Source organism: Etheostoma cragini, chromosome 6 (genome assembly GCF_013103735.1).
Source record: "Etheostoma cragini isolate CJK2018 chromosome 6, CSU_Ecrag_1.0, whole genome shotgun sequence".
Taxonomy (NCBI): Eukaryota; Metazoa; Chordata; class Actinopteri; order Perciformes; family Percidae; genus Etheostoma; species Etheostoma cragini.
Window position 1 is genome coordinate 24,462,473 of NC_048412.1, and position 72,089 is coordinate 24,534,561.

Consider the following 72,089-nt stretch of genomic DNA (forward strand, 5'->3'; position numbering starts at 1 on the left):
TGCTTTTTGATGAGTTGCCATAATTACCGGTGAAGAGCTCCAGGTACTGTGATTAGACTCACTAGTCTTACACAGTGTGCTCATGGAAGTCATTTTCAGCCTAATGGGGTATTCACGCGTTCATTTGCCAGGGTCAAAGCTGCCTTTTCAAGGAGAGTCCTCTTTTTGTTGCTCAGATGTTGCTACGAGAATCTCCAGGCCTCAAATTAATGATACGTCCCTTTTTAAAGATGAAGATGTCCCATCTCTGTTTGCTGTCACATCAGGGGCCACATTAGGCTTTAATCACCCCTACTGAAAGCATGAGCGGAAATTGCCAACATGTATCTAGATCTGTGCAACGTGCATCCAATTTTGGAAGGGCATTTTTCCGCATTAGCACCACCTTTACATGAAAAAAAAGGTTCAGTGGTGGAAGGGAAAAAGGGTCATTCTTTAAACAAAGTGAAAATAAACAGATGTCAAAATGACACTAATGATTACCCACAGAGTAATTGCCAACCTGCTGTAGCTTTGGATAGTCGCTAAAAAACCATTCCACAAATTGAAAAAAAAAATACACACTTGATAAGATTACATTAGCAGGATGTCATCTTACCATCCAAATGAGTTGTGTTTACTGGTTTGTTACTTGGTTTGACTGTTAAAACAGCCACATAGCGCACACTGTTGCATGCCCCTATGAAGAACTGTTGGACAAGTGAAATTGCCCAAAAATGTGAGAAAAGTTGTAAATATAGCCAGCCAAGCACAATGCTTGTGCAAGTGCTTGTGGAGGCATCGGTCTCACATGAGTGTCTGAGACAGACAGCAGATTGGACGGGAGTGCGAGTGGAACAAAACACATCCCTAAATGAGTCCCCTCGTCCTGCTGTAAAATACTAAAGTTGTTCAAACACAGCATCTATGATATCCAATATGTCACACAAAGAGAACATTCCAGTTCTGTCATTGGACCGCACTGCTTCCACAGCTCCTCTGTGACTAAAGATGTGACAGTGCCCCCTGGTGTTTAAGGTGGAAAGAAAGCATTTTAAATGGTGTGAACATGTCTTTTATTGTGGCCTTGCTTTCATTTTGCCAGAGTGATTTTGTCTCATTTGCTTCCGTGCTGCATGTTTGAATTAGAATCAGATAATAAGACATAATGACGTCCTATGTAATACATACATATCCTCTTAATATCCCCATTTTTCCTCAATACCTCTGCATGCATATTTACTATTTTGATAAGCCTATTGATTTGCTATTTATTCTTTCAATGTGACTACAGTATGTGACATACACAGTTACAGTCTGTCCCTGTTAAATAAACCAACAGTTCAATAATAACTACAATTCTTGATTTTATTTAAGTGTGCAAAAATGCGTGTATGTACAATGTATCTGCTGTGTAATGCTTCGATAGATGTATACATTATAGTTCTGTGACACTGAAGGTGATGCAAAATGACAATAATACGGTGGCCGACAGAGGAAAACGCACTGTAACTTTATAAAACACACGCAAATAGACAAAACATAGGCAAATTTTGAACTTCTGTTGTGCAATCTGGATGAAGGAGTTTTTTTTTTTGTTGCATTGGTTTTCCGGGATTCTGTGCTTCTCTTTTTGCGTCGTTTTTGTATGTGCAGTGCGTTTCTGTATTTGGTCGTGCTGTGTGTATTTGCAGCTCGTTTCTTAAATGCTGCACATGTGTTGACTGGAAAAAGGATGGCGCCAGTGTGTGTGGCAAGGTGTCTGGTGCAGGACACAGGATAATTCCCTTAAAATGCTGCTTGCTTGTCTTTCATGACACAAAAAGCCTGGATGGCTTTAAACGTTTTACATTTTAAAGAAACTTGAGCTGACATGATATTCAGACCCAGTAGTGCTCTTGGCGCCTCCCAATTGTACCTGGGTCCTCTGAACCCCCTATGTCAAGACCATGGTAACAAACATTGGTGTTAAAATGGATAGTGAGTTTCAACCTCCTCTGAGGTCGTTAAGGTCATCTGACTAGCTACTCCTTGTTGTCCCTAGAATGTGGCTCAAAAATAGGGGAGATGAAGCGTTCTCAGTTGTGGCCCCAAGGCTTTGGAATTAATTGCCTCTGCATGTCAGATTGACCCCCAGCCTTCACATTTTTAAATCAAGACTTAAAACTAACTTTTGTTCATTGGCCTTTAAACATGCTAGAGAGTTGCATTCTGCATTTAAATTTTCTAGTCTGTTATTTTAAATGCTTGTTTTGTTATTTGTGTTTGTTCATTAAGTTGCAGTGTGTTTGCCCCTTTCGGCCACCGTAAAATTGTACATTCAATGACCAAATGCCTGAATAAATGAGAAAGTCATTTTGGGCAAAGCACAAGTAGATTAAAATCTCAAATCTTAAAGTTTGTAATACATAGTGTTTGTTTACAAAATTTCAAAATTATGAAGCTAAAAACCCTGCTTCATAATTGTAGTGCTAGAATGTGCATGCATTTAGCAGTATCTCGTTTTCTGATGATTAGATACCTAAGTTGAACAATAATTGGTTTTAAACAAAAGACCAACGTTTCTCGCATAATGTCCCAAGAGCCACGCTACATTAGGTTGTCAGTGTTCTGCTCCGGGGAGTCTGCCCGCAGCTGCGCTCAGGGTTGTCTGGCATGTTCCATAATGGCTGCTATTACTTTAAATAGTGGGCCTTTATTCTAACCTCATGGGGAAAAAAACATCAGAATCAGAATCAGCTTTATTTGCCAGGTGCGAGGACACATACAAGGAATTTGGCTTTGGATCATCATTGCTCACAATGCACTTACACATACAAAACAAACCACAAAATAAAACAAACAAATATACACTAATCCATCATCTCAGGGAACATTTAACACTGTTGACAGTGGAGAGCAGGCTTGTGTGTGGTTTACATTTTGAATTGTGCAGCTAATTTACAGTAGCTGGTTTCACTCACATTGTATAAGTAATCGAAATTCATGGTTCCCAGAAGATGAATCTCAAATATTTTGGTGATCCCCTGACATTACCTTCAGCACCATTATGTTCACATCCTTTGATTTTGAGTAAAATATCTCAGCAGCTGTTTGATGGATTGCCATGGAATGTAACACAGCCATTCATTTTAGCCATTTACATCCAATGTAAATGGCTAAAAGAGTATTAGAAAGAGTGCTTTTAAAAACAAAAAAAATCTATCCGGATATTAAAGTCTGTGACAAAGATGAGTGCAGGGAAGTGTGAGATGGGTGTGTCTAACTGAAACCTTCATCTCCCTTCGAGGATCTTGTAAACTTTTAAGTATATTATTTTCAGATACCTGCAAAACTAATGACACTCCCGTTAGCCTCAGCTTTACTTTGTGTTTAGCACTTATTAGAATGCAATTACACTAAACTAAGACGCTCAACAACTAATCTAGTCTCACAAAGCCACAGAAGTCACTGTAATAGAGTAAAATAGTTTTACTGGGACCGAACTTCTCCTTAAGGTGCGCTTTAAGTTCCTTCATGTTCACGTTCCAAGCAAACAAAAGAAAAACGAACAAACTGGGGGGGTGAATAAATTAGTGTCAGGCCCTGTACAGGATATTTACAGGAGCGGCTGCAGTCGCACACTGATGGTCTGATCTGACAGAGGTCTGCTGTGACGGTGTCATCCTTGTCTTCTGCTACTCAAGCAGAAAGGCTGCATTCTCTGTAACATTCTCCAATGTCTGGCCTGTTGGGCTCCAAATATGGACAAAGCCTCTATTTTAGTTTGTGTTTTCCCTTTTTTTGTCTTAGTCAAGTAGGAAATCCACACATGGATCGCCGCATTTGTATTTTAAGCTTAATTTTTGGGCATTCGCGGAGGCTAATGGATTCACTCCCAAGGATCGTTATTAACACAATTCAGTAAAATAACATTACAGGCCCATCCTCAGGGCTTCCTGGTTGACCCTGCCTGTAGCATGTGCTTGTCTTAAAGATTAAGCCATGCAAGACTACACAGGGCCGATACAGTAAAACTAAGGCTAAGATGCTAAACAACTTATCTAGTCTCACAGAGCCACGGAAGTCACAGTAATGGAGGTGAAAAGTTTTATTGGGACAGGACTTTTACGTAAAGGTGCACTATGAGTTCCTGCATGGTCACTTCTGTTGATGTTCCAAGCAAATTTCAAACAAAAGAGCCCCCACACACACACACACACACACACACACACACACACACACACACACACATACATTTCCGTAACTCTCATGACTAACTGACTGTCACTAACCCTAAAAAGAAAAGTTTTTTTTCAAAGGAATCTTTAGATACAAAAAAAAAAAAAACTCACAATTCCACGAGTAAGCATACTTCAAATAGCCGGCTCAAGTAGAACTTGTTTTTGGCTCCTGCTGCCCATTGTACTGTATAGCACGATAATGCGTTAAGCAAACAGACGATAACAGCATAATGCTCATTGTGCATTAAGACACATGAGCAAGACTCAACAGAGAGGAATGTGATCATGCAGCATTGCTCCAAAGATAAGTTCTGCTTTGTTCACACAAAGTTTCTTACTGTGTTTATTTCACACAGTTAATCTACAGACAATATGATTAAATAAAATAGATTCTAGTACACTACTGCATGTACTGTACTGAATTGTATTTCTAAATAGAGACATTAATGGTAGGCTAAAAAGGGTCAAAGTAAAATGGTAAACATGTAGTTAGACAAACCCAGTTTTTCACCTATATGTCACCTCCTGCACTTTGATACTTTTACTTAACTGATAATTACTTTTTTTTACTGTTTTTATTCTGTTATGTGTCCTGTAAAAATTATTTGTTGTATCTATTGTATGCACCCTGTGGAGTAGCACTCCTAATTTCACTGTATTGTAAAGTACAAAGACAATAAACGCATTCAATTCGATTTAATATACTCACCTATATAAATGACATATTTTCATTTAGATGCACATTACACACCGTCTAACTGTATCGTAGTACTCCAGTGGATTTGAGCCCTGTCCTAATTTTAAGTGATTGTCTGTGAGATTTTATTTTTTTAATGAATTCAGTGCTCTTTGCTCTCCTAGCAATAATCAGACTGTGTGGCCTGTAGTGACTTTTTTTTATGTTGTTGTTGTTGTTGTTGTTTTTTTAAAGATGTGTTTTTCTGCTAGCAAAGTTAAAGCAGCATTCAGTCAAAATAATTGACATTATTACCATATAAAGTTGTGGCTAACGTGTTAGCAAAATGTCACTTATTTGCATCTAGCTGACTTGAGGGATGTTAGCGTGCATTTGGGGTTTTCTAGCCTGCTGAAGAAGGTAAGTCTAATATTAATTTAGCTTTGTTTGGATCTCCTGAGGGAAATGTCTGGCTCTTAGCTGCTAAATTCTCCGGCATCTAAATATTTATTCAGAGGAAAGCTATGTTTAATGCTTCCTCAGTCAAAATATTCATTTCGTTGGATCACTGATATTTTTTAAATAAACTGTTTAACGTTAGCAACAAATTGGTACATTTTTTAAAAATATTTAACCTTTAAGCCATCCATGTTATAGTTCACCTCCCAGCTTGTGCTGTTCAAAAACAATCTTTTTGCATCTGTTAGCAAACAGGCAACAGACCCACACGCTGACCTACTACACTTGTTGTTCACAATGATACACATCACAAAATGTTTTTTTTTTTTTTGTTTTAAGTATACAGTATATGTATTTATGAAACATTCAGCTGTCCCATCCTGTACTCCATTGTCCTGGACAGAAATACCTTTCTCATATGCTGCATTTTGTGCCAAAGCAATCAATGGGTGTGTCTTCAGTCCACATGAGCTTTAAGACCTACATGATTTACATCCAGGGCCACACGGATCTCTCTTGTAATCTATCAATGCGCCTATTTTTTTGTATTTACCTTTACCTCATGCGCCTTTCCATTCTATGATGTGTAACTTAAGTCAATACATCAGAAATTCACTACACCCTTGGTTTAACAACTCCTTGTTTACTCTCTTTCAGTAAAGCCTCTTCAGTGATGCATGATTGACTTGTTTTTGTCCAGTGTCCATTGTGTAAAGCCTCGCATACTGCTGCATCGTTAGCGGCCACAGGGGAGTGCCTTAGATCTAAGCGTTTGCACCTAAACTGAGTTAATAAAAAGGAGGGAGAGGCAAGCGCAAATTTACTTACACCTCCTGATGAGCCAACAGCAGGTATGCCTCTCACTTCAGAGGTTTTTCTTAACATATTTCCAGCTTTATTATTATTATTATTGTTTTTTAATCTTTTGATGACACAAAAAGGTTAATTTAAGAAAATGATCACGCACTATCAGAACCCAGTTACAGTCTTTCTTCATGTGTCTATTTCATCTGTTGGATCCTCATTCAATTTCAAACGGAAAGATCAATTCAAATAAAAACAAGAGCCCAATTGTTCTAATGATGAAGCTGAATACTATGCAAGAATTACGTGAAGCAAATGTCTTTGTAAGTGTTTTCAGTAGTCTTCCTTTTTTTTTCCAGAAAAAATGTTTGCAATCCTGATTTGCGTCTTGACTCTGCAGCAGGTGCACTCTGCCTGCGTTGTGGTGAGTAGGCCTAAAATGTCACCTTTTTTTAATGTTATATGTTGTCAAGTGTTTTCCTTAGGCTAGAAAGTATGTTTACTCAAGTACAGTACTTGAGTACCAATCCTGCGCTGGAGTACTTTGATTGTGGTAGGCCTACATTTTGGGCCGACATATTATTGGTCGTGTAAGTGAGAGATTTGTAGAATAAGGTTGTGCATGAAAACGCAATGGTGAGAAAATCCAACTAGATCCACTGCTGGAGTCTCTAATCTAGGTCTGGGCAATTTGAAATTCACTTAGAGCAGTAGTGTGCAAATCCCCACTTGTGAATTGCAAGGCAAAAAATGGGCTGGATACAACTGAAAAGAATGAGATGCCCGCCCTCTAACCTAATTCTCCCATACGTTTTATTGTGCAGCAACGTTTCAACCCAGATGGGTCTTCCTTAGGCAAATAGTATTCAGCAGAGGTAACAAGCATCTACATTAAACACATACATGGTCAGCTGATCAACTGAGCTAGTTCAAACTAATTTACCAAGGGCTTGATCAGCTGAACTCATTTAAACTGATTACCAAGGCCTTGATGGGCCTAAGTGCCACCATTACCATATACTACCACATAAAGCAATTGGTGATAGGGAAGAAAAAAAATACATATACACAAAATGCACACAGACAACTGCTGTTTTGCAAGCTGTTTAGAGCAGCTTACCAAGCAGGCTGAGACTGTCTACCTTCTTCCCTCGCCCGGTCCACATGGCTACCTTGATGTGTGTATCTAGACAGAAAGAATGGGCAGCGACTGAAGCCAGCTTGTAGAGGCTAAGCCCAGGCTTTAAGCCCCTGAGGTGCTATTCCATGACCATGGGTAGAGTAATTGACTCTTTTTACCTTTTTTGATCAATGAAAGTCAAAGTCATATTTGCAGTTAAAACCTTAGGTTCTATTTATTTCCTGAGATACAGACAAATCACTGCTTGTATGTATGCCTGTGTTGGTGTGTGTGTGGTCAAAAACTGTATGTGCTTCTTGGTTTCACCCGAGGAACCAAAGATTGATTCCTGTTTATACCAAGGGCACTATTTGGCTCTTACACAATTTTTAGATAGGATGAGGAAAAAAATGATACTGGGAACTAAGCAATGATGCCCGTTTCGGAAGAAGCACACTCTCCAAAAGGGCACAGCACCAGTATTTTTTTTAAAAAACTTAAGAATTTGACTATTTGTTACTTTCCTGATGTCCTTATACCTTTTTATATTTCTTCTCCTTTTCAAATATACCTTTCTGTATGCCATGGTGTGTCCACAGCAAGGTAAGCACAACATTTACTGCATCGGGTTTGTTTAACTTTACAGAGGGATTTGATTTTTCAACATTAAGACTGAGTATAAGTCCCCCAATAAGATTATGGGATTTGGCACGCTCCTCTCTGTGTGTTCTTTTGTTATACCAAGCCATTTGAGAGTAATTAAACCGGAATTTGTTTGATTCATATCATAGATATTACACCACCAGAGTAAATATCACTCCGTTTTATCTTTAACATGTTGTGTACCTAATGGTTTTAAGTGTCTGTGTGTTTGTGTGCCTGTAGACATTTGCACAGAGAACACAAAGGTCCAGACTGAGATCGTGGACCAACACAATGCCCTAAGGAGAGCGGTTCAGCCTACTGCTTCTAACATGCTGATAATGGTAAGTCCTGAGTTTTACTCGCACAATAAAAGTGGCTCAGATAATATTTGCCAATATTTCCCAGCATTTGTTTTCCCTCTCTTGTGGACAAGGTTTTCTGCACGACGCCTGCAAATCACAAAAGTCTTTTGAAAATCAGGGTTGTATACTCTTGCTGATTAAGAAATGACTCAACCCTCATTGTTCTGATGCAGGGGAGTCCCATGATAGTTAAAGGTCAAAACTGTTTACTGTACAAAGACGCTACAAATGACATATGCTGTAAGTGGTATTTGAAATGTGAAAATAGATTTTGATTATGGTCTAACATGGATAAATAAAATCCCTCTAAAATGTAGTTTTATGTTTAAAAGTAGACTTGGAGTTCCTGCATGGTTGCTTCTGTTGACGTTCCATGTAAATTCAAAACAGAGCCAGTTGTGTTGAAACCATGCAAAAACTCATAGTTCACCTTTTTAATACAGTTGAGTAACATCAACATCTTTAATTGAAAGCAGGAAGCCCAATCCAACTACTAGAATGTCATTGTGCAAAGTGAGAAACTTGTCAGTCAACAAGAGTAAAGATGTTTTATTTCCTTACCAAAAAAAAATTGGATGGCAGGAGGTGTAAGATTTCTGCACAAAAGAAGAAAAAAAAAGGAAAAACCTTGTTTATATTGGATCTCATTTTGGGCTTTGGGCTGTATAAGAAAAGCACGGCAGCTAGTCTCAAAGGGGGAAGTGCCCGTCAGTCACAAGCTTTTATCATCAGGGATAGAGTGGTACATATTTTGAAATTTTCATCAATCTTTCAAATAACAAATCCAATTTTCAAAATAAGTATTTTGCACAAGAATGGATTGTTTTCCTGCAATGTGGGTGTTTTTGAAATGAAACTCTTGATTTGTCATGTTTTTATTTATAATCATCTTTTTTTAATTTTATTTTTTTTAACAGAACTATAGTCAGGAGGTAGCAGTCAGTGCTCAGGCCTGGGTTGACAATTGTATTTTGGCTCATGGACAACCCAGCACCCGCATGCTCAATGGTATATATATTTATATCCTTCCTTTATTCGGTTACACTTTACTTAAAGGTATCTCCATAAAAATGATGATGTGCATTCAGTGTAAAGGGTCACAGTGAACATTATCTTATCTCCAGTCTCGATTTGTTATTTTATTAACAAATTTCACAAAGTAGGAAATGTTATCATTAAGGAGATTATAATCAAGAGGCCTTTTAATGAAGCTGGTTTTATCTAAACTTCTGGGCCATGGAAATAAAACAGTTTGCAGGCACCCATTAATCAGTGCTGCCATGTGTTTCTCACCAACGAGCAGGATATGAAATGGGTGAGAATCTCTTCTATTCATCCAAACCTTACCCGTGGACGGATGTCATTAATGCCTGGCACAGTGAGGTGTCAAGATACCTGTATCCCAACGGCTCCACCAACGGCCAACCCACTGGTCACTACACGCAGGTAACACTATGCTGTTGTCCGGGTAACAGTAACGTGTTGACAAAATAATTGTGGAAAACAAAATTGCTGCTTTTTTTAATGCTTCATTTTAATTTAAACCTCTTTAATCAATATTTTTATGTAAAAAAATGAATAAAATGTAATGCAAGAGTGGCTCTGCAGTTCCATTCAGCTCTACGGAGCATTTTAGCGTTTTTCAGCTCAATTGTATGTTTCTTTTCAACCCAAAACTTTACTGTTTTGGGACATTCTCACTGATCTAGTGCATGTCATTACCTTCAATTGCCTCCTTGGATCCTGCTTGTGTCCCTTCCTAGTGTCGTAGTCCTTCCCCCCCCAAGGAGGTATGAGAGGAAATAATGGGAGGAGGAAAATGTGCTTTTAGAGGGATGAGACGTCCTTTCCTCTGAATTTGTAGAGGGACAGAACAACTTCCGGTTCAGCCAAGGATCGAGGTGTTGAGGAGCTATCAACTAAGAGTTAAAAGACGCACCTATAGGTTGTTTTCAGCCACATCAGGCAAAAAAAACATGTAGCAGTAAAAGAAACAGACCATTCCCTCAGGAGTTGGTAAAGCCCAAACAAAGTTGTCGACCATGAACCATGCTTTTTTGGTACTTTTTTCACTTTTTTAACATTTTTGACATTTGTTTTATTTTTTTAATTTAGTCATGACACGATTAGATTAGATTCAACTTTATTGTCATTACACAGATACAAGGCAACGAAATGCAGTTTGAGTCTAACCAGAAGTGCAATAGCAGTGGGTGCAGGATATACAATGGTTCCGTAAGTGTAGGACATGGATATGTACTGAATAAATATAGAAATTAATACTATTATAAACCGAATTTTACAGACGGGTTTGTCCTATGAACATAAAATATAGATAACAAGTTTTGTGAGCAAGATTTACAGCTAGAAATGTACTGAATGTAAAATACCGGATATTATTATGACACCATTTAAACACTATTTTTTTTCAAATGCTATTAAATTGAATAAAACACCTAAATGCAATGAAAGTAATCATTTAATTTTACCTGCAAACAACGTCTGGAAGCCACACAACGTTCTTCACAGGTAAAATTAATGATCACTTTCACCCATGCATCCATGTTATTTTTGGGCAATTTTTTAGAAATGAACCAATATTTCTGATATAAAAGCCCCATTGAAAATGGGTGAAAGTTGAAATGATGAAAACGGGGGTTGAAGACGATTGAAAATTGGACTACCATCAGGTGACCAGAAACACAACTCTGAACGCTAATGTAACTGTTTGCTAACAAGGTAGACCAATAGAATAAAGACCAGTGCATGTGACAGACTGTTTCTGTGGATTCTAGCTTTCAAAAAGCCTTTTGGTTCCTAAAACATACATTTTTATATCCTTCATCAATTTTAACACTTTCACAATGACTTTTTGTTGCCAGGTGGTGTGGAACAGCTCCTACAGAGTTGGCTGTGGAATGACATTGTGCCCGAACAAGATCTATTTCTATGGCTGCCATTATTTCCGAGCGTATGTGACCGTAATTCACCCTCCATACCCATAAAACCCCTGACGTTGTTTTGCATGCAAAGCATAACAGTGGTAGAAAGAAACAAATTTATAAAACTGTCTATGTTTTCAATGAGAGGTTAGCTGAGAATGAAGTTTCCGATTTGTTTAACAGAGGAAACTTTAAGGGATGGCCACCTTATAAGGCTGGACCCCCATGTGCTTCCTGCCCCAATGACTGTGAAGACAAACTCTGCAGTAAGTAACAGATATTATGACTATTCACACGGTTCTTTGTATGGCAAATGTACTGTATATTACAAGGAGTATTGTATTCTGAGGGTAAAAAAAGATTATGAGCTAACCTCTTGTTTCATTTCAGCCAACCCCTGTCCTTACATAAACAAATACCGCAATTGTCCCACCTTGAGTGTCACTTTTGGATGTGGCAATGCGCTGGTGAAGGCCTGGTGTCCTGCTTCATGCAACTGCACCGAACAAATCATTCCAGTAGCCTAAACACAAGCCCTTGAGTTTGTAAATTGTACTCTATCTACACATTTACATCTTTGTTGATTCTCTGTCTAAGCTACTTTAATTAATCAATTTCCTTAAAGCTTATAACAGTATACTCAGGATGCAACCAAAGAACATGTGTCTGAAATAAACGTGGTTTAGTACTGATTGCCTTAAGATAGAGGGATGTTTTTGTTTTTTTTAAATGATGTATCTCTAACCAAACCCCTGTTGGGGCCATGCATGATGTCATATAGAGATGTCTCCCACTATGCGTTATGAATTGCAAGAAATGTATCAGCACAAGCAAACAGTACAGTTATACTGTTAATCCACCCAAGCTCAAGATAATATAAACCACAAATATTATTTCTACACAGTCTTACAAAAAGACTACATTGTATATCAAGTGGTGTATGCTGTAATTGTGTTATGGTTGATAAGAGATAAACATCTCATGGCTTTAGTTGTAGCATTTCAATATTTAGCTTTTTCTTTTAAATTAAATTGAGTACAAAAACATAGGTAACTCTTTCATTTTTACTGAAATGTGTGTGTGTGTGTGTGTGTGTGTGTGTGTCCAAGTCCCTTTAGTACAATGTTAGCACTTAATTTCAACTGTCAGATGTTCTATGTTAAAGGTTGAAAACAGTTAGTCAATTGATTCAGAATATTATTGTTAGACATTCTAAATACGACTGCAATCTATATATGTTTGCACATTCAAACCCCAGCAAGTACGTCTTTCTGGAGCCTTGACTAGACACATACCCCGTCCCATCTTAAATACAATCACAAGGTAGACCAAAGATAAGATTTTTGATCAAGACGAGTACTTCTTAAACTCCTGATCATTCCTTTAATGTACACTTTTTTTGATACTCTGTGATATTTGCTACAGTGTATCTATGTAGAAACATGCAGTCATCATATATGTTAACGATGTTATAGCATAAATCATACGCATTTAATGTAAGCAGGGTAATATAAGTAGGGTAAATGTAATTACAGCATTGGTAAATTTATCAGCTGTCAAGGCTGCAATGTCTATTTCTTTAAATCTCACCTTGAATAAATGAGCACCTATGCCATGTCATTATGTCACAAACTATAGACCAACTCTACATCAGTAGTTCCAACCCTTGGGGGTTGTGTAATAAATCGGAGGAGTTGAAAGCTAGCCGCTCTTTCCTTTTTTCATAGAGAATGATTGGATGCTTTAACCTCTGCAGCCCCCTTAAATAAAACACAGAAAACTCTTTAGGCTAGTTGAGGTTTTCAGTTCACACCCAGGAAATATGCAACGGGCAGCAAGGGGCCCCAGTAGACATTGCTATTCTAAGGGTGGCCTACACAGGTCAAAAAGACTGGAAGCCACTGGCCTAGATTTTAAGATATATGGCCTAAAAAGAAACGTTGACTAGCAGTGCATGGGTGATAGGGAAATTTGCACTGCACAATAACCAAAAAGTCAATAACCCTTGCAAACCAGCAGATGGCTCTGTTGTACAACTCACCTCAGCTCCTGCTATTGAATCTCAGTGTTTAATTTATCTGCTTTCATCTGAACCAGTGGCCTATGAATAACATGCATTAAATCATGGATCAACAATGTTATGCCTCATCACTCACCCTGTCTCGTATAGGCCTACAAGAGGCTATAGTGTCAGGCTATACAGACTGCATTTAGGATATGTTTTACCATGAGTGACTAATAGTTTAAAGCTCTTGTTAATCTCCACGAATTGATGACTTGTGATGATTCTGTTTGGTGTTTGTGCAGGTTTCACAAGGGGCTGTTATTCAGTGAAGGCTATTTCTTCACCATTGAGATGTGTTCACCATAATGCACTGTCCACATAAAGAGGAAGACCTGACACAATGTGACTAAAACAAAGAAAAAAAAGTCATGTGAGCCTTTCTTGGAGAAAATGGCCGTCCATAAGAGATGCCATAGCTTATGAATAAAGCTGACATCAACAGCAAAAATATTACTGACACAGAAAATAAGTTGTTCCCTGTATTTAGTCGAGTATAGTGGTTTACAACTACAATTACCACCCTGTGTGATCGACATTTTAACCCTAATACAGGCTTTTAATATAATTGTTTTTTTCTATTTAATAGCGCTTGAAAATCTTCTTTGCTGTGATCATCTTTCTTATCTTCAATAGGACTTTAAGTGCCCTGGACTCAATATGTCAAACTGACTAAGCAGTTTGTCTCTTTTAATATGAATAACTTCTTTCATCTACAATTAAAATAGGCTAGGTAGCCTACTGAATAAAACAGATCAGACCTTTAAGGGGGCTCAGCACCTAATGAGAATCTGACAAGGGAAAGAAAAAACAAGGAATGTCCTTCTTTCTAGACTACCAGAATCAAATCAAATGATAATAAAATGTAAACAATGAATACATTAAAAAAAAAAACTTTCCTTGACGGGTTACAGGTGCATAGCATTAGCGACACAGGATATTAAACCTGTTTCTTTAAACCTGTAATTCTATGCCCTCTGTCACTAACAGACAAGTTTGCAAACTCAAACTTGAAGCACTAAATTTGATTATAAAAATAATAATTAGTTTTTCATTATTATAATTTGTAAGGGGGTCTGAAGGCTTGAGCCCACTAAAAAAGGGTCTAAAATCGCCACTGATTAAAATAAGTACAGAAGACATATTGAGTGACCGAATTGAAACATGTACTTGTAGGTCTATCTACATCCTTTAAAAGGGGGCGTTTCTTGCTTGTCAGTGAAAAAAATAATTAGGTTTGATTGACAACACAGCCTGTTGTTCGTTCACGAGACGTATCCAACTTTGTTCTTTGGAAACGACTTCTCTGACTGAAGGTCTGTTAATATTCTGCGCAAGACACATAACAGCAAATTAACGTTCAAGTGTTTAAAATGTAAACGGAATATCCACTGTCTGTCGAGACTGACTGACGGTGGTGGATATGTCTTTCTTTGTTTGCTAAACCGGCTAACAACAGAGGTTGTATTGACTGGACTTTGAGTTGGCTGTGACTAACTTCACCGAGCTAGCTAGGGAGTTAGCTAGTTAGCTAACTAGCTAGCTCAACCCAGCACACAGCAGCACAGACAGCGAACGGTATCTGTTTGCTCAGTTCCAGCAACTAAGGAAGACCGTACACACCGTCATTCCCATGGAAACACAAGGTAGTTCGAAAGGCAAGTAACGTTAGCTTGCTAGATAGGAGCATGAGTTTTGTGAGTTGATTGAACTAATAACTTAACATGCTTTAATATAATTAACTTGGTGTACCCACCACTAAACTGAAGAGGGTTGGTTTACTACGATAAAAAAACAACAACACGGGGTGTAATGTGTGATGAAAACGTGGTAAAATCGGTCAACTTATTGAAAAATGCAACAAAGCTCTAACATGTGAATATGTGAAGCACGTCGGTTGTATGTGCTTTATCATGTTGCTTTTGCGGTGACAGCGTTTTTTGATTGTAACTTAACATCCGCTTTCAGTGAAATGTCAGTAACGTTACGCTTCAGTTTCGTATTTGTATGGCTTTAAAACGCTAAATAGCTGCTACTATTAACGTTACTGCTGTTACTTACGTTATGCTATGTTGACTAATTGTGCGAATCACTGTGGTTTCTCTTTACAGAGCACAGTGCACGGAGAAAGCCCCTCTGTCTGTAGGAACCTGACAGATATGTGCACCAAGAGATGATATGGCAGAATTACGTGCACATGTTACAACGAGGCAATAGGCCAGGCAGGAAATTGGAGTAAAGCTTAAACATAAGGCTTTGCTACCAAGTAGCTTGCCAGCGTGTGTGTGTGTGCGTGTGTGTGCGTGCGTGCGTGTGTGCTCGAAGTGCCTATGGCGGAGTTTGGGGATGACGGCAGCCTGCCTCCATTGAATCTTGGGGATACGGCCGTGCCCAGCGACGAAGCAGCTGGCAAGACGCATTGCGAAGTGTCGGTCTTGAATGGAGACTGTGGCATATCAGAAAATATGGTCGGTTCAGGATCCCTCGTTTCACCTGGCAGCCAAGCACGGATGGAAACAGCCAACACCTCTGTCGTATTTGATGCCAAATCTGAAATACCACGCAGGAGCAGCATTATCAAGGTAAACACTGAAGTTAAAGTCTCGTTGTTATGTCATTCATTCCGGTGAGCTATCCTGCACATTTACTCTGAACATAGGGTGTCGGAAGTTACTATGTAACCCATGCTCTAATTTAACTAACGTTAGTCTTTACGAATTTAATACGAATTTTATACGAATGTTGTGCCTGTTTTTCACTAACCTCGCCTATAGCATGATTACACGTAAAAAGTCTCTGAAATGTGTGATTTTCACAATACAGGCCAGTAAAGGGCTCACCAGGAGTACATCCTGTACTTCGTCTAAATATTTTGCTTCTCCTTCTTTAAGCGTGCATGTGCATAATCTGACCAATCTGTGGTCAGATTATCTTTATTTTACCCAGAAGGGGACATATATTTGCAACAGCAGAGAAGTACATCAATAAAGCAATGGCATATGTCAGATAAATAGTCTACAACTCTTGCATACATTAAGAAGCATGTTGTGGAAGGTGCTATGTTCATTCTACTAATCACATAGAAGCTAAAACGGATAGCTTAATCAGATATTTTAAAATTAGTAAATAAAGCTTGTGCATGAATGAAAGTGGACTGAGGTAAGGGATGTTTTTGTAGAGAGAGGAAAAATAACAGGTAATAACATACAATACACAATAAGAGTATGAGAGGGAGTGTCCATTAAGTGAAGAACAGAATTCACACTTCAGACTGTTCAGAAATCAGCAGCGAACAATAGTGTTGGTTGATAGTAATAGTGACTAACAGTTAATAAAATGGCATAAAGGACTCTTGAATGTTTAGTAAAGCACAGTATGTTGATATCACATATGCTTAGAATAATGATGGGGTGATCCCTGAGCAAGGCACTCAAGTCTTAACCCTCTCCAGGAGCTGATCATTGATGCTCTTATGACTGCTGAAGTGTATACATGTACTTGTACATATTTTCAGAGGAATATGTAAATAACAATATACCTTTTAACATATTCATTTTTCCAAACCATTTGGAATTGGACTCATTGTGATTCTCAATTTCAGTCTAAAGCTTTGCACTTTAGTTTACTCATCTCCTGCCAGGGTAGTAGACGTTGATAGTATTGCTTAAGGGGTAACAAAGATGAGGGCACTTCCTTGCATTGCCTCAATCTACTGTATGTTGAAAGCCTAGGAGCCATTGTCTGTAGCTAATGTCAGCAATTCTGTAATGTATGTCTTTCCTCTGCTGCTGTAGCTTTCATAATGTCAGCAATAAAACAAGTTTGAAAATGTTTTGAAAAGGTGAGTTACTTGGGTGCAAGGGATCACAAAAGTCAAGGTTCCGATCATGGTTTTGAGTCATAGATCGGATCCATTTTTGGATACGCACAAAAAATGTATAATGCTTTCCATGTGTTATTTACAAGAACTGTCATAAGCAGAACACAGTAGGTTGAAGACGAGGAGCCGAGTTGGCTTTTCCGGGGAAAACAAAGGACTTTCACCATGGGAAATCGTGTTCCTTGGGAGTATTTTAATCCAAAACGCAGATCAGCTAAGGTCTGGTACACCACCATGCTGTACTCAACAAACAATTGATTATTACATTATTCTTTAAATTAACTGTACTGTACCCTTTACACAGATACCATAGCATAGATTACTAAAAGAGATGTCAAAAATGTATGCTTCTTATTTTGATGTTTACATTTGGATTTGAGAGGTCAGTAAATTGTTAGTAAGACCCAGAGATGTGATTCCTCTAGAGCCAGCTAGATTTAAAATGCATGAGCTGTCTAAGGAACTTGTTGAGATGCACTTTTCATTAAATTTCATTCAGCTGTGAAAGCAACTTACACTTGCTATATATCAGAGGCTGCACGCCTCTGGAGCAGCTAGGGTTAAGTGCCTTGCTCAGGGACACATTTGTTGATGTATCACAGTAGGACTCAAACTCTGATCTCCCACACCACAGGCATGTGTCGTATGCACTGTGCCATCACCACCCACAAATTAAAGTGTGTGGTGTTTATGACCATATTTGGTTGCTTACTAGTTCATTACCATGTGCACAATCAATACAATTCCATTATTAGGACCACTATGATTTAATGCTTCAGTGATATTTCTCTGGTTTGGGTACAGTCTCTGGCAGTGGACAGGGTTCAGCTGCTCACCTTTTCACCGGAGGTTTTACAGGCAACACATTCTTGGCACATTGTGGGTGTTGAACTTTGACGTGCCCTCTGCCTGGAGATTGATAGGGGTAATATTGACATTTCTGTCTTAGAAATTTCCAAGTAATCTCTCACTACACAAGGATCTGTCTCAGGTTACAGGCCTTTTGAGTTTGATTTTGTGTTGGAGACGTGTCCACTATAGGCTCTCCGTCAAAACATGTTGAAGCTTTTTTTGAATAAGAGACATGTCAACAGATTTACTCTTTTTAAAGACATTTTAAATTCAACTGAAATTGATTTAAAAGAAGAGACAGAGAGTTTTTTTTATATATATATATATATATATATATATATATATATATATATAAAAATTAAAACGCACAACAATTAAAACCCCTCGTTGTAGTTTGTTAAGATCAATGTCCCTGTCTAATTTAGTGAACTGGTTTTGAGGTTTACACATGGTTGTCCAGTGCCAGGGCTTTCTATGCAATCAAGAAATCATTTGGAAATGCTCAATGACCTATATTCAATAAGTGCTACATCAGACTACCCAATAAAATCATTTATATAAAGGCATAAGGCAGAAGTAATTGAAATGCACAAGTCAGTTTGAAATGCTTTTTGTGGTGCTTGCTAAGCAACACAGCACATAGACGGCTCCACATCTAGTGAGTCACGGCAGAAATGAAAACTTCCAATTGGTTGAAGATAAGTCATGTTAAGTGAAGCATTAAGAGAACATGGACTGTTACCAAGTTTTGGATTAATGCAGGAAGTGGATTTCTTAAGATAGGAAAATATAAATCTCATTCCTAATAAACGTGTTATGTAGTGCTATTCATAAACCAACATACCAAAAAGTAAGAGTCCGTAATGTGAAAGTAATTTGGACATCACTGATATTGCACTGCCATGTTACATAAACACCTTATTAATAACGTGTAGATGATGAACAGTCATGTAAAAAAAGGAAGCAGTATAATAAGTAGTAAGTGTGGTGGATAGAGAATAGGGTTGGATGGTAATATGGTATATCAGTTCTTAAAAATAACAACGGTATCAGTTTCCATACCGTCATTAAGGAGAATTCCAGCAATTTTTACATTAATCTTAATCGTCATAAATATGTGAGTACTATTGATTGTTTAAATTCACATACCCTGGTCCCTGTCTCGATCCTGGTGGTAGCTTGTATCCACGGAGCGGCGGAGTTAGCTGCTACTTGCTAGCTCCTAGCTGCCATCCGGTTAGTGTGTTCCGGCAGACTTCTGTGATAATAATCCACAGAGCGGTGGTGGATGATTACCATAGAGAGAGAACCGACACGCACAGAGTTACCTGGTCTCAAAGAAGATCCAGACTTCTGCAGTTTGGCAGCTATTTGGCTTCCAACCTAATGAAAAGGGAGAGGTGTTTAGGTATTAGTGTTTGGTATTCAGTTTCTGAACGGTGTAGGCACAAGCCAACAGTTTGACGCCATCTGAGTCTTACGTCATAATTTTTAATTAGTCACGTTAATGACGTAGCCTAAAAAATAAAAATAGGAAGGCGGTTTGATGGGATCCAAATTTGGATACTGCCCAACTCTAATGGAGAAAGTGATAATGTGATGTCATGATCCCTCAGACAACACTCAGAATTTCCTATTTGAAGGCTATCAAGAAAAATAAATACGCAGCAAGCTTTGTCTGCATGCCAATATTTTCTTGATGGCAGTTGTTTTTGTTTTTGACAGCTACGACTGATCGACTGTTGCACTGAGGCAATTGGACCAGTGTTAACAAGGCAGCCTGGTTCACACTGGCAGTCAGAGCCCTCAGTTCTTGGTAAACTGCTTCTCTGAAAAGATGGGAGGATGTGGTCACCAAGCACATTCTCATTTTACCAGCTATAATAGTTGGCGCTTCACGTTTGTGTGGTGAGAGGGTAAAAGCTAATGGAACATCTAAACCTTTCTTCTACAATTGTATGTCTGAAAAAAGTAAAGCATGCAGTTCTTGGTTTTCAAAATAACACCTTTGCTGATTTGTTAAATTGATGGTTGCTGAATACTGAACTTAAAGTGATACTCCACCCAAATCTCCACTCACAGCCTTGTTCAGCCCAAAGATTCCCGGCGAGACAAAACAGCTTTAGAATATAGGCTAAAACGGATAGGCTAGTCTGAACAGGCCAGCTGGTGTTTTCGCCTGTGAACTTGTAATTTTGGCAGTGGCTGGTTTTAGAATGTAAGAAAATCTACTGTATATTATATGCAGCTACAAAAAATGTTTCATCAAGTCTTTGTTGGAAATCGTTGTTCTGAACTGGGCTTAATGATGGCAAGTTTTCAAGTACTAGTACATCCATAGAAGCTCATCTAAAACCTCTCACTGTCCATGATTATTCTCTCTATATTTCAAACCGTTGTCTTATATCGTTGTCTCATATATTGTGCGTCTGTGTGTTGTCCATAATTTAATGCAGAGGCTCTTCTTTTTAAGTTCAATTTAAGATGTTTTTGTGACATGCTGAACATATGGATTACAATGAGGGGAAAAGTATTATGCTGCACAAGAGGTTAGAGAATTATGTATGGATCTATTGATTCTATGGAAACCAATTTAACTGTTATTTTGTTTTCAAGTTGACCACAACCTATGACCGCATTTTCTATGTAAAGGTGGAACTATGCATTTTTAACAGCCATATTTCAATTTCATTTCAAAATTCAACTTTTAAAAATATTTGATACTAAAGATTAATTTGGGGTGTAGTACCACTTTAGTATAACTGTTTTTGTCTTTGTTAGTCAGCAGATTATTTTAAAATCTTGAATGGAAAAATATTTGCCTCCACAACGTTACTTCACTATTGTTCTAATATTAAAATATCTAGAGATGTGGACAGCCTTGGCAGAGTTAGGCACACCTTGACTGCTTTGTAGTTTAAATTACAGCTGTTCGTGCACTTAAAATATCCAATGAGGTAGTTTAACTGCAGCATGAAAGATGGAGCAGCATATGTTTAGGTTACAGAGCAACGACGTGATACTAAGGCACTTATGCATAGCTTGAGTTATGGCTTAGGTGTTTACTAGTTCATTTTAAACGTTGTCGTCTTCATTAAATTGTAACCATGTGGGTGGCCAGTGGCACGAGGAATAATAAGCCCCTGGCTTCACTTCTCTTCCCACCCTTATGTCTCACCCTACGTGCTCTTGAACAAAGAGGATATTTCCACTGCTTGGTAAAAACACTTACTTCACAGCTCTGGTAGGAGAGGAAAACAAACTGAGTTTGTGATATCACCCTGTTAAAAGGGAAAACAATATGGTTCTAATTATGGTGGACCAGCAGTGCTGGGAGTCAAAGACAAGTCTCTCCATGGAAATCATCGTATTCTATCCTATCATTCAGTCAGGCTCAGTGGCAATGCCTGCATTACTCAGACCAGTGCATCACAGCCAAGGTCGGATTTTATTACTAGTTTTCTCCCGTTAAGGTAACGACAAAAGAGCAAAAATTAACAGTATACACTAAATTTGGTTCACCTGTTCTTGTAAAACTGTTGAAAATTTGGATTTCCTTTGAATTAACCTCTTAATTTTGACTTAACTCCTGTAAGCGATAATCATGTAGTTGTTAGTTATGTTGGTAACTTTGCCATGAAGACAACTTTTGCTTTATGTGCAAAATAGCAATTATATACCATCTGTAATTTTTACATCTTGCACCATATATGCACGCTGCATCATACATACATACATACATACATACATACATACATTTAACAGTAATGCTTTTAGATATTTTTGAGATCAGCTTTAACACTTGGCACAGTTGAAAGACAGTGTTATGTGGGAGATTTACATAAAATACTTCTGAATATATTGATATGCAATATTTTGGGATTTCTTTTCCCTAAAGTCCTAAAGTGACAAAATGTTATTGTAACTTTTAAGTAAAAGGATGCTTTCAATATGTCTACTGTATATCAAGTATAGTGCACACCTGTAATGCTAATGTAGTCCTCCTTTCAGTGTTTCTCAACACGTTACATGCAGTCTGACTTATTGTAATCAATAATTACTGGTATATGCTACAGTACATTAGTCTATGTGAGTACCTACACAGGAACAAAGTAATTGTAGCCATGGCCAAATTTGTAGTATCAAATGAAGCAAGTAAAATAAATTGGGGGAATCAGTGTTTCCTTCAGGATTTATTTTTTTTGCAGTGGGGGCAGGTCTGTCATAACAACTTTCATGTCCAGCCTCCTGCACATTGTTGTTTATTTAAGTGGGTAGCAGAAGTTCCAATCATTTAGCCTAAAATGTCCACTGACAGATTGTTGTTTAACCCAAACTTTCTTTGAGCAATGCACCTTACATGCTTGATTGTAATCCAGTTGTTCAACCCAATGCCACTGGCAGTTGATGTGGTAATCCCTTAAAGGTCTTTTGACAACCATCCTGCTGTTGTCTCACATTCACTGATTGTGGCTGCATGTGTTCAAGGCGACTTGCAGCAGTATTGATCAGTCATTTACCTGAATCATTGCTTGTTCATTTATCAGCTCAGCTGATTTACACGAGTGCTGTTGTCCTCACCCAGGTATTTCAAGGGTAACTCTAATGATAGATTGTGTCATTGTTTTGTTTTGATTACACTGCTAAAAGTGCTTTGCAGGCTGGCCTAATTATAAGATGTAGTAGTATGCATTGTTCCTCACTGTGTGCTACAACTGCTTATAAATGAGACCACAATCTTTGGTTTACCCATTGTCCATCTCTATTATCACATGGACTTTGCATTCGCAGTGTGGCTCATAACACTAATAGCTGATATATGGGTCTACATTGTACAGTAGGAAAATGGGTTTCGTATCCAGTAGATCCAGTCAATCCTTAGGTGAGGTATACATTGGGCCAAACAGCCATGTTATAAGGTGGAGGTTTGCTGCTGAAATGGTTGGCTGTACATGTTTGCATTGTAATGTCAGAGGAGACCAGCTAAGTGTTCCTTTTATCTTGTCTTATTCCATCTGAAGTGGACTCTTCATACAGATTGGAAGGAGGCATGCTCACTATGATATCAGAAATAATAGTACTGGTAATGATAAACTGTAATTGTGCTCAGCTTGGTGGTTGACATGTCTCTCATGGTTAATTTTTCACACTAGCCATAAATGTCAGAGAACCAGGAGAGGGTTAAGCAGCCATTTTAAAAGCTAGCTTGCAAGACAGAAATAGACACAAGGGAGACCATTACCTTTCTTTTCATTTAGCTGATATCTGCAGGCCAGAGATCAAAGATGATTTTTACAGGCTTAAATTAATCAGCAGCCTATTGGTAACATTGAAGTCATCCTTTTCAGGGGCTATGGACTCATTGCTGTATGTTGTCTTTTGTCCTATTCCCAAATCCCTATCCAGTATTTAAAAGAAACATTACATGATTTGTGAAAACACCACTGTGATAACTGTTGAAACATACCTATTAATATTACTGAACTAACAAATTAATTTATTGTAACTGTGGTTAATGGCTTGATCATTATTTGAGAACATGAGTCCTTTCTCCCAAAGCCTACAGCTAATAAACCTAAAAGAAGATGTAAACCCTGGAACAGCTCCATAGGGAACACTTTGGAGGAAATTAGTGAACGATGAACTCAGAACACCTAAGGTGTTTTTTGTTGTTGTTTTTTTCCCTCTAGTTAATGGTTTAATTTTCCTTATCCATTTCTCACAGCTCATTTGAGTTATATTTGGCAACATTTCCCTTTTCATAGCTGAAATACTGCCATTAAAAAAGCAGATTTGACTTTAAATTTCAAGAAAACATTTTATAGTGTCAGTGCTCTCAGTAAAGTAATTCATATTGACAAATGGGACATTTTTGGACCATATTAAAGATTTTGTTGTCACTTTTAACGGCTTATGTAATGTTGTTGAATGTTCTTGTCGATTTGTTTTTTATCCACCCACCAGTGTTATGCAATAGAGTACGTGGTCCTAATAGGTCAGACAATCCAGCGACTGAAGCCTATTCTTTTAATGCAGAGACACAACCAAGACTTGTTTGTCTGTTATATTACATCAACTAAATCCCCTCCAATTAACAAACACATTGTTTGAATACTGACGAGAGATACTTTTTTTGAAAAATGAATAGTAATCAATTACTTACTAATTTTGACATATGCAGTATTTGATACACAAGTTTTAATGAAATGTTTTGTCTACTGAGGTTTTTAGTTTGTAGTCTTTCCGTGTTTTAGCCGTAAACATCCTCGTAAAAGTCACCTTTTCTCACAGTGATCTTCCATGTCAGAGGCTCAGTCATGTTTAAAGGTGGAGAAGATGGAACACGAGGTGGTCAGATGTAATGTGATAAAGTAGATCAACAGCCTTTATGTGTTTAGCCTAATTATTTTGTGCATGTCTTATTAGATTGTGTGTGTGTGTAAAAACTTTTTTCTGTACTCTAAGTTGTTGTCCATTATCCCAACCTTGTTCAGTCACTCTGTTTTCTGATTTGTACATGTCTGAAGACAGTAACTTTTACATAAAAATCAACATTTATTTTTTTACACATTTACTTCATAATTGATTATTAACTTATCAGAATCGAGCATTGAATTGTTCTAGAGAGAATCGTGAAGCATCTAAGAATCAATTTATTTATTTTTTTTCCCCCACCCCTAAACTAGACAGGTCTCCCTGCATTTATTAAAATAGAATAGAATGCCTTTGTTGTCATTATACACATGTGCAATACCTGTGCAACGAGATTGAAGCAACCCCTCTCCAGCGTCAACAAGAAGGAATGTAACATGGAATAAAATATAAGTAGTTCAAAATCAAAAAGGTCTGTGTGTGTGTGTGTGTGTGTGTGTGTGTGTGTGGGGGGGGGGGGGGGGGGGGGGGGGGGGGGGGGGGGGGGGTGTGCACAGTTCCAGAGACCACTATATACATATATAAAATAGTAAGAAAGATAAAAATGGTTTGTATACACATTATGAAAATAATAGTTATAAAATTGCAGTTATCGGTGTAAAAAAATTAAATATTGTTTTAAAGTAAATGATTACATGTTAAATATTGCACAGTAATGACATTGCACAGGATTTTCAGTTGACACTAATAAATAAATACTCTACAACAATTAAATTACACAGGATTTCAGTTTCTTTTAAAGTATTACATATTAAGTATTGCACATTAGGTGGGAAGAAGAAAGGCGGGGGGTAGGCTGTGAAGTGAAGTCGGTGCACGTGTGAGTTCAGAGTGGTTACGGCTTTGAGGAAGGGAAGAAACTGTTCTTGAGTCTTTTAATCCTACAAAAGGAACACTTAGGTAGATTTTTAGGTAGATTTTCATTTATTAATTTTGAGATCTGGATTTTCAATTTTTTTTTTTTTTTCAATACTGTAGAATAAGAGAAGCTTTAAAAATGAATTCCTTTAATCAAACCAAAAGACACGTGTTCCAGTTCAGGGTTTCCATTTCAGCTCAGTGTGAAAGTCTTTTAGTACGTTTTGCTGTTATTTTAGGTTCCGCTGTTTCTCTTCTCTTGTTTGATCTCTTTTATCACAGGGTTGGGGCTTTGCGCACACACACACACACACACACACACACACACACACAAACCCAGTGCAGAGCAGAGAAAAAGGTGTTGTTGCACCAATGTTGAAAAGTTGACATAACAGAATGTGATCCTTGTTTGGCATTAGTACAAAATCGTGAACTGAACTGGATATCAAAATATGTATTTCCTCTTCCTTATTGTCACCAGTTGTTTTTCCTTGTGACTCATTTTGTTCTAGTTTTTTTTATCACAGAGTTACTCTCCCATCTCTCTTTCCCACACATTAGATTTATTTTTCTCTTAACCTTCTCTGCCTTCTGGACATATCCGGTGGTGTTAACACAGTATTGTTATTTGATGATGCACCTTGGGAAGAAATAAGTAGTGGTTGGTTTGATGCAATGAATCTCCCTGCTAATTACTGTATATAGCATAAAAGTTATCATGAACAAATGATATGGTATAGAGTCTTGACTCCAAATCGTAAATCATCCCTAACACTTAGTCAAACCTATAGACAACATTAGATTCAAGTGTATTATGTTCAAAATGCATGAGAGTGATTGATGCTTCATACTGGATCAATGTCAAAGATTGTTGTTCCCATCAGTCACTTAGAGACACAAATGTAGGAAAATAGGGTCCAGGTTACAAAAACAACAGTACTTACCTTTTTAATGTAACTTCAGCATGATCCCAAATCTGTGGAGAAAGAAAATAGATGCAACATATAAAGTAAATGAAGTGTATGTAAATGGCCTGTATTTATGTAGCACTTTTCTTGTCTTTACGACTACTCAAAGCGCTTTTACATTACAGGAACCATTTACCATTCAAAGACTGTGGCCAAAGCTGCCGTACAAGGTCCCAACTGCTCATCAGATAAAGACTCACACACATTTACATTTCAATGCACAGCATCGGAGGCAACTCGGTTCAACATGGGACTGCAGGGCCAGGGATCGAACCGCCAACCTTTCGATTGGCAGTTAAGTGTCAGTTATTGCATCTGATAGGACAATATCTGTGCAATGGGCTTAATGCAAACTTCCCTTTGTAATTTGCCACAATATTCAGGCGTACGAGAGTTAAACGTTAATCTAAAGCCATAGATTTACCCTATCAGCAGTATGTTAAGCAAGAAACTTAGATGTGGAAATTGTCAAATTATAATACTCTTCTTTAACTCACAATCAAATATGAAGCTCTAAAGGCTAACTGATTTCTAGTGGTGACCACTTTTGGATGTCCTTTCTTTATTTATCCTTTCTTTATTTACTCTTAGGTTGGGCTATTAGTCCTAAAAAAGGAACATATCCCACTGTTAGAGCTGTGGGATGTGTATGGGCTTCTTAGGTAACCACTTTGTTGCCTTAGCTTGCTGGGTAGGTAGTGGAGGAGACTTTAATGCAGTCTTGGATCTAATCCAGAGATAGAGAAAGATTCAGCGTCTGAAGCTTAATAATGGGACTGAGATTTTAATTTTAATAAAAAAAAATTGTGCCACAGAACATTATAAATCTGTTTCCGGTTCCAAAAGGAATGTGTGCACAAGATGCCAACATTTAATTTATAGTTTTATAACATAGACTAATTGATCACTAAGTAGGAGTGTTCATAAACACCATTAGTGATTGTACATTAAAACAATAGAGATGTGTTTTAGGGTAACGATAGGGTCACATTTGTACAAGTCTGGTAGACTTATCACTGATGTGATTCTTCACAATGAATAGATTTGAGATTATTGTGAAAGCTAAAAAGTGTATTTATGCTGCAGAACAGTGGAGCAGGAAGTAATAGGTCCCCTGTCATGTCCTCAGTTGTACAGACAGTTCATAACTGCTCACTGAGCCGGAAAGAAATGCGTGATTCAGTCCATTAGGGGATTCAGATTCCTATGGGATCTGTGAGCAGTCTTTACTTATTCACTGTTGTTTTATTTTCTCTTCTTTTGTTTGCCTCTCTTTAACTTACCCTCTGTTGCATTCACTGATTTAAACACCAAGTATATATTGAAAGAATATGTAAAGACATAAAAGTAATATCCCCTGTCAGGGCGAGCCTGTTGGGATTAGCCTCGTTATTCTCTCGTTATTATGAAACACCTTGGCAACGTCTGATATCCTTTTATTTTGTGAACATAACTAAAAAGAACAATAAACTCAGAAATGGATCATGAGCACCGTTGAGCCACAGTTATGCAAGAATTTCTCTCAGCAATGAAAGAGAGACTGTGATTCCCCCGACATTATACTGTATAAACACATACAGTTTTACAGGGTTCAAAAAGTGAGTAAGAGCATCTTATGACAGTGTGTGTTTGGTGTTTCCCACTGACACTGCAGTATTCTCTTCAGTGACAGCTAGTTATTAACACAAAAGGATGGTCACACATCAGGTGGGGATTGGATAAGTTGTTAATCAAAAACCAGTTACTCGGCATGTATTTACTCTTGCTGTAAATTGAGGCGGATGACATTGTATTTCAAACTCACACTTTTATAACAAACCTGAAAGCATGTTGGCTCAGACTGCACTGTGCATGCACAGGGTTGTAATTCTACTTAATTCCTCTGTAATGGAATAGAAGAGTACCTCTACTAATTGATTAACCATATGGCCATACTATTAACCACAAAATGCCACAAGATCTATTGCTTTTTTTAATGTGAATGCCCAAAATAAGTTATAACTATTTTTATATTGAAATTTTGCAAAAGAAATATTCTAGAAATGTACAGACCCTTTTGAACCTTACTTTGCAACTATAAAGGTGACTTGACTATCACCAGTTATTCTCCATAAATCCTTAAAAGCAGTTGGCCCTATTTTCACTAAAACACAGAAACCTTGAAGCAAAGATAAAATTCCTAGTTGAGGTTGTGCTTCTGACAGTACTTGGTCTTTTCAGGTATTCAGAATTTTAAAGCTTGTTTTGGCACTGTGCTTTGACCTGGCGAATACAAAACATCTTGATCAAAGTTCACTTTGAAGATAGTTTATTGTTGGACTTCAAGAAACATAAATGGGCATACTGTAGATAAATAATATTGAAGTCTAGAAGAAAATACCCTATAATGTAAATATCTGATGAATAATAGACAATCTGATGACGGCAATCTCGTCTTTTAAGGTAACATTGAAGGACTAATAAAACTGGCCTATACTTATTGCAAAAACACCCTGGGTCATCTGACTTTTACCAGAGACTGAAAAGTGTCCTCAGGAAATAACAACAAATGCATAGAAGGAGATGGGTGTGGGCAGTATTGTTTTCTAGTTTGTGCTAAAGGAAGCAGAGGGAAATCCTGAGAAGAATGCCTGGAATGCCGCTCCTGTTAATTAATACTGCAGGAAGAAGAACCATACAATCAATCATCAGTGACTGTGAATTCACTTTCTGGCCCAGATCATAAGGATTATCTGCAGTCATGCATTTAATTTTTAAGCTCCCCTTTTATATAATAATTTCTCCTTAAGCAGCAGACAGTTTAAAAAAATGTGATTATGTTTGCATTTAATTGACATGGTCAATACATAGAGAGGTGTACGATTCTACCTGCAATATGTCAGCCTCTCTGTTTTGCAATACTCTAACACACAGATGGGATTCATACTGATTGATTTTGAAAAGTCATTGCGTAATATATTCAGAATTCGCCACCGACAGGCTTCCCTGGATCTGTTAAAAAGGTGTTTTGTATTTGAGATGTTTTTAATGTTGCCATTCAACTTCTTCTGTACATCATCAGTTTAGTTTTATTACGCTATAATCTGCTCTGATGCCTTAATTGTGTAAACAAATAAACAATCTGACCCAGACTGTGCTGTCAGCAGTATGCAGCACTCTGGATCAATTGTCTTTTCCTCCTCGCATGCGTGCGTGCGTGTGTGTGGTGCAGCACAGCTAGGCTTATTCCTGTGTATTTCTAACAATAATAAGTGATTTATGATGGGTGGCTTCAAAATCGACAGAAAAGCTGGTCTTGTGAAAAAATGACGGCTACAATTTCATCTATCAAGTCAATTGTCACGTTTCTTATGTCAGCCGAATGAGTGAAGTAAATGGAGAAAGATATAAGTTTATCAGGTGGAAAGCTCTTATCAGTCCCTCAGGATTTCACAGCCTTCTTTTGCAATTGTTGCGGTCCAAAATTACTGGTTTTGTGGCAGCTTTTGTAAGAAATTGCATTAAAAGTTGTGATGTCTTTTGTGATGCAAGTGTTGAAATGAAGTTGCAAGAGAGAGTGAAAATTGCAAAAAGAATTGGTATAATCCTTTCAAAATGAAAAGGTAACTTATTTTGGGGGGAAAACTACTCTGGGCTGAGCTATCCTAGTAACCGTACCAAAAAGGCTCAGGGTGCTGCAGATGTTGGTATAATCTGAAAATGGCTGATGGGTTTAAGACAAAAAATAATTTATTGAATTGATCATATTTGAACATGTCTATCAGGGGCTTGTTAGTTAATTTCCTTCACCGGCCTGAGAAACACATTCATTAGGTTTTTTGGCAGGACGGTCTGAAATGTTTTGCATGGTCTTGGCTGTATGTTTTGTTGGTAATTGTGAGATGTTTGAATCACATACGTCTCGTCTTTGTATCTGAAACAAGGAAAGGAATTTGGCGACGTACGTGTGTTATGTCAACCCGTCCTCACTCCCGCTTGGTCAGTTGTGAAATTAAGCGGTGTAGTCATAAAGTCTGGCACGTGGGACTGCTGTGATTGGTTGAAGTTGCGGGAAACTCCAGTTATTGGTCAAATTTGGGGTAAAATTGCCGTGATTGGTCAAAATTACGAGTCACATCGAAGTCACGGTGATTGGTTGAATTTGCGTAAATTGTTGCAAATTCCTGGAGGGAGTTTCTTATATGCAATTATAGTCAAGTAGCTATAGCCCCATCAATCATACACGTAACTTATCATTCCTATTATTAAACCCCTTCTTATGACTTTGTCCATCTTCCCTTAACACATGCTTATGGTTGCCGGTTCTTTCTGTGTGATGTGATGTGAGTGATGCACAGCTCAGTTTGATTACATAAGAGGCAGTGAAGGCTTTGTTCATTTCATTAAACACCAAAGGAAAATTAACATCAATGAGTTCTGCTAATGTGCAGCATAGGAAATTATTAACCTAGCAACATCATATAGTTGACAAAATAATGTAGTGCTTCTGTGGTACCACTAACCTTTCACCTGATGATTAACAAGGGTTTGGCTGGTGCAAAATTTGTCAAATGAGTTGAAACAATCCAAAATTTAAAATGATGTCCTTGTGCTGAAGATACCTGCTGTATCAAAAAAAAAAAGAGCCGGATTTATTTAAAATGTCACAAATGTGATTGCTGTAGATGACTGTATATTTGTAGGCGATACTATCCTTAGGGAGATTTCCTGTTGTATCTCCATAATGTACAGTGACAGGTACCTTGAGTCACCCAATAAAGTTGCTGCTGTGCCGCTCAGCAAATGTTCAGAGGGAACAAAGAGGGAACAGGAAGGAAGGACGTAACATGCAAACAGTATATTGGAGCAGACAGCTTGTTGTGTTATGATTTATTGTTATATAAGTTGGAGATCTACTTTTTTCTTCATGTTGAAAACTTGTAATTTAAAATAACATAATTTTAAATCCTGAAACCTGTTACAAAAACATTTGTATGTCTTTGTGACGGCAGCTGTGGCTGGAGGCATTATGTTTTCGGGTTGTCTGTATCATATTCTTGTCAACGCAATATCTCAACACCCCCTGGAGGAAATGTCTCCAAATTTGACATGGATGTTTGAACTGATGAACTGATTGTGTGATCAAAGGTAACTGTGACCTCACAAAATGTGTAATTATGACATTTCACAACAAATGTCTAATAGGTTAAAATGATGAAGTAATGACATTTTATATACAAAAAAGTCAACTTCACTGTGACATCATAATGTTATGCAAAAATGCTTTTCGGGCCATAATGTAACGCAATAACGCAGGAACCGACGGGGAGCGTTTGGTCGGATACTGAATTGCTGACACCAATCTTGGGTGCACACCTTGAAACTGTGGTGATTGTGTAGATAGTTGTGTGGGGCTGGGTTGAAGGTGTGTGTGTGTGTGTGTGTGTGTGTGTGTGTGTGTGTGTGTGTGTGTGTGTGTGTGTGTGTGTGTGTGTGTGTGTGTGTGTGTGTGTGTGTGTGTGTGTGTGTGTGTGTGTGTGTGTGTGTGTGTGTGTGTGTGTGTGTGTGTGTGTGTGTGTGTAGCATCTATGTTTTGCCAAGAAGTACACATAATGCCTTTTTTATTAAATTGTTTTCAAGTCTACACTGTGTATGTAAGGAGCCTGGACAGAGATGTAAACTGCAACTTGATTGATTGGCTGAGGCATACAACCGCAGGTCAACAGTTCCACTTCAGGTCTTTTTGTGGTGATCATTCTAAAGACTGGCTAAAGGAATGATAACCCTAAATCTAAAATTAATTTGAGGAAAGAAATAAACTGTAATTAACACAGGAACCACATTTTGTTCTGTCATTAGTTTAAACAAACAAATACATGCACATACATCCCCTTTCACCCTTTTCACAAGCAACGCATTGGCTAGGTTATGTATGAATGTGAAGTAGTCCCAGCAGGGGTATGCTTTTCTTAAGCCTTCTTAAGTGTCAGCAGTGCTGGAAGAAGTATTGAGATCTTCAACATAAGTAAACCAGTACCACTTTCATAAAGTACTGCATTGGAAATATTACTTACCTAGATAATTATTAGCTGAAATATATATTATTATAGTTATATTTATCATAATAATTGAAAATTATTACTTATTCATTAAAGTGAGCAGCATTTAAATCCTGTCAAGGTATAGCTTATTTTAACAATTATAGATTTTTTATATTTTCTTTCAGCTGTGAAAGATTGCAAATGACTGTAAATTTGGATCAAACATTTACTCCTTTTAGACTTGATTTATTTGGTTAGCTAATGATGAGAAGTAAAGCACTATTGGGGAAACATGTTCTATTTCAAACTGGTACTTTTCAGAAAGCAAGAACACCTAAACAGCTGAAAGACATGCATTATATTCCTTATTGTTGTAAGATAAAAACAATTAAAGATTTTCACCGGATGTTTTTTTTAGCAGTGTTCTTCTTATAAATCATACAACTTTTATTTATCATTCAGTATCTACAGAAGGGTTTTTATTTGTGCACTATTTTCTGTTTCTCTGCAGGATAGCTCAAGACAGCGTAAAGATAGGAAGAAGACTGTATCATTCAGCAGCATGCCCACAGAGAAGAAAATTAGCAGTGCAAGTGACTGCATCAGTGCAATGGTGGAAGGCTCTGAGCTGAAAAAAGTGCGATCCAATTCCCGCATCTACCACCGCTACTTTCTCCTTGATGCCGATATGCAGTCTTTGAGATGGGAGCCCTCGAAGAAGGAATCAGAAAAGGCCAAAATTGATGTGAAATCCATCAAGGAGGTGCGGACAGGGAAAAATACAGACACTTTTAGAACTAATGGAACCTATGATCAGATATCGGAGGACTGTGCCTTCTCAATCATCTTTGGGGAGAACTATGAGTCCCTGGACCTGGTGGCAAACACTGCAGATGTTGCCAACATTTGGGTAACAGGGCTGAGGTACCTGATCTCCTATGGGAAGCACACCTTGAACATGATAGAGAGCAGTCAGAACAACATGCGCTCATCTTGGCTGGGTGAACTTTTCGATGAGGCAGGCGGTTACAACAGCAAACAAATAACCATATGTGCTGCTGTGCAGCTAGTTAAAAAGTTGAACCCGGGACTTAAAAATGTGAAAATAGAACTGAAGTTCAAAGAGTTTCACAAAGCTAAGGACAAAGCAGGTTCTGATGTGACAAAAGATGAGTTCATTGAGGTCTTTCATGATCTTTGCACCAGACCAGAAATTTATTTTCTCTTTGTTCAGTTCTCCAGTAACAAAGAATTTCTGGATACCAAGGACTTAATGATATTTCTTGAGGCCGAACAGGGAATGGCACAAGTCAGTGAAGATACCAGCATAGACGTCATTCAAAAATATGAACCGTCTAAAGAGGGCCAGCTCAAAGGTTGGCTTTCTCTTGACGGGTTCACCAATTATCTTATGTCTCCAGAGTGCCATATATTTGACCCTGAACAAAAAACCGTATGCCAAGACATGAAACAGCCCTTGTCCCACTATTACATCAATGCATCCCACAACACATATCTGATAGAAGATCAGTTCAGAGGTCCATCTGATGTGACAGGGTATATCCGTGCCCTCAAGATGGGCTGCCGCAGTGTAGAGCTGGATGTGTGGGATGGGCCCGATAACGAACCTGTTATTTACACTGGTCACACAATGACATCACAGATAGTTTTTCGCAGCGTCATTGACGTCATCAACAAGTATGCCTTTGTTGCATCCGAGTTCCCACTGCTACTGTGCTTAGAAAACCATTGCTCCTTGAAGCAGCAGAGAGTCATGTTTCAGCACCTAAAGAAGATCCTTGGAGACAGGATCCACATAGATTCTCCAAAACCTGAGGACTGCTACCTCCCCTCTCCCTTTGAACTGAAGGGAAAGATCCTGCTGAAGGGTAAGAAACTGAGCATAAACTGCACTGCTTCAGAAGGTGAGGTGACAGATGAAGATGAGGGGGCAGAAATGTCTCAAAGGATGAGCATTGAGTCTGCAGAACAACAGACTATTGCGCCCAAAAAATTCCAGCTGTCCAAGGACCTTTCTGATCTTGTGACCTTGTGTAAGTCCGTGGAATTTAAAGACTTTCCAACATCTTTCCAGAACCAGAAGCAATGGGAGCTTTGCTCTTTCAATGAGGTCTTTGCCAGTCGCTGTGCCAGTGACCTCCCAGGTGATTTTGTTAACTACAACAAAAAGTACCTTGCACGAGTTTACCCTAGCCCCATGCGCATCGACTCTAGCAACATGAATCCACAAGATTTCTGGAAGTGCGGTTGCCAAATTGTGGCAATGAACTACCAGACTCCTGGGCTGATGATGGATTTAAACATCGGCTGGTTCCGTCAGAATGGGAACTGCGGCTATGTACTGCGTCCAGCAATCATGAGGGAGCACGTTTCATATTTTAGTGCCAACACTAAAGATTCAGTACCTGGTGTTTCTCCACAGCTCTTACACATCAAGATCATCAGTGGACAAAACTTCCCAAAACCCAAAGGCTCAGGTGCCAAAGGCGACGTAGTAGACCCCTACGTGTACGTGGAAATTCATGGAATTCCTGCTGACTGTGCTGAACAAAGGACTAAAACGGTCAACCAGAATGGAGACAACCCTCTGTTTGATGAGAGCTTTGAGTTTCAAATCAATCTCCCTGAGCTTGCAATGGTGCGCTTTGTGGTGCTAGATGACGACTACATCGGTGATGAATTTATTGGCCAATATACAATCCCTGTTGAGTGTCTCCAGCCCGGTTTTCGCCATGTACCACTACAATCTCTAACAGGCGAGGTTCTGCCACATACCTTGTTGTTTGTCCATGTGGCCATAACCAATCGAAGAGGGGGCGGCAAACCACACAAAAGGGGACTGTCTGTACGAAAGGGCAAGAGAAGTAGAGAGTATGCCAGCATGAGAGTGTTATTGATCAAGGCTGTGGATGATGTCTTCAAAACAGCCATGCTACCACTGAGGGAGGCAACAGATCTCAGAGAAAACATGCAGGTAAGACATGATGAGCTAATGTGTGCACAATTGAGCTAACTTTTTCTTCCATCTCCCAGCAAGGGAATGTTTATTTCTGAAAGGGTAGACTGAACAAAATTTTACCCAGAGTCAAGTAAAGCTTATAACCAGATTCAATACAAAGAATCTTGAGCATAAAAAAAAGCTTCCACCCCCTGGAAAGATGTACACAAAACCACCAGGTTTAATTAAATCAAATTTGATCTAATCCTTATGTGCGCAATAGTCAAAATCAATGCGGGAATAAAGTTGAGAAACATTGTGATGAGATCCCTTTTGAAATTGTGCATTTTTTGTGTGATGTTAAAATCACTGCAGCTACTACAGAAGATTAACAGGGCCTTGAGACGGCTGTTAACATGTCTAAATCTTAGCACTTGCTATTTTTAACGGCTCCCAATCTAGACAAATCCATACCAAGACCTTTCTTGTTATGATAATGGAATCATGAGCACGGCATCATTCTCTCTTTAATGTCACATTTATGCCTCATTTGTAATCCTCATTTGAAGTCTCCATAAAGAAATTCAGTGAATAATGCTCTACTGGTATGTCACAACAATCTGTGGTTGGTCCCATGTTGTATTTCTTCAGGCATTGTAGTAGGATTTATTTTGGTAGCCCTGTTTATATTGCAGCCACTGGCTTTGAGACTATAAGACATCTTGACCGTCCTGTCACAGTTTGTCCCTCCGGTCCGTTTATGTTTATGGATTGAGATTTGTGCTTTCACAGGAAGGTTTTGTGTGTGTGTGTTCTTGTGCGTTTGTGTGTGTGTGTTTGTTCCATTTCCGTGTGAAACTGGTGTCAGTCCAAAAGGATTAGCTAACGTGCCAAAATAAAAGTTCTCATAGGTAATGAGTGAACTTCCAGCCACTTCCTTTGACTACTCTGTGGGGTTGTGGTTATTTATTTAATGCAGCTCAATGCCAGATTTTAGCAACATTGAATATATTCCCTTTCTTTTCAGACTTTTACAAGTGTACATATGTTTTGCTTGCTATGCTAGTATAAACCAGTATAACTGCTTGTAAGCCCAGCTTTAATTTCTCTCTTCTCCCTGCAGAATGCCATTGTGTCCTTTAAAGAGCTGTGCGGCCCTTCAGCAGTGGCTAACCTGAAGCAGTGTATCTTAGCCCTTTCCCCTCGACTTACTGGACCCGACAACAGCCCCCTTCTGGTGTTCAATCTTGCCGACCAGTACCCTAACTTGGAGCCCCAAGGCCTGCTACCAGAGGTCCTCAAGAAAGTCATCACCACCTATGACACGGTGAGTAGTCTGAAAGACTTTGTTTGCACAATAATACCACCTGGAAGTACATGTGATGCCAGCAGATAGATCAAATAAATTACTGTCAAAAAAAAAAAAAAAAGAGACACAAATTACTGATTTGTGTGGTTAAAATATAAAAGGGGATTTTACACAGTTATAAAAATCTAAAAGAATACAAAACAAACCGAATAAAAAAAAAAAAATTGGCACACATGATTTTAATCTTAAGATATTTTTGGGTGAAGTTGCTTATACTTTCTTGTCAATCCTTGTGGTTCTTGTGCATGCAGCAGTGCACAGAGTATAATATTTCTCAACATATTAATTGTAGTTTAAGGAGGATTTGGCTGTATGAACAACTTTGTATTTGGCAGTTGTGCTATTTTTGTATCTATCTATCTATGTAAACATGCATCAATCCACTAAAGAACAAAGTGATGATGACCTCACCAAACAAACAAGCTTTGACTCCAATCATATCAATACTGTGGCTCTTCTGGACTTTATTGGAAGCATACAGATATTGTTAGGTAACATGGCATGAGCTCTGTTAAGTAATAAAATCAACGTTCACATGTTATGTAACATGCCATTTAGGCTATTCCCAGACAACGCCATTACCCTAAACACATGTTGAGCAAGTCAACTTTCCATCATTATTTCAGTCACAAGACATACTGTAGATCCCCTGCATAATTCCACTGGCTGAAGTAGAGCAACAAGTGAATGACTTAACTATAATTTTGCATCCAGTAATTAGAGTATATCTTATCAGATTGATCACTATCCTTTTGGCTGTAGCATCTTGCCCCTAGAATATTAAAAGATGGGACTCCATAGACTCAATGCATGGAAACGTTATTTTTATGGCACACTTTATCCATTGGGACTGTGGGAAATGAACATCTGAGAAGAGGTGATGATGCTGAAATGACTGATTAAGGTGACCCCTCGGCTGGATTCAGACTCATGAGTAGAGGGTTAGTTAATTGGGCCTGATGGAAAAAGTGCCAGGAAATTTGCGTTGGAGGGAAGAGAGGAGAAAATGACGAGTGCTTGGGGACCAAACTGGAATATATTAAGTGCAACGGCTTAAGTGGTGCGAAGCTACAGGCCTGAGTGCCAGAGGAGACGGAGAGCATGTAGGTGCACATCTGAAAAAGAGCTGACAAATACAGGACACACTTGAAAGAGTTGTAAATAATGTATGGAAGAGTACCATTAGAAATCCAGGCATAGTGTCAAAATCAAGACTTTTGCTTCCTAATTGGCAAAACAAAATCTGGGTCTCAATTTATGCCCATTTGTGTGCTGAGAAGGTGGAGAGACTGCACAATGCCAGCTTGTGGTCTTAGATTTCAGTTTCTGTTCATAACAGATGCTGTAAGTGCCGTCCTGTAAATAGATGAGTTGGGAATACACATCTCTAAAACATTAAACCAAGGACAATGCAAAGCCCATTTGTTAGTCATTGATTTGTCAGAACTATACATAGCCTACATATTACTATGTAATTTTATTCTTTTGAGGTCTGTTTTGTTTGACATGTATCCCCCTTTACTTGTTACTAGTTACATACCTAATGGTATTGCTAAGATAATATCACATTCAACATAAATGAGCATTTGTGTAATATTTGGGTAATATGAATAATAATACAACTAAAGACAGCATTTTCAAGAGAGTGGTCTTTAGTGTGCAAATGGGGCACAGTCCACCCATTTAGCTTAGAATTAGAATAGCTTTTTAAAAACATTTGAGACGCGGTATCTGCCACCAAGACGGTAATCTCTTCTGCCATTAGGGAAGTAATCACAGCGTGTGTCACAGCTCTAAGTGCCACAACTGCAGCTGTGGAGTGACACAAAACAGCCACAATCGCTTAGTCATGACCATGACTGCTTTCAGCATAACATAGTGATTCACTATAGGGTTTATGAAGCTGCTTCTATCTCCCGTACAGTACCCGATATCAGGGGATGGACAATATGCAGTCATGCCAAAAAAAAGGGCATGATTGTCCACCCTATCAACTAATTTCAATAAAGATGCACAGCACACTAACAAATTCTAATTGATCTCAGAACGATACAGTAGGACTTGATGAATATGAAAAAAAAAAAAAATACCACAAATTTAGTAGAAACAATATTCAATAATCAAGCCTGAGTTGCTAATCAAATGTTTTCCTTCCACAGTGCTTTTAAAGGATGACTGGTGTTATTTAGGCCGGCACGATTAATTGTTATAAAATCACGATCTCGATTTACCCTGTTTTCTAGATTTAATTTTTACATAACTTTGATTTTCTTATTTTTTTTAAATGACTTTGAGTCTCATTTAATTTTACGAGCCGACTGCATCACAAACACTACAACTTTCTTCTCTGAGTTTTAAACATAGACTGTCTAAAATAGGTTTTAAAGCACTGCAGTGCTCTCCTTTCTCTTCATCGATGACTCTATCTGTACAGGCTTGTGGTGATGCACAATGTGCTATAAGTGCAGGGTGAAACAAATCTGTTTGGTACTGCCAATTTGTTTTTGTTTTTTCATGGTTAATGTGTGCAATACACATCACCCTTTTGGGAGAAAAACAACTGTGGCAGAAAATCGTGATATCAATTCTAAGCTACAAACAGTCAGCAAATCTAATAAAAAAAAAAAGTTTATTGATTCCCACTAATGACATTAATCTTTAACAAATTGATCACAAATATATACAGTACTAGTCCTTTGAAAAAGGCTTAACTGTGCACTGTTTTTTTTAAATCAGAAATAACTAGTGCATGTGTGATAAATGCATTTGGTGCTATAGTGTATGTGGTACTGACTCAAAATAAACCACAGTGCTCATGTTCATATTAATGCAAAAGTGTGGCTCATTGATTGTTTTTGGACAACATTGCCGCGCTATGGTACAGGGGAATACGGTTTGTTGACATTATATGCACAGAAACTAGGCCTACATCAAGTCAATAGGATCAATTAATTGTTGGTTTTGGTCTTTTCATGAGATTTGACATCAGGAAAAACTGAATTTTACCAGACTTGACTTAATAAAACTAAATTGTGAAAATGGGATTTAATTTGAGGGTGTTACTCATTACGTTTGTTCACCTGTATTTCTGAAAGAAGTTTCCTTTTTTTCCTTGCTCTTCCTAACACCCCCTGCACTCCCCCCTACGCTGCCTCTTCCCCTTGCTGGCCGTCCACAGAGCTGGCATGCTTCAGAGGTCGATGTTAGGGGCATGATGTTTATCACTGCTCTTTTTTCAGTGTGTGTGTGAGAGTGGCTGTGAAACTGTGCTAGAATAACATGGTGTTTTTCTTTTCTTCCTTTCCATTTTGGCACCAGAGCAGGGCGGCCTGGCTTAGTGACACAACCTTGCGCTTCACTTTAGTAAATTAGGGAGTGTACAACTAAATGTACAAGTCAATTACAGCAATCCTGCATAAACAAAGGCCCCAGTGCCCAGCAGGCACACATTGAAATAAAAAACAGTGCAACATTTGGGTACTGTATTATCTCCGTCAGATGAAACACTTAAACATTCACTAAGATTAGTACTATGATAATCAAAGAGAAAGAACCAGATGGCCTGTTAGGGCACCCTGTTCACTCAGTATGTATTTACCGCTGTCTGTGACAGGCAACTTATGCGCCATTAACCTTGTGAAACACCACTGTGATGTTGTCCCTGTGTAAGGAAGTCAGATGTTTTTTAGGGTGGTGTTGGGCGGCTGCGTTGTTGGCATTTAATATTTAAAAAGATCCCAAAGTCTGCCTTAACGGCCACCATGAGACTTTTAACAACCTGCAGGTCAGCAGAGTTTTTGCATTCAATTAGGGTTGAGCACAGCACCACAGGAGCTAAACTTAGCATCTGTTACTGCTGCAATTTCACAGATAAAACCGTAGTGGTCTGTTTAAAGATTATTGAAATGTTTACGTTTTACTGTCATCCTTATCATACCACTGTGATTGTCTTCCCTTTTTATTTTAAAAGCGATGCATTTAAAACCAAGTATCAGGGTTGACATTTATAGCTCCAGATGACAAGACACTGTTCCTGTTTGAGGAAAAAAACGTACCTTTTAATAAACCCCCTAATTGCTTGTGTCTCCTTTCCTCTAATTTTGGCTTTCAAAAATGCAATTCAGCAGCCACGCCCACCACCGTGCCTGTAAAAACAGCTTGTTTTTCTGAGCCCTCCCTGGATAGAAACACCCGACCACCAGACGGAGACTGCTCCCTGCTTTATTGTGGGTTGCCAATTTTTTTTCTGATGTGGAAATAAAGGCAAATATAAACATGTTTTGTCTCCTCTCAGATGATCCAGACCAGCAAGACTCTGCTAGAAAACTCTGAGGGGTTGTATGAGAGAATTCTACAAACCCAAAAAGCAGGTAAGAGATGGTCAGATGGCAAAGTCGTACAACTATAAAAGGCAGTTTTCTGACACCATTAGACCGCTCCTGAATGCTTGACGAATGGACCCACCATCTCTCTGAAGCCACACAACGCAGATCACTCGATAATGAAATTCAATGGAACTGATTACACTTTGCTTATTTGCATAAGTGGAATTACCATTTGAATTGTGTTCAAGCATGTGATCCAGTCACTGCTTCCCTTTGAAAGCTGCAGTTCAGACAGGGGTGTTTAATTCACACCAGTAACGGCCTTTGTGCAGTATTTTAATTACACGGTTTGGTTTAGGGTTCAGAGAGATGAGTGAATTGGATAACATCAAAGCTAACGGGGGCAGTCCATGTATAGCTTTTCTGCAACGGACGCTTGATACTAGTAAGACCGTCATGTGTATTTAATGTGTTCATGCAGTCCTGGCTTTCTAGCCTATTGTAACAGAATGACTTAACGCAACCAGGGGTAAACTAACTTCAGTCAGCTTTTCTGGGAAGCAAAGTTTTATTGGCAGCTCTTCAGGGAAGGCTCTGCTGGATTTAAGAATGTGCACACAGACACAGTGTCAAGAAGGAAAACATTGGCATAGGATACTGTCAGAGGACCAACAGCTCTCTTCCTTTTGGTGTGTTTTAGCCTTGCTCCTGTGGTTTTCAGAGGTGTTTATTTTACGACAATTCTTGTTTAATGTAACACGCATTGCAGTCTGTGCAGACGTATGGGTAAAAAAAAAAAAGTAGTTTTTACATTAATGCAGCACTGTCTGGCAAGAACAATCTTACTGATTGAAGAGCTAAGGGAGAGTGGAAGATAGGACCATTGGCTCAGTTTAATTGGTTTCCAGATGGACGGACTTATAAAATATTAAATTTCTATTGTCTTGGAACATCAGAGAAGCGAAGGACTGTGTCTTTTATCCAATGCTGGGATCAAAGGCTTTGTGCTGTTTTGTCTGTGATGTTTTCAGTGTGACCACTTTCCAGCCTTTAACAATTACCAGCTAGTGGCTTTGGGGGAAAAGATGCTGTGATGTTGAGCTTACTGACATCAGAAAGATCTATCGGTGCAGCGGGGAGTTTTAATGATAATAAGTGTAATCATAATAAGAGTCTTTCTTATTTTAGTTTGAGGACCAACTGCTGTTTTGCCTGCCATTTACATATCTACAACAATATATTATTTACAGTATGTACATTGTGCAAAAATGCACAAAATTACTAATTGAGCATAGTTTGATTCATAGAGCACATGTGCAAGTGTGTATTGTCAATTGTTGTGGTGCCTGAGTTCTGCCTGTTGCTCATCTTCCATTGGAATATAAGTTACTCTTTTGAATTAATTATTTAAACCTGAAAGAGATGTCTGCCAGACATTATATCTTTTTCTACATTAATACTTACTCATGTTAACACGCAACAATCTTTGCTGCTTGTCATTCCCCATCTCTCTCCCCCTTTCATGCCTATCCTCTGTCTCTATGTAATAAAGGGAAAAATAATCTTAAAAAAAGCCATTTCAGTGTTAGTAAAGTCTTGTTTGAGGACAGACGACGCTTGATTTCCCAAGTTGTTTTTTATTGAAACAATAGTCGAATGAATAACAGCAAACTAGGACACTACAGATGGCAAACAGATGAACTTGAGCATTGATTTCTTTTCCTTCCTGAACAGAAGTGTGTGTGTGTGTGTGTGTGTGTGTGTGTGTGTGTGTGTGTGTGATTTCGTGTCTGTTGTGTAGAAACTGGGTCAGTGTAAACCCAATTCCCAGTTTACAGCAAGCAGAACGTTCCAGCAGCAACAGCTATTAGATTTGTGAATAATCCATCCCATTGGCTCAGTCAGGGCCCACTTTCCCCTCGCAAAAAAAAGACCCACGCAAAGGCAGTAACAGAGAACATAGTCAGGTGTTTGCAACTCAACAGTGATGTCACTTCCCTCACCGGGTCAGCAGCATGGTGGCCCAATGGTTAGCACTGTGTCTTCACAGCAAGAAGGTTCTGGGTCTGAGTCTAGGGTGTTCTGGGCCTTTCTGTGAGGGGTTTGTATGTTCATTGGGTTTCCCCTGGGTGCTCCGGTTTCCCCCACCTTCACATAACATGTACTAGGTCCCCGGGCACTGTAAATGGCTGCCCACTGCTCCCTTGAGGGATGAGTCAAATGCAGAGAATGAAATTCGCAACATGTACAGTGAGGAAAATTATTATACACTATTTTGCAAGTTCTCCCACTTAGAAATCATGGAGGGGATTAATGAAATTGTCATTGTAGGTGCATGTCCACTGTGAGAGACGTAATAAAAAAAAAATCCAGAAATCACAATGTATGATTTTTTAACTATTTATTCATACAGCTGCAAATAAGCATACTTATTTTCCTCACTGTATGTGACAATAAAACACATTTACTTTCACCAAAACTCATTTAGGTTCCACATTTGTGGGCTAATGTTGGTGTTAAAATCCACTTTAATGTGGACGGAACTTTGAACAAGCTTCATTCTGCCATATATGATAGAGATACAATAGATACAATAGGAGAAGTTAGAACTTTATTTATGAGGAAAATTGTTGTCCGGCAGCTGCAGTACAAAGTTATAAAGTGTACACCTATGTAGAGGGCAAATATCAAGAATAAAACATGATCAATAAGGTGGGAAAAAAATAAATTGTCATGATTATAACACATTTGTCAACTGGTGAACAGTAAGGCACAAATACAAATTAAAACTGTCAACAATATAACCGTAAGGACCACTAATATGAATAAAAAGGGACATATAGCTATGTATGTACAATGATTAATCTTAAGACGGTGTCTTGGGTACTGAAAAATTTGATCTTTGTCTTGTTTTTTTACGTTAATCAAGAAAGTCGATTAATTGATCATATAAATAATAAAAAGGCAGCAGTAGCTGTCATTTGTATTGAGCAATCAAAAGCTTGTCCTTGGTATGCTGTTGTGTCTGATTATGTGGAATTCTATGGTATGATTTTATAAAATCATCTCTTGTTGAAATAATTATCCAATAAATAATTCAGGTCCAGCTCTTCTAATCGGCCACTCCATACTGTAGTTGTTTCGTGCTGTGAGACATGATGTGAGCATGTACAGTTGTAGTCTTGCAGCATTACCTCACAGAGATCAGTCTGAAATGCCTTGCTGAGAATGAGCTTCCCCCTTTCTTGCCTGGCAGACTCCATAAAATGTTGCTAGGCAACCTTCAGTGTGTCTGTGTGTGATAGAGGAAGCTGTGTACCTTCTTCAGCACATTTGTGGTTCACGTGCAAAGCAGCAGTTCGATAGATTACAGAATAGCAAACTGAAATTGAAGAGAGAAATAATTGTTCATGTGTGTTAGAACCCAGAAGGGGGGGTGCATGTGTGATTTAGCCACAGTCGTGTGATGTGAGGTTCAAAGATGACTAATGTGATAGTAAATTCTGTCTGTTGGTGAAGATTATTTTCACACCTGGGCTCTGGTGGCAGTCTTGTCTCCACAGCTGAGAGGATCTAAAACTTCTCAACCCCACACCTATTATGGTGATTTCATACCTAAGGGTCTCGCTCTTGTGCAGGCCATGTTTCCATGGCAACAGTACCAACACGGGCCAGAACCGGCTCCAGCTGATGTTAGTGTTTCAAGCGGAAACGTGTGCATCCTCGCTAGGAATTTCCCCTGCAAAAGTGTGTTACACAGTAGTCGTAGGGACTCTGCTGCATCTCCCTTTGGTTTATTTACCTCACAAGCTGGGGGTGCCTGTTGCTGCAGCGTCAGTACTGCACTGCGAAGCCAACTCAACATTAAACATGTCCTTACTCAGACTCAGTCATGCAAAAGGGGGGAAAAAAAGGGGAGAGGGAGAGGGGAGGTGGGAAAGTTCCTCAGGAGACAAATCCCTCCTCTGTTCAATGCCTTGATGCTAATCCACAGTGAAAGAACGTCATGTCTGTCTGCCTACGCTGCCTCTCTCTTTCTGTTTCCGGGGCTTTTTGTTTTCCCTATCATCCTCCCTTGCTGTTTCCTTTAACTCTGCTTTTTTTGTTTGTTTTTTCCTCTTCCTTTTGAGTAATTTTTTTGTTTTTTTACCAATCATCAGGTTATGCCCACTTCTGTCACTTGACATCCTTTCAACACCTCATTGGGATGTGCCATCATGTTTTACCCTCCACTTACTAACATTTCACTTCAGCATATAGATTTAGGATGGTGAAGCAAGGTTTTGATGAAGGAGGGCACACATGCTCAGAAAACCCTTAACCTAGATAGTGAAATTAAATGCATCACTGTGTGAACTGTGAAAACAAAAAGGAGACCCAGGAGAAACAGGATGCATCTTCGTTTGTTAGCTGTCAAATAACTGACACGTGCTGAATGAAAATCATTTTGGTCACTCAGTTTGTTTTTTTCAGATCTGACATGCTGCACCCCCGTAACAGCAGTCACTTCAATCCATTTTCACACTGCAGACATACAGTAATGAGAGGGAAATCCCTCTCCACAGCCAGAGAATCTCTACTTCCACATACTCAACCCTTCTTCTGCAGGAGGAGACTGTGCAATGTTGACAGTACATGCCAGTGCCTTTACTCTAATGTGTTTTCTCGCTGTGACAACAGGCCTTGCACCCAGTCATGTCTCCCATACTTTAGTCACCTCACAGCTGCTCTTCTGTTTCACAAACCACCATGAGTTCCAACCATGAATACTGACTTGACACTCGTTCCCATCTGTCTCTCGCAGCGATGGAATTTCACGAGAACCTCCATGACCTGGCCGTTAAGGAGGGTTTGAAGGGGAGGAAGCTGCACAAAGCGGTGGAGAGCTTCACCTGGAACATCACTATTTTGAAGGTGAGATTTGTATTCACAGTAGGCAGTACAATGCAGTAGAGATGAACCAATACCATATCAAAAAATGCCTCTGATACTGCCTAAAAGGCTGGTATCGGTAAGTACTCAAGTTTATGCAACGATCCGTTACCACGTAAGTTAGCTAATTTAGTTAATTCATGTTCTTTTTCCTTTGTGACTGTTAAACTGGATAATAAAAGAACGTTTGGTTACACTTTACTTGAAGGTATCTACATAAGAGTGACATGACACTGTCATGAACATGTCATAAACATAAACAAGTCTTAAACATTGAGATATAATGCTTCTTTTAGTAAGTGACTTTTACAAAGACAAGTAAGGGTTCATGTGTCATGACAGTGTTATGTCGCTCTTATGTAGATACCTTCAAGTAAAGTGTTGCCGAACATTCTATGGCTATTAAAACATAATAAAATAAATAATTTTTACCACGCTGATATTGGATCGGTGCTTGGAATTGGCCGATACGCAACTCCAGGTATCGGGAGGTTAAATAGTCTCGGAACATCTCTGCAAATTTGAGTTACTTGTACTTTACTTGAATCTTTTCTTTTCAAGCCACTCTTTATGTATACTCCACTACAATTATTTAACTGCTTAAGTTACTTTACAAATAAGTACTGCTGTAATTAATAGTTAATTAATAAAATCCTGCTTTCGCATTATGGATGAGTCATAATAATGTAACAATATAATATAATTGTAGAACAGTCGCAAGGGCCATTTTCTGCATGAGTTGCCACTCCATATAATAAACTGTTTTCTGTACTGTATGTTTCTAATTAGGTAACGCACAGTTGCCACTTAAATTCCCGCCGCACACACACACAAACACCAGTCATCAGAGGACGTCAGGATCAGTGGCCGTGGGCAGTTTTTCTTATTGGCATTTCCAGTAGTTGCTTTAGGACGTTTACCATCGTTTTCTTTTCTTTTTTTAGTTAAATGGCAGTTTCTGTTTGAGCTTAGTAATAGACTGGTATTTAAGCACAGCTGTTTGAAGCACACAGGCTTGGAAATCAACCAGAATGACTCAGGGACTTATAAATCCACTGTATTGCAGCAGCATCCACCCTGATAATCAGACTTGCCTTTGGATTTCACTTCATCCATTCAGTCGGACATCGGCAGTTTGCCGAGTCCTTGTTGAGAGGGGGAGGTTTTTCCTTAACCAGTCAGTAGGGAGTAACCTATTGGTCCCGTTTTCTTTCAACACGGAAGTGACAGAAGTGGATGCTAGTAGTTGATCACATTGATTTTGAAAAATGTTGATAAAGGTAGAATATGTCGCAAATATTGCGTTACTGTTTTTGTAAAACACACGGTGTGCAAAGTGAGAGAGAGAAAATACAGCGGTCGTCGGGCAAGCTAGAAAGTGAATGAATAGGAGCGCCAAACAAAGCAGTGACTTAGAGGAACAGTCTTTTTTTAAATCTAATTTAACATTATACATATAACAATGTTATATATGTAATAATTAATTGATAATTAATCTGATAAATTCTCATCAATTTTACATAACAATTCTGCGGCCTATTTTTTTTTTTAAGGTCCAACGGTGCACGCGCAAGAAAACTGTGCACAAGCATAGAATGAAAGACATTGGGACTCACATTCATTTATATTGGCTCAGGTATTTTATGTGAAGTATTTTGCATGATATTACTAATGTCATTCAAACGGTTGGCACAAAGGAAACGATACTATACTATGACTTTTTATGACATTAATTACAACACACTAGACTATGACATTTTGTGACCTTCTATGACATAGTATACTACGACTTTTTGACATTGTACGAAATACTATTCTATGACTATTGTGACATACTAACCATACTTTTTTTTAACCTTTTTAAATGAGAAACAAATCCACCTGCGCCCATGGGTGTGCTGGTCTCACAGGGAGGTGTGTCCAGATGAATTCTTGGCGTATTCCTATTAGCAGCAGAAAGTGATCACGCCATTGACATAAAAAAAACCTGTCTAAAGTCAGTACTGCAGCATTTCATTGTAATTTTAACAGCACATTAGTAAATGGCGCCCAGGCTTGTGCACAGCTCATGCACACTATGCTTTTTACACGCTTATTACATGCTCTTTTCACGCTGTGCGCTTAGACCGTTGGGTCCCTATGACTTTTTATGACATAACATGCTATGACTTTTTATGACTATTATGACATTCTATACTGAAATGTTTTTATGACATACTTTTTATCACTTTTTATGAAATTTGTACGACATACTATGCCATTGACTTTTTATGACATGCTATATTATGATTTTATGACATACCATCACTTTTTATGACATACTATCACTTTTTATGAAATACTATACCATGACTTTTTGTGACTTCTTTCGACATACCATACTATCACTTTTTATGACATTTTTACGAAATACTATGACTTTTTCATGACGCACTATATGATGACTTTTTCATGACGCACTATATGATGACTTTTAAGGACTTTTTGACATGCTATATTATGCAATTTTATGACATCTTTTAGATAACATTCAACTTTATTGTCATTACAGGCACTAAGACAATGAAAGGCAATTCAGCACCTAACCAGAAGTGCAAAAAGCAGTGTAGTGCAGAGTAAGATATAAGGGGAAATATTGAATAAACAACGATGTATGGATAGATAGATTGATCTCTTTTTCTCTCTTTCTCTCTCATCAATCTCATGCTAGACAGTGCAAGCATAAAATATATGTGATATATAATTAATAATAATAATAATAATATAATTATTACAACCATAACTTACATAAAACTTAAAAAAGACAAGACCACAAACACATACACTACAGACTAGTCTGCCTGTTGGCCAGTATCCCGTATCATAACCAAAAACAATATACAGGTACAGGAATTAATTACAAATTATTACAATAATACAGTACCAATACAATAATAATACTATGACTTTGACACATGTTGTAACTTTTTATGACATACTATGAAATTTTTTTTACAACATACTATACTATTACTTTTTAGTGACATTTTCATGACATCCTATACTAAGACATACTATGACTTTTTTTATGACATATTATACTACGCCTTTTTTGTGACATTTTAATGACATCCTATTCTAAGACATACTATGACTTTTTATGACAGACTATACTAATTACTTTTTTGTGACATTTTATTAACATACTATATGCTGTACTATGCTATACGATCACTTTTTTATGGCACACTACACCATGACTATGAGATACTCTGACTTATTACTGTTCACTAATGACATGCTATACTATGACACATACTCTAACTTTTTTATTACAAACTATAACTTTTTAGTTAAATTTAAATGGCATTGTATTCTGACTTTTTATTTTTTTCTAAAAAATATAGTATTTTATAGTATTTCTTACTATACTATGACTTTTTTATGTCATACTATACTATGACTTTTTTATGACATACTCTACTATGCCCTTTTAATGACATACTATACTATGCCTTTTTTATGACATACTATACTATGCCTTTTTTACGACATACTATACTATGCCTTTTTTATGACATAATATACTATGCCTTTTTTATGACATAATATACTATGCCTTTTTATGACATGCTATACAATGACTTTTTTATGACATACTATGCCCTTTTTATGACTTACTATACTATGACTTTTTTAAGACATGCTATACTATGACATTTTTATGACATGCTATACTATGCCCTTTTTATGACTTACTATACTATGACTTTTTTATGACTTACTATACTATTACTTTTTTATGACATGCTATACAATGACAATTTATGACATGCTATACTATGTCTTTTTATGACATACTATGCCCTTTGTATGACTTACTATGCCCTTTTTATGACTTACTATACTATGACTTTTTATGACATGCTATACTATGACATTTTTATGACATGCTATACTATTCCCTTTTTATGACTTACTATACTATGACTTTTTTAAGACATGCTATACTATGACATTTTTATGACATGCTATACTATGCCCTTTTTATGACTTACTATACTATGACTTGTTTATGACATACTATACTATGCCTTTTTTATGAGATGCTATACTATGCCCTTTTATGACACGCTAAACTATGCCTTTTTTATGACATGCTATAGTATGACTTTTTCATGACATACTATGCCCTTTTTATGACTTACTATACTATGCCTTTTTTCTGACATACTATGCCCTTTTTATGACTTACTATACTATGCCTTTTTATGACATGCTATACTATGCCTTTTTTATGAAATACTATACTATGCCCTTTTTATGACATACTATGCCCTTTTTATGACTTCCTATACTATGCCCTTTTTATGACTTACTATACTATGACTTTTTTATGACATACTATACTATGACTTTTTTATGACATACTATACTATGCCCTTTTTATGACATACTATGCCCTTTTTATGACTTCCTATACTATGCCCTTTTTATGACTTACTATACTATGACTTTTTTATGACATACTATACTATGCCCTTTTATGACATATTATGCCTTTTTTATGACATACTATACTATGCCCTTTTTATGACTTACTATACTATGCCTTTTTATGACATGCTATGCTATGACTTTTTATGACATGCTATACTATGCCCTTTTATGACATGCTAAACTATGCCTTTTTTAATTATATGCTATACTATAAATTTTTTATGACATACTATACTATGACTTTTTTATGACATACTATACTATGCCCTTTTATGACATACTATGCCCTTTTTATGACTTACTATACTATGCCCTTTTATGACATACTATTACTTTTTTATGAAATACTATCCCCTTTTTATGACTTACTATACTATGCCCATTAATGACATGCTATACTATGACTTTTTTATGAAATACTATACTATGCCCTTTTTATGACATACTATGCCCTTTTTATGACTTACTATACTATGACTTTTTTATGACATGCTATACTATGCCCTTTTATGAGACGCTAAACTATGCCTTTTTTATGACATGCTATACTATGCCTTTTTTTACATGCTATACGGTGACTTTTTTATGACATACTATACTATGACTTTTTTATGACATACTATGCCCTTTTTATGACATATTATACTATTCCCTTTTTATGACATACTGTTCTATGCCTTTTTATGACATGCTATACTATGCCTTTTTTAATGACATGCTATACTATGACTTTTTTATGACATACTATACTAAGCCCTTTTTACGACATACTATGCCCTTTTTATGACTTACTATACTATGCCCTTTTTATGACTTAGTATACTATGACTTTTTTATGACATGCTATACTATGCCCTTTTTTGACATACTATGCCCTTTGTATGACTTACTAAGCCCTTTTTATGACTTACTATACTATGACTTTTTATGACATGCTATACTATGCCCTTTTATGAGACGCTAAACTATGCCTTTTTTATGACATGCTATACTATGACTTTTTTATGACATGCTATACTATGCCCTTTTATGAGACGCTAAACTATGCCTTTTTTATGACATGCAATACTATGCCTTTTTTTACATGCTATACGGTGACTTTTTCATGACATACTATACTATGACTTTTTTATGACATACTATGCCCTTTTTATGACATATTATACTATGCCCTTTTTATGACTTACTATACTATGACTTTTTATGACATGCTATACTATGAGTTTTTTATGACATACTGTACTATGCCTTTTTATGACATACTATGCCCTTTTTATGACTTACTATACTATGCCCTTTTTATGACTTAGTATACTACGACTTTTTTATGACATGCTATACTATGCCCTTTTTATGACATACTATGACTTTTTTATGACATGCTATACTATGCCTTTTTTATGACATACTATACTATGCCCTTTTATGACATATTATGCCTTTTTTATGACATACTATACTATGCCCTTTTTATGACTTACTATACTATGACTTTTTATGACATGCTATACTATGACATTTTTATGACATGCTATACTATGCCCTTTTTATGACATACTATACTATGCCCTTTTTATGACATACTATACTATGCTTTTTTATGACATGCAATACTATGACTTTTTTTATGACATGGTATACTATGCCCTTTTTATTGACATACTATACTATGACTTTTTATGACATACTATGACTTTTTATGAAATACTTTGCCCTTTTCATGACTTACTATACTATGACTTTTTTATGCCATGCTATACTATGCCCTTTTTATGACATGCTATGCTATGCCTTTTTTATGACATACTATGACTTTTTTATGACTTACTATACTATGCCTTTTTTATGACATGCTATACTATGACATTTTTATGACATGCTATACTATGCCCTTTTATGACACGCTAAACTATGCCTTTTTTAATTACGTCCTATGCTATGACTTTTTTATGACATACTATACTATGCCCTTTTTATGACTTACTATACTATGCCCTTTTTATGACTTACTATACTATGCCCTTTTTTTGACTTACTATGCTATGACTTTTTCATGACATGCTATACTATGCCTTTTTTTTTACATGCTATACTATGCCTTTTTTATGACATGCTATACTATGCCCTTTTATGACACGCTAAACTATGCCTTTTTTATGAAATGCTATGCTATGCCTTTTTTGTGACATACTATACTATGCCCTTTTTATGACTTCCTTCACTATGACTTTTTTATGACATGCTATACTATGCCCTTTTTATGACATGCTAAACTATGTTTTTTTAATGAAACGCTAAACTGTGCCTTTTTTATGACATATTATAATATTATTTTTTACGACATACTATGCCCTTTTTATGACTTACTATACTATGATTTTTTTATGACATGCTATACTATGACTTTTTTATGACTTACTATACTATGCCTTTTTTATGACATGCTATACTATGACTTTTTATGACATGCTATACTATGCCCTTTTATGACACGCTAAACTATGCCTTTTTTAATTACATCCTATGCTATGACTTTTTTATGACATACTATACTATGCCCTTTTATGAGACGCTAAACTATGCCTTTTTATGACATGCTATACTATGCCTTTTTTTACATGGTATACTATGCCTTTTTTTGACATGCTATACTGTGACTTTTTATAACATACTATGCCCTTTTTATGACATACTACACTATGCCCTTTTTATGACTTACTATACTATGACTTTTTTATGACATACTATACTATGCCCTTTTTATGACATACTATGCCTTTTTCATGACTTACTATACTATGACTTTTTTATGACATGCTATACTATGCCCTTTTATAACACGCTAAACTATGCCTTTTTTATGAAATGCTATACTATGCCTTTTTTGTGACATGCTATACTATGACTTTTTTATGACATACTATACTATGCCCTTTTTATGACTTCCTTTACTATGACTTCTTTATGACATACTATACTATGCCTTTATGACATGCTTTACTATGACTTTTTATGACATGCTATACTATGCCCTTTTTATGACATGCTGAACTGTTTTTTTAATGAAACGCTAAACTATGCCTTTTTTATGACATATTATACTATTATTTTTTTATGACATACTATGCCCTTTTTATGACTTACTATACTATGATTTTTTTATGACCCGCTATACTATGCCTTTTTATGACATACTATACTATGCCCTTTTTATGACATGCTATACTATGACATTTTTATGACATACTATACTATGACTTTTTTATGACATGCTATACTATTACATTTTTATGACATACTATACTATGCCCTTTTTATGACATACTATACTATGACTTTTTTATGACATGCTATATTATGCCCTTTTATTACACGCTAAACTATGCCTTTTTTATGACATGCTATGCTATGCCTTTTTTGTGACATGCTATACTATGACTTTTTTATGACATACTATACTATGCCCTTTTTATGACCTACTATGCTATGACTTTTTCATGACATGCTATAATATGCCCTTTTATTACACGCTAAACTATGCCTTTTTTATGACATGCTATACTATGACTTTTTGATGACATGCTAATCTATGTCTTTTTTATGACATACTATACTATGCCTTTTTTATGACATACTATACTATGACTTTTTTATGACATGCTATACTATTACTTTTTTACGTTCTATACTATGACTTATAATTATTTTTTGGAATGTATATGTTTAATAGTTCTTTTATGTTCACTTTGGAGGTGGCGGTACAGATGTTCTTTTCTGTGTAGTACTTAAGCTGTTTGCAATACATACTTGTATACACACTGCAGGGTGTGTTGGAGCTGTTTCAGTTATCACCGTTTTGAATGTCACTGATGTTCAGAAACACTTTCTTTGTTAACGACAATGTGTCTTTATTGCCCAATAAATTAAACATAACCGGTAAAAACATTACTTAAAAATACATTATATTACAGAACCATTATCAATTATTACAACCATAACTTACATAAAACTTAAAAAAGACAAGACCACCAACACACACTAAAGCCTAGTCTGCCTGTTGGCCAGTATCCCGTATCATAACCAAAAACAATATACAGTTACAGGAATCAATTACAAATTATTACAATAATACAGTACCAATACAATAATAATACTATGACTTTGACACATATTGTAACTTTTTATTACATACTATGACATTTTTTTGCCACATACTATACTATTACTTTTTAGTGACATTTTCATGACATCCTATACTAAGACATACTATGACTTTTTTTATGACATATTATACTACGCCTTTTTTGTGACATTTTAATGACATCCTATTCTAAGACATACTATGACTTTTTATGACAGACTATACTAATTACTTTTTTGTGACATTTTATTAACATACTATATGCTGTACTATGCTATACGATCACTTTTTTATGGCACACTACACCATGACTATGAGATACTCTGACTTATTACTGTTCACTAATGACATGCTATACTATGACACATACTCTAACTTTTTTATTACAAACTATAACTTTTTAGTTAAATTTAAATGGCATTGTATTCGGACTTTTTACAATATACTATGACTTTTGAAGGACTTTTCACCATATACTATACTAAGACTTTTTACAGTCATGCTAATAGTAAGTAAATGGTGCAGTGAGCGTGCTCCAGGATGAGGGCAAACAGTGTGTGGCCGGGGCTAGTGGAGTTCTTGATGATGTTGTGCAGCCTGGGTTGCAGAAAGTGGAGAACCGGTGATGTGTTGCACAATTTTCACCATCCTGAAAAAAGTAAACATTAAAATGAAATGGCATACTACAATGCATCTTTCTTATGACCTTTATATCTTAAGGAAAGGACGCCACACTCTGAGAAGCTATGTTGTAACTCTTTGATCATTACCCCTCAGGGTCAGTCAGACCTACTGAAGCACGCCAGGAGAGAAGTCCAGGAGAATCTTAAGCAGATCCACTATGCGGCTCTCACCTGTAACCTGAGTAAAGGTGGACCAGCAGGCAGCTCCTTGGGCTCAGAGTATAAAGGCAGACACAGCCTCGAGGCCATTGCTGAGAAAGCCACCGCAGAGGAGGAGCTTACTGATGAGGACAACTAATGCCCCACAGTGCCACTCTGGTGCTCTCATGGCACCCACATCCAGACCTTGACTTTGTTCCTGCCTCCTGAGCTCAAAACCCAAAGCTCTTGCTCTCTTTTTTTCTTCCTCTGTTTTTCCACATTCCATGTGTACATTCCTGTGTCCAAAGCACAGCTGTAACCAGACTTCTATGTAATCATCAATAAAATGCCATTCCTTCTCAAAGACACAAAATACTACCCAAGTTCAGATGACAAAAAAGTTAAGAATTTGCCATCGTTAGCTCTTAAAAAAATCTTTAAATATTTATGAGCTGTACTGAAAAGTATTTCAGACATTTGCTACACATCTGATGCTGCCTAGCCAATATGAGCACATATTATCTAAATAACAAATCTTAACATCCAGCAAAAACATAACATTTTGGGGAATATGTTGGAAGGGATAATAATCAAAGTGTTTGACATACAGAAAACCTGAACTTTCCACAGCATAAAGTTCACAAACCTTTTAATCTGTAGTCCGAATGCATTGGTTGTTGCCCTCCCGACCCCGCCTCTCATTTCCTGGGTGAGCTGGGAGAGCCAAGTGAACTAGCAGCCACGTGACCATTGAAGACGTTGACCTACTGTTCAGAGACTGTCTTCTTCTACTCAGCGGACCAGGGTGTTACCTGAGGAGACAACAAAAGAAATAGGCCCTTGAACTGCAAGAGATTTCTTAAAGCACAATTTTTTGGAGTAATGGATGTAAGGGGACAGAGGGAGCAAAAGAAGTGGACAGAAATGTCATGAATGGGAGTAAAGAGCTGTTTACGATAATGAACTTGTTCTTGTCTGCCAAAATAGTAAGATGTACTATGTGTATATATGGAGTTTCCTGTTATCTTTTTTTTCTGCAGAGTGCACCATTTTACTATTGTATACTTGGAAATATAAGATTTATTTTATAAAAGATATATGAACAAGACTGTGGAAAAAAGATGTCTTTAGATAAGGAGGGGTTGTCGATAGAAAAAGTGACCTCAGAGTTTTGTTTTAATAATAGAATGTATTCATACCGTTTGTGGCGCAAACAGCAGCAAAGTCTCAACAACCACAACCAGCAACTGCATGAGAAGGAACCATAACAGTGTGTTGCTAACACACACACACACTCAAAAACAGTTTGGACGTTGACACATTTCCATATTTCAGTTTCCCTTAGGAATATAATCAGCATTTATTTTTAGGGCATGGTCCTCCCATTTCAGGTCACTTCATTATTTTGAGCAAAATCAACTTTCTAAAAACTCTTTCCATAGTTACTTTTAAAAGTCTGCAACCAATAAAAAATGCCAGATTTCGAATTGTTTTTTCCCAGGTGTACTCCCAATCAATAACACTGTTATTTACAACACCCCCGATGAGAAAACGGCTAATCATTTGGTTAGTTGGCGAGCTGTTATAGATTCAGTGATTCTGCTCGTCTCGCAGGAAACCGTGATGGGTTGTGTACAAAAACAAAGTTCATGCAGTTTAATCTATCAATATTTTTAAAGATGTGTTTCCCTGCCTGATGCTTGTACGCTTTGCTATGTTTCACTTGTTGGCAGTTGGTCACTGTTCAATGCAAAGTGCACCCACGGACAGTGTTTAGAGATCCTGTCTGGGGAACCCACTGTGCAGCACGTTTGGGAGAGCCCAGGAGGTTCCTGTCTGCCAGACGAATCAAACGAGTCCCAACGACATGGGCGCCCGGAGAGCTCAGTTGGTAGAGCGGGCGCCCATACAAAGAGGTTTACTCCTCGACGCAGCGGGCCCGGGTTCGGCTCTGACCTTTGGCCCTGTGCATGTCATTCTCTCTCTCTCCTCTTTCATTTCTTCAGCTGTCCGGTCAAAAATAATATTTAAAACAAGTCACCACTCTTTGATAACCCTTTGTAGGACTTTAAACTCAGGTCTGTTGAGAAGATGGTTTAGAAAGATATAAACTTCAGAGTAATTCTAGCTTTGTAACCATTCCTGGTGAGAATGTATCTGAACCACAGTTACCCTGGGATTTAATTGTGCCACATGCTAACTAAAACGCACTGCATCAGTTGACAGGAAGTGAGAAAGACGTGTTTTACCTTTTAAAATGCCTTTTCCCCTCATGTTGCTTCAATTCCACTCTTGCGTGTCTTGCTATTCATTTAATAGTCTAAATGTGTGTCTTTTATTTCAAATCTAATACAAGAAAATTATAACTATTTTATTTACTTTCTAATGATTGGACAAACAAGGCTTTAATGCTACAATACATGCTACCTTCAGGAAAGTTGTCACTTTCAGTTTTTCTCCAAACTGCTTTGAGGAGATGATTCAATGTGGTGGTTTTTGGTGCTGTAAAGTTGTATTCCTAAGAAGTGTTCCCAATATCTGTCCAAGTCTGTATGAGTGAGGGGAGGCTAAATAATAACTCAATAAATGTGAACAGCACCACAAACTGCAACCTTGTTTCAACACCTCTCTGAAACAGTTTTGACAGACAAACCCTGATTATTAGAACCCTCATGAAGCCAGGAGTTATTGTAGGACTGTTGTGTAAGATTCTATTATTTCTAACTAGGAGTCCCTGGCAACTGAGTCAATGTGGGCTTACAAAAGTAGGCCTCAGAGATTTGATTAAAAAAAAAGATCCTTTTATAATTTCATTAAGTTGCCATTACTTCCTGTAAATGAAACTACAGGCCTGCATTTGTGCTTTATAAAGTATTGATTCATTGGCATTAGCATAATGCTTTCATTTACAGCTGTGCATCGTATCGTTGAACTTATGCTAACTAGTTTTTAAGGCGATACACTTAAATTGATGTTATGTGCTGATACAATCTAAAGAATGTGCTGCTTTAAACTGATTAGTACTTTCGGATTTTGCAGCCATTAAAGCTACAAAATCCAAAAGCAAAAACTTGGTAGTAGAAACTTGGTTAACGGTGTATGTTAAGTCTGTACACATTAGCTTTATTAATTTGACATAATTGTAGCCACGTTTTTTTGGGGGGGCATGTGCTAAACATTAGTCAAATATTGATCACCAGCAAGAAATCAGTTATTTGAATTCACTTAGAAATTTCCACACGTACATTTATTGCTATTTTTTGGGACACAAAAGCATTTGGATAGCTAAATTTAAACGTCAACATGTCCATCTGTAGCGCTATTATTCCCCCCCCCCCCCATGCTCACAATGTTTGGTTTTAAACTGTCCACAATTCCTGCAGATCTCACGATAAGACGTAAAAAAAATGTCAGTGCTGTGCAAGTAGGCTTAATCCTGATTGTTGAGAAAGAAAAGAATGAACCATTTCAACTGTATTCCAGTCTCATGTCTTTATCTGTCAAGTCCACAAAAAAAAACTCTGAATAAACAATGTTGGATAGATTTGTCTAATGTCTTTTGTACAGTAATTCAACTATTTTTCTAACAAATGGCACGAAAAAGTATTGCATTTTGTACAGAGCCTCAGAGCGGCGTGTCAAACAATAAGCTCACGTTTCCCGTTGATAACATTAACTGTGGCAGAGATATTGCACTTGCAAATATCCCATTTAAATATGTTTAAGTTATTTGCCAAAATGTGTTTACGTTGATCATAGCGCCCCCTAACGGTCGATTTTGCCAAATTTGGTACAGAGCGTTGACGTGGGATTTCAAGTCCACCACTCAAAGAATCGCAAACAAGAATCAATAAGAACTGGAATCAAAAGGAAGAATGGGAATTGGAATCAGACTTGATGAAAATCTAAATGCCCAACCCTATAAAACTTATTGTGTTACTATTACAACAGTTATGTCTGTGTGATGACATCATGCGCTCCTTAACTCCCCAGCAACCTAATCGATGCCCGGCCTCATGTTGGACTGTCAGCACTGCTGCTACTTTCTACTTCCCCATTGTATGCAGCTTTTCAAAAAAGTAATTCACATGCCTCTGTCTCAGTGAATCACTTAAATTCCTCTCCACTTGCTCTTACTAAAAGAAGAAGAAAATCACTCTTGGGTAAAATGTCACTCTTAGGTCAAAGGACAATTAGATCTCCGTTTCTATCCTTCTCTGTGGCTTCCACTCTTACAGGTCTGGATATTGGCTTCTTATCCAGAAATAAAAGCTCAGTTTCCTGCAGCTTTTATTCCAAGTCACTCTCAATTAAAACATCACAGCCAAGATGCTCAAGGTAAGTAGCGTGTTCAATGCAAAAAGAAGAAGAAAAACATGTATGTATGTATTAGTCATGCTTGCTGCACAGTCCCTTGAGTACGTGATTATTTATTGTTAAGAACTGATACACCTAGACTCTCCCAGATAGACTCTACACCTAGACTCTCCCAGATAGACTCTACACCTAGACTCTCCCAGATAGACTCTACACCTAGACTCTCCCAGATAGTCTCTACACCTAGACTCTCCCAGATAGACTCTACACATAGACTTTACCCATAGACTCTACACATAGACTCTCCCAGATAGACTCTACACATAGACTTTACCCATAGACTCTACACATATACTCTCCCAGATAGACTCTACACAGACTCTCCCAGATAGACTCTACACATAGACTCTCCCACATAGACTCTCCCACATAAACTCTCCCAGATAGACTCTACACATAGACTCTAAACATAGACTCTACACATAGACTCTACCACATAGACTCTCCCAGATAGACACTACACATACTCTACACATAGACTCTACACATAGACTCTCCCACATAAACTCTCCCAGATAGACTCTACACATAGACTCTAAACATAGACTCTACACATAGACTCTACCACATAGACTCTCCCAGATAGACTCTACACATACACGCTACACATAGACGCTACACAGAGACTCTCCCAGCGAGTTTTTCAAAGTCAGAGGCGTGCATGCATCAGTATTGATTAGCTCCTTGTACGTTGAGTTGAGCAAAGAGAGAGAGTCCGGGGAAATACAGCTTCAGCTGGCTTCGGATGGATCTGCCCTCGGCACGCATGCCAGCTGTGTAGATAACGGCCGGCACGTCAAAACTTCACTTAGCGAGACAAAAAGAGTAAATTACATTTAAGGCCCCGGAGGGCAAATGCTTGATCATTATTTGAGTACAATCCAGACCCGGGAACAGTCTAGAGAAGATGGATCTAAGGACCTAAGAGCATGGATTTGTATAGAAAAAATTAAAACTTGCTGTAAGCTGCGACTGAGTTTGTTTTTCTTACTTATAAGTTATCACTAAAATCTTTTATCTGCTTGCAGCCAATGTAGATTAAAAAAAGTAATAAAAGGAGGTAACCTCAATGATCTGTGCTCTTATCGAAAGGGAAAAGCCCACCTGTCGTATCACCGACTGATAAGCCTCGCAAACATAGATACACAAGACATGTTCCTTCAGCTCGACTGCCTCAACCGACGGCTCTGCAGTGAGCTTAAATGTGTGTAAAGAACACGTCTCCTGACCACAGTGGCCCTCTAATGCACTCTTTAATGAGCTTTTTTTGACGAGCGTTACTGTTGGGGCACTGTTGATTCAGTGAAAAGGATTTTATAAGCTACACGAGGGTTCAACTAAGGGTTTCTGTTTGCACCTTTCATGCCCTAGATTGCTCTTGTTGGGACTCATTAAACAGTGTTATGTAATGTTAACGCTGCAGGTCTTCCTCTGATGCTACATCGGTTTTAAACAAAAAATGAAATACGAACATTCTTTGTGAGTACCAACAAGTCAGCAGATCATTTCTTGCAGCTTAAACACTTTTGGATTTATCCAAACACTTAACAAACTGTAAGGGATAAATATGCTTTGTTTAACAACTACATCACGTGAAATGTGAAACTTTGGTATTCAGGACTGTAGGAAACCAGACATCCTTATCAGTATTTAAAGGTTCGAGTTCTTAATTTGCAGAGGAGTCGGCCGGCCGTGCAAACATCATGAGATTCATTGTGAGAGACTTGACAGTAAACATCGTCTGGAAGGAATCAGCCGCCGTCACGGACAGCAGACAGTGCCTCTTCACAGCTGCACACATTCCCAGAAGTAAGCAACAGCAGCACGGAGACGGAGGGATGGACGGACGGATGGACGGGTCTGGGCCTGAGCCTCCGTGTTTACAGCAGAGCGGTGGCACTCAGATGAGCTGTTAGGGAAATGTTTGGACAACGTGTAAAACAAAAGCCTGAGCAGGACACGCTCTCGGGGAGGTGCTTTCTGTTTAGACCGTCCAAGTGGATGTCACCGTGTCTTCTGGTAGCTTCTCTGCAGCCAACCGGGGAGACATCAGGACAGCCTCCAGATACCTTCTGCAGATGACGTCCCAAATGTTGTAAAGGGGACTAAGTGCATTACACTCCACCTCCATCAATCTCTCTAACGCCTTTGCTTCTTTGTCAAGTTATTGATCCGTCCTCCGTCCCTTCCACTGAACGCACCGCTCTCATCTCTGATACGATGTCTGCAGTCGGACTCATCCGCCGGGACTGAAATGACATCTGAGGCCAGCAGCGAGCGTGTGAAAGTGTACAGGGCTGTCAGTGACCTGTGAGACGGGTCAGCGCAGTGTACAGTCAAAATAATGGAAAACAATATCATCGGCTGCATCTCCCCATGGCACAGGGTTCATGCAGTTCCTGACATTATCTGCAGTGGCATGTTCAGCAGGAGATTGTCTTAAACATCAAATAATTTATGAAAATTGCACTTAATAATATCCCAGAACTCAAGGATGCCTCACCAGATGTCTTTTATCTGACTTTCAGTTGAAAACACTAATGATTTTCAGTTATTCAGTATGTATATACAGTATATATATATATATATATGTACATATATGACATAGAAAAGCAGCAAATCCTCACATAACAAAATCTGTCATTAATCACAGAAAAAAGCCAAACTATTAAGTGATTATCAAAAACAATCGTCTGATTAATGGGTGGACCTTTACATAGTTCCCTTTATATTTGCACTGGTGGGACTTTGGTAGACTTTTGCTGCAGCCTTCACAGTATGTGTGACTTCACATTAAAAAAAAAGAATCGGAGCCAGTTAAAATCAGAGATGACTTTAAGTCTAAAGTTCACAAAAGTCGATATATTGAAACTGGTTTGTCCACGTTTGAGTGAACGCCGCTTAAAGTGAGACTCCTTCTGAAGGGGCATTCAAATAATCAATAACCTTTATCGACCTCTATTGTCAACCAGAAACACTATCAATAGATTACTCATGGAGAACAGTGAGGCTGAAACAGCATCACCGATCTGTTTTAACTGAATATTTTCCAGTCTAGCTCAGCTAGAAACACCAAAACACTGAATCCATCAGCATCGCTAGAGTGGGTTTCACTTCCCGACCTGTTTGTAACCGGTAGGCTACGGACAACTTATCTTCACGTCAGCTGTTTACTTACGTTAGCAGTTTCAATAACACACTCGACTGTCCTGCTGTTAGTACAGACATGTGAACTAACCACAAACAGTTGTCATGTTTATGTGCCTCTGCAGAATAAATATATGAAGAAAAAAAAACACTGGAATAGACATTTGGCGTTAGAAAACTATAAAAAAAAAAAATTATTGGGTAAATGATGACTACTGAAGATGACATGGACCAAACATAAAAACAACATCGATAGTAAGTCTTAATATAAAATACAGACCAAAAAGCCAGAAATCTCAGCAACAACACTAACATATCCATCTACTGCACATCTACTGTGGTCATTTTGAGCTCTAGGGAGACGAATAAGGCCTTCACAGAACATCCACAATTACCTGATAATCCCTGCATACTTCTACTTCATCTGTACTTTTTCCTGGGATTCTGCACAAGAATCTCTTCGCCTCCAGGCATCGAGGCCTGGCGTACATCAACAACACACACTGTGGCAGCGTGCCGTCTTTTTTTTTACCACTACACTTCATATCTTTTCTTTGTGAATATTTCATGCTCTGCTAGTCACTAAACTGCCTGTCCCGGAGCGCCGTCTTTCCCCTTTTGTGGGAAGCAAGTGGTTGCTCTTCAGCAGCACTTAGTGCCTTTGCCGCAGATTGAGCGCTGCCAGGATCATGGCCGAGTCATGAGCCCCAATGAGCAGTTAAAGGAGAGACAGAGGAGGCCTATACGAGCAGTGTTCAAAGGAGCTTCACTAAATGCAGACATAGTGCTGGGCTTAAGGCTGTAAGACAGGCCGTCCCTTTCTGAGACAACGAGGAATCTCCTAGAAATCGGGCCGCTGCCGTGACAACACAGCCGACAATAACACGCTTTCCCTAGTAGGAGTACACGATTGATAAAAAAAAGTCATCGGCATCCAAATACTGAAGCTGTTATCGACGTATTTTTCTCATGACGATAGTTTCGATAATTTTTATAAAAACTAAAGTGTGACTTTTTTCACAAGGCATTTTCATTTTTAGCAATGAGTGTCTTTACTTCAATTTTATACATGTTTAATAAATAGCCGTAATAGTTTCTGAATGTGTGTTTTCTTCAATTATTTTGACCCTTGTGTTGTCCTTGGGTCAGATGGATGATTCAATACAACATTCTTCAGGTAAAATTAATAATTACTTTCATTCATTTTCTTGAATTCTTTTCAAAAACAGTATCTGAACTAAACTTGGACATATGCCCATCTGTGATCCACTCAACGTCCTCTGATCTTGACTAGTCAAAATAATGCATTATTTCTGCCTTTTTAACTAAAAACGTATGTATTATTTGATATAAATGAGTTTTTTTTTACCATGAATGTGGTTGATGATGATGATGTGATTATTAATAAACCAGCTCAGGTTTTTTTAAAGCGCCAAAAGCATGGAAAAGTGACAAATAAGAAAAAAATTTCAATTTTGACCTGGAAGGACAAGGTCATGGTTAACGGGAAGACAACACAATGGTTAAAATCACAAAAATAAGCACTTTTGAATTAGAGGAAATATATCACCTTCAGTATTTGAGCCCATTTACAGAACAAACCTTGCCGAAGAACTACGAGGACGTATTTTTTTTAATCATCATTCATTTATCGTTATCATGGAACAATGTGACAATGAATGGTGACTTTGATTTCAGGTCACATCGTGCAGCCTAGCTAGAAGGCAGAGATAGGTTCCTTAAAGGAAGGGCCATTTATTTCACCAATGTCCATCAGGGTTCTCTGTTGTTACACGTCGGCCCCACCCATATTACCGCCGGGCCGACATTATCAGCCGATATTAGCCATTTCCCGATATATCAGTATCAGCATTTATATATATTTATATTATTCAGGATAATTGATAATTACAAATAAATCATTCTGACAAATATTTAAATAAAAAAAAGTTGTCAACCATGTTATGAGCGTTGGTGTTGCCGAGTTTGACCACCAGAGGGCGCTCTGCTATGTCCCTGTTGGCAACACTGATTACTTTTTTGTTAATTGTTTTTGTTCAAAGGACTTTAAGTTTCTAATCATAAGATTGTATTTTCATCAATTTTATTTATCAGACGTGTCCTATAATTGTTATGTTCCTCTGTTCTGTTGTGACAATAAAACAAATTATTATCATATTATTTGAATAAGAACGTCAATAACTAAAAATAACTAATGTTAGGTATATCTGTTTGTGTTTTGTACTGAGTTTCTGGATTGTAATTTTTTTTAAATATATATACATACAGTATATCTGCCGATATATCGGCATATTGGATTTTGAAATAACCAAATATCCGTATGGGTATCGACCTGAAACATCCTTTATGGGTCGGGCTCTACGTTGGGCATGTTTTTCAATTTGAAAGCCAGGCTAGCTTCGTACTCAACGCACACACCCAAGATGGATACTGATCTCATCTCACGCTGAACTATTCTCTTAACAGATAAACCTTTGGGACTTTTTGTTAATTGTGGCTTTGGTATACTCATCATGCATCTGATCACTGCTGCTGCTAAATACAAAGCTGGCAGAGGTTTCACAGAGGAAGTAGTGTTGAATGACCTGTTGTCACGGACAATGTCACACTGCAGCTCAGTGTATTTCTCAGAGTGTGACACAATAACGACTTCTTCTTGCCATTGAACATTGTGGCTCTGTTTGGACCGGTGCCATAACTGCGCTGTCGCTTCCCCTCGACAGCTCCCCAAACAACCTCAGACTATACTGTGCTTCTTTCTACCACATAATGGCGCCTTCTTCTTGCACAATGCAGTCACTAAAGTACGTGAAGTGACAGCAGCTGATGTTAGGCTGCAGTCACCGGGACCGTTTGTCTCGTCTGGCTTGCTCAGAGGCACATTGGCAGGGCCTGAACAGCTTATTTCTCCGTTCAGAGCTGCCTGTGTGTCCGACACCATAACTCATGCTTGCCTTGATGGGATGCAATGGTTAAGGGGAACCTTGTACCCAACAGCACTAATGGCGGAGGAATGACATTCATTCTTAATCATAGCAGACTGAGGGTGAGCCTCGCTTTCTTTAACTGGATTAGAGTGGTCGGCAAACCAATAAACTCTGGGACATATATATATATATAAATGTAATTTCTGAAGCAGCTGGTTCCTGTCTGAGTTATGATCCATTGTTTGAGGGGAAAAACCAGAGAGGGGGAAATCAGAAACAGAAGGAAAACAGTACGGTACAATAACCATTTGTTAAGAGAGAGAAAAAGAGGAAGTCCACAACATTGTGTTTGCACTAAAGACAGACAGTGTGGCCGAGTGTGAAGGCCCATCAGCTATCATCTCAACAACTAAATGACATTTTTTTTACTTTGATAAATACTGCTGCCTTCCCCTTAGCATTACAGAACATCATACCTTGGAGCTTTTGTGGTCGAACATTAACAATTGTTATTGCCAAGGTTTTTCCTAGGTGACTGGACTCCTGATTGAATTATCTTCTGCTTTCTATCGCTTTGTCTGAAGCTTCCTTTCAGACATGGATCTAAAGAACAAAGATGTATTGTTTTAAATCCTATTTTAACACAATTATTTGCCCAAGAAGCACAGGAATAAGTATTTTATTCTATCTTGTGACTGTATGGCTTTAAACCGTGCACTCCTCTACGTTAGTCAGGGGCAGTGGTTTGTCCTTGAAGCATGCTAATTCTGTCTTGAGAAGTAATTAGTTTTTTAAGTTACGCCCATAAGATGGAACGTTTTGATTGTCATAAACCACTGTGTTCATATTCTCACACACAAAGAGCAGTATTGTGAGGTTTCATAAACACATTCAACCGTTTCAACACAACTATTATGAAGAAATGCCTGAAAAGCCTTCCATGATGCAGGCTTTGTTGGCTCAGTGTGTACTTTAAAAATGGCCGTCTACTGCCACCTGGTGGCCAAAGAAAAGTAATGTAAGTACTGCAGTCGCAGGGGAGTTAGATACTACAGCACGGATGCACACATCAATTGTCCCCTGTCCACAAAGCCTTTCCTTCTAAATAAAGCCACGACCTGTTTTAATGTTTAATGTTAGCTGTTTGCAGGCGAGCGAGGGCCATTGTCAGCACATTTCCCATGAAGCAACATGGCATTTATAATAATACATGGTTTTCCACAAATGTTCATCAGAGATCTATCAAATTTAAATTCTTCTTATGGTCGATTACAACTTTTGTCCTCAAAGAATCAAATTTGTGATTTGTATCTAAATGTGCACATAAATATGATTTTCCACTAGATGGCAGGTCGAGCTCAGAGACTCGCCACCTCAGTTTCTTTCCCCTGAAGCTGCTCATGAGTTTTCCATCTAATCATGTCTTATTCTGCTGGGAGATGCCTCCCGGAGCATCACACCTGCCTACTTTCTTTTTCTTGCCCCCCCCCCCACATGCCAGGGGAATGCAGTAACCTGCTCCCACAACGCACTGCAGCTCCCCTCCGTGAGGAAACACAATAGTGGAGCTGTGAGCATGTGGCACTTTCTTTAAAAAACACACACACACACACACACACACACAAAATAATTTGGAAATGAACCTTTACTATGAAACGCTGTATGTAAATGCTGACAGGCAGTGAGGCTCGCCTGAAGTCTTTGGGGCGTCAGGTGACACCTTTACACAATTTAAACTTTGTCTTTCATATGCAAACATGTGTAAGCTGGGACTCAAAACTTTTTACTGTGATGTAACAAAAGTAAAACTCTTCAACCATCACTCCCCTGAGAGAGATTCTATAGCTAAAACCTGCAATTAATTAAAGCTTGATGTAGTCATAATCATAATAAACAAAAAACTGAAGATATTTGCTTACTTCTTTGAATCTTTATCCACAAGAGAGGGCTTTGTTGATTATATTTTTTCAGTCACACTTGGTGAATGTATTTAGGCTGTAAGTGTTTTTATGAATTAATGAAGGTCTTCACAGGTACAAGGGCCACAAAAATAGACTCTGATTGGACGGTTTCACTACAGAACATCTGCTGCTGTAGTGTTAAATTGAATAAATCTCGGGCCTCCTACAACCTTATTTCTACTGCAACAAACTAAACGTTGGAATAAGTGAATGTCAACAATCCTTCTTGATAAAATATTAAACGTAAGTATTTCAAATGATGTGAATATTTATAAAGTGGCGTAGATCATCTTTGCCTGGAGTGAGGAGAGTTACAGTATCCCCCGTCCTTTCCTGTTTAGCATGTCTTCGGCCCTTTGTTTACTACAAACCACACTGCACGGCATTGTTTGCCAGGCTGAGGGAGCCTTGATGGAATCAGAGTCCATTAACATGGAAGGCAGCGTCGAGGTGACTTTAGCTCCTAATTAAAAACAGATGTGTCCATTTAATAGTCTTAATACTTTGTGGGAGAGCGAGACAATCACGGCAGAAATATCTATTTGCCTCATTAAATCGGGAGGCTTGATCATGATGAGAAGCAGGGTAATGAATGAAGACAGACATGTTTACCAGGTTGTTTAAACAGTGTTTGCTGGGAGGAGAGAGGGTGGAATCTAGATGGACTGTTGTTTGGTGGCGGGGAGAGGAGTGAGTCCTCAGCTAGCTGAGGAGTGATATGATAAATGGCATGTGAGGTCAGGTTAAAACGAGGAGGAAGAGACACAAGAAACACAAAATGTATTATTTTCTAAGTTCTAATATGCTTGAAAACAATCTTGGAGTAGTTCAAGGCTTCATAGTGTCACTGGCAGAGACTTCAGTTACTTATTTATTTCCAAAAGTTAATTTCACTCCTACTTCTTGTTGTTTGTCTAGGTGGCAACTTAAACACAAAAAACTGCTGTACAGTACGTCATAAAGAGATAGCATTCAGAGATAGGAAGGTTTAAGAGTGTGTTTCCTTGATTGATAGGTCTCTCAGCCTATGCTACTCAGCTATGGTGGTTGCCACTTGCGCCTCCCCCCCTCAGCACCATCAAGGCTCCCTTCTTTTGCCAAAATGTGGACTTTCTGGCTTCAGTAACTGCCAAGATGGCAGCAAGTGATGATCGCAAATCCAGACTTCAAAACCTCCCAGATCATCTGGGACATCACAGATGCTACAGCCATGTTTTCCACACAATATTTCAAACAATTACAATTATGTGCAACAACACTTCTTACCATCTAATTTGCTGTCCGTCATCATTAACTGTTATGTAGGTTAATACGTACTGCTAAGTTCACTTTATCTGTCAAAATTATTTGAACCACACATGGAAAACGGAAAGATCTATACTAAATCTAAAGTATTAAATATGGTATTTGTTTTCTGGGTCAAAGCCTTGAGCTGTCTGCTGATCTTGGTTACAGTTGTTTATCAGTTAGCAGTAACCTACTGACAACCTACAATTGTAATGATTTACTCAAATGGTATATCCTAATCGATATGGAAAAATATTATTAAGTTCCCTAAAGCTTCCATCGTCTGAAAAGAAGCAAATATTTCAGAATTTTTTCCCTTTCGGCCGCTTAAAGATGGAGCCAAAGTCAAACTGGGAAATCTATCCATATTATATCCATGAAGTGATATTAGACTAGATATCATCTTAGATCTTGGATAACGTAATATAGAAAGACAGTAGTAAGTATGTAAGTAGAGTAAGTATGACCTAAGTGTTGTCTTTCCCTGGTTTTAAAGTTTGCACTACAGTAAAGTGATATCATTTTCTAAACATCCCAGACTATTACTGTTCTATTATCTGCCTTTACCCACTTAGTCATTCTCCACATTACTGATGATTATCATCTTATCGTGTAAATATTTTGTGAAAGACCCAAATCCATCAAAAAAAGCATCAACCCTACACTATTGACACAATAATGATTTCAAAGTATTTGGTCAAAAAATAGGGCTGCACTATATGATGAAAATATGCAATAATGTTGAGGAATATGCCGACAACGAGATTACTTGCGATAAATAAATAGATAATAAAGTGAACTCAATATTCTGCTAAAATACAACAAATTGCTTGTTGAATTTAAAACAAATGAAAGGAAACTGACATTGAATGGAATATAAAAGGCAACGCTAAAAACAGAATGGCAGTTACATTTTTAAGTGCAGATTTCTACAGACATTTTCTTTCAACTAACACAAAAAAAACGTTGAGTGGACTTATGTATTTAAAAGGACACCTGGATTCATCATGCTTGAATTTGCATGTTTAATTCATTGGTTTATTATGTTTATGATAATCAATTAAATGTTTTGTCTACAAAATGTGTAGAAAGACAGTGAAAAAAGTACTTTACATATTAATTTAATTGTTTGTTTTGTCCGACACCAACCCTACACCCAAAGGTACTTATAGCTGCATATTTATATACACCAAAAAGCTGCAACTGTTCAAAGTTGTTACAAGAAAAAAGTTTGGCATTTGACTTAAACGATTAATCAGTTATCAGAATTCAAAGTTCAGAACTAATGTTCTGTAGATCAACTAAACCGTTAACAGGCTGCTGTCAAGTGAAGTTGCCATCTCAACTGTTTGAGCGTATAAGTATTGTGGTATAAGTGAGCATAATATGAATGTCAAGTTCATTTAATTTGTAAAACGTCAAGCATTTAGTAAGGCACACGTAGACATGCACGCACACAGACATGTGTGCACAAAAGGCAGCAATCTAGAACCAGCTGACTGCCTGTGCGGTGCGACTGCGCTCTTGTGTGTATGACAGGGACAAAGATGTGTGTGGACACTTCAGCCTTAGCTCAGGGATCTGCTGTCACATCTCATTATCAGAGCGGTGCATTCACACCAGCCGCTGCCCCAGGACGGCTTACTAAGGGGGTGGCGAACCTCCTACGGGCCAACAGTGGTGCTTGAGTAAGAATCAGTGTCAATGTCACCATTACAGGCTCTGCATAGTGAATACTCCTGTATTATTTCAAAGCCCAAACATTAAAATAGTTTCTGATTCATTATAAACTCTGGTTGCCGATTTATTTACAGGCCGAGGGGATTAAGGCAGATATGAATCCGGTTTAAATTGAGCAAAGGCAGAACTTGCACCCAGAGGGGCATAAAGAGACAAAGAACAAAATTAGTGTTGTATCAAAATAATCTGTGCACGTTTGTGTATGCATATTAGGCTATGTTTTCATTTTTGCAACTAGCCTGTTTCCAAACAACCACTGAGCATTTGATGTTTAAAGCTACAGCTGCTAAAAAAATAAAAAAAATAAAAAATATTAACATAAACTGTCACAATATCCTGACAGTACTACATGAATCAGATAATCCTTGGAACTATAACGTTCATCAGCCTCTTCCAGGTGCTCCTGATAGCAGAAAAGGAAAACAAGCAATCAGAGCCGAGGAGTCTGAAACGCATTGTCAATCACTGCCCCATGACCTCTGCTCTAACTGTCAAACTCGGCAGCGTTGATGAAATATGAATCAAGATTCTTTTACGACACTGCCCATTTCTCACCTCAAATATTTTAAGAGTCTGATCGCTGTTCAGGAGCAGTTACTGACTTTGCATTAAAGACTCTTCGCCTCTGATTGCTTGGTCATCTTTCGGCACGGTGGACCCTGCCAAAAAGCACTAGGAGTAGGCAGAGGATTGTGATTTCTTTACAGGTTATCTGTAAGGATACAGTGACAGTTCCAGAATATATACTAAAGTTACCTACTGAACATTTATTAAAATGTGACAACACAACAAACATAAAGTACCGTGTCCACTTCTGGATGTTTATAGAACAAACTAGGGAAGTGTTGTATGGTATTTGACATGGTAGTGAAGGAATTAAACTTACAAGGAAGAATTATTAAGAAAGGGTAAAATAAATGGCTTTATGTGTGTATTTATGTTTCATTTTCCAACTTTATTGGCTGATACCGGTGTGTGAGACTGAAAACTCATTCAAAAAGCCATGCACTAAAGAGGCCAGCTGCTCCCCTGTGAGGCTTCTTGCAGCCTCCACTTAGATTCAGTGTAAAAACAAGAGCTTGGCTGCACGTCACTCAGTCAGTCAACCAGTGCATAGGTTGTTGCTGGTGAAGTTGTTAGCGTAGATAATCAGCTAATTGGAGCTGGACGGATCTGCTGTGTGTGCTGGAAAATAAAAAGATCCCAAGAGACTTGAGCTTACCTCCAGTTGGTAGATGGTGGTGCAGTTTGTGTTTGTGTGTGTGTGTGTGTGTGTGTGTGTGTGTGTGTGTGTGTGTGTGTGTGTGTGTGTGTGTGT

The 72,089-nt window shown here is 38.0% G+C and overlaps 2 protein-coding genes across 2 annotated transcripts; both read left to right on the forward strand.

The window, feature by feature from the left end:
• The first annotated feature begins 6,168 nt into the window (after window positions 1–6,168).
• LOC117946854 (cysteine-rich venom protein pseudecin) lies at window positions 6,169–12,257 on the forward strand. Its single transcript, XM_034875276.1, has 9 exons — window positions 6,169–6,188; window positions 6,501–6,565; window positions 7,861–7,864; window positions 8,147–8,247; window positions 9,186–9,276; window positions 9,572–9,714; window positions 11,151–11,239; window positions 11,394–11,476; window positions 11,601–12,257. The coding sequence occupies exons 2-9, from the start codon at window positions 6,506–6,508 to the stop codon at window positions 11,735–11,737; spliced, it is 708 nt and encodes a 235-aa protein (XP_034731167.1). The 5' UTR covers window positions 6,169–6,188; window positions 6,501–6,505; the 3' UTR covers window positions 11,738–12,257.
• A 2,275-nt stretch (window positions 12,258–14,532) lies between these two features.
• Window positions 14,533–56,271, forward strand: LOC117946119 (inactive phospholipase C-like protein 2). The gene is made up of 7 exons (XM_034873979.1): window positions 14,533–14,930; window positions 15,384–15,854; window positions 32,794–35,277; window positions 36,365–36,568; window positions 40,905–40,980; window positions 45,740–45,849; window positions 55,265–56,271. The coding sequence occupies exons 2-7, from the start codon at window positions 15,603–15,605 to the stop codon at window positions 55,466–55,468; spliced, it is 3,330 nt and encodes a 1,109-aa protein (XP_034729870.1). The 5' UTR covers window positions 14,533–14,930; window positions 15,384–15,602; the 3' UTR covers window positions 55,469–56,271.
• The last annotated feature ends 15,818 nt before the right edge of the window (window positions 56,272–72,089 follow it).

Excerpts from the sequence above, each read along its gene's own strand:
- LOC117946854 (XM_034875276.1), top strand. The coding sequence starts at position 6,506 with ATGTTTGCAATCCTGATTTGCGTCTTGACTCTGCAGCAGGTGCACTCT. Across the intron at positions 9,277-9,571 it reads CAGCACCCGCATGCTCAATG|GATATGAAATGGGTGAGAAT; the intron begins GTATATATATTT and ends ACCAACGAGCAG. Across the intron at positions 11,240-11,393 it reads GGCTGCCATTATTTCCGAGC|AGGAAACTTTAAGGGATGGC; the intron begins GTATGTGACCGT and ends TTTGTTTAACAG.
- LOC117946119 (XM_034873979.1), top strand. The coding sequence starts at position 15,603 with ATGGCGGAGTTTGGGGATGACGGCAGCCTGCCTCCATTGAATCTTGGG. Across the intron at positions 15,855-32,793 it reads GCAGGAGCAGCATTATCAAG|GATAGCTCAAGACAGCGTAA; the intron begins GTAAACACTGAA and ends GTTTCTCTGCAG. Across the intron at positions 45,850-55,264 it reads GGAACATCACTATTTTGAAG|GGTCAGTCAGACCTACTGAA; the intron begins GTGAGATTTGTA and ends ATTACCCCTCAG.